General features: G+C 46.7%; 3 protein-coding genes and 2 long non-coding RNA genes across 5 annotated transcripts; 4 read left to right on the forward strand and 1 right to left on the reverse strand.

Annotated features, from left to right (window-relative positions):
- The first annotated feature begins 19,817 nt into the window (after window positions 1-19,817).
- LOC125553435 lies at window positions 19,818-21,103 on the forward strand. The gene is made up of 3 exons (XR_007304059.1): window positions 19,818-19,977; window positions 20,105-20,131; window positions 20,993-21,103. It is a non-coding gene; the product is annotated as an uncharacterized LOC125553435 (long non-coding RNA).
- A 22,027-nt stretch (window positions 21,104-43,130) lies between these two features.
- Window positions 43,131-44,298, reverse strand: LOC125550354. Its single transcript, XR_007301584.1, has 2 exons — window positions 43,513-44,298; window positions 43,131-43,442 (listed from the first exon to the last, which is right to left on the reverse strand). It is a non-coding gene; the product is annotated as an uncharacterized LOC125550354 (long non-coding RNA).
- Window positions 44,299-44,470: 172 nt separating this feature from the next.
- On the forward strand, window positions 44,471-50,468 carry LOC125550351 (mitogen-activated protein kinase kinase kinase 1-like). The gene is made up of 9 exons (XM_048713330.1): window positions 44,471-45,840; window positions 46,634-46,718; window positions 46,847-46,909; window positions 47,040-47,197; window positions 48,634-48,709; window positions 48,792-48,851; window positions 48,987-49,094; window positions 49,759-50,025; window positions 50,152-50,468. Exons 1-8 carry the CDS (start codon window positions 44,612-44,614, stop codon window positions 49,963-49,965), a joined length of 1,986 nt encoding a protein of 661 aa, XP_048569287.1. The 5' UTR covers window positions 44,471-44,611; the 3' UTR covers window positions 49,966-50,025; window positions 50,152-50,468.
- An 874-nt stretch (window positions 50,469-51,342) lies between these two features.
- LOC125550353 (protein OPAQUE10-like) lies at window positions 51,343-55,525 on the forward strand. The gene is made up of 8 exons (XM_048713331.1): window positions 51,343-51,889; window positions 53,024-53,115; window positions 53,479-53,629; window positions 53,774-53,905; window positions 54,044-54,178; window positions 54,283-54,816; window positions 54,925-55,079; window positions 55,164-55,525. Exons 1-8 carry the CDS (start codon window positions 51,770-51,772, stop codon window positions 55,297-55,299), a joined length of 1,455 nt encoding a protein of 484 aa, XP_048569288.1. The 5' UTR covers window positions 51,343-51,769; the 3' UTR covers window positions 55,300-55,525.
- A 5,554-nt stretch (window positions 55,526-61,079) lies between these two features.
- On the forward strand, window positions 61,080-63,057 carry LOC125550355 (zinc finger protein 593). Its single transcript, XM_048713332.1, has 3 exons — window positions 61,080-61,386; window positions 61,793-61,855; window positions 62,679-63,057. The coding sequence occupies exons 1-3, from the start codon at window positions 61,178-61,180 to the stop codon at window positions 62,779-62,781; spliced, it is 375 nt and encodes a 124-aa protein (XP_048569289.1). The 5' UTR covers window positions 61,080-61,177; the 3' UTR covers window positions 62,782-63,057.
- Window positions 63,058-71,447: the final 8,390 nt, after the last annotated feature.

A 71,447-nucleotide genomic window follows, 5' to 3' on the forward strand; every position in this document is an offset into this window, starting at 1 on the left:
CCTAGTTCAATCTCGTTACCGGCAAGTCTCTTTACTCGTTCCGCAATACATCATCCCGCAACTAACTCATTAGTTACAATTCTTGCAAGGCTTATAGTGATGTGCATTACCGAGTGGGCCCAGAGATACCTCTCCGACAATCGGAGTGACATATCCTAATCTCGAAATACGCCAACTCAACAAGTACCTTCGGAGACACCTGTAGAGCACCTTTATAATCACCCAGTTACGTTGTGACATTTGGTAGCACACAAAGTGTTCCTCCGGTAAACGGGAGTTGCATAATCTCATAGTCATAGGAACATGTATAAGTCATGAAGAAAGCAATAGCAACAAACTAAACGATCAAGTGCTAAGCTAACGGAATGGGTCAAGTCAATCACATCATTCTCCTAATAATGTGATCCCGTTTAATCAAATGACAACTCATGTCTATGGTTAGGAAACATAACCATCTTTGATCAACGAGCTAGTCAAGTAGAGGCATACTAGTGACACTATGTTTGTCTATGTATTCACACATGTATTATGTTTCCGGTTAATACAATTCTAGCATGAATAATAAACATTTATCATGAAATAAGGAAATAGATAATAACTTTTATTATTGCCTCTAGGGCATATTTCCTTCAACAGGGCCTTTGCAAATGTGCATCGATGTGCCATATGGAAGCCTGTTTCATCATCGGCCCCACATACATTACAAATCGGGGTGAGGCTTGGGATGCGACAAAATCTATTAGTTTGAACCGCCAGTTACTCCGTTGCTAGTCTCCATGTAAAAATAAGTACTTTTGGGGTACATTTGTCTTCCAGATATTATTCCAAATACTGCGATCCCCTTGGGTATTGTGGCTGGACCCAATCACCACAGAATCCTTTTCGTCCATGGCTAACTAGTATGCGCTACGAACACTAAAAGTTCCGTTTTTTCGGACCCAACAACTGATCTTCCTCTCTATGTTCAGCTCCACCATAGGCAAACTATGGCTAGCCACATGTTGATACGGCAGGCATCACTGACTCCATCGCAGTGGCATCAAAAACAGACTGTACATCACCAACCAAGGGATAATATCATGTACCCAACAGTTACTTTTGGGTATCCTATGAAGACGCACTTCTCCGACTTGGGTTTGAGCTTATCAAGATTAAACTTTTTTACATAAGCATCGCAACCCCAAACTTTAAGAAACGACAGCTTAGGTTTCTTGCTAAACCACAGTTCATATGATGTCGTCTCAACGGATTTAGATGGTGCCCTTTTTAATGTGAATGCAGCTGTCTCTAATGTATAACCCCAAAATGATAGTGGTAAATTGGAAAGAGACATCATAGATTGCACTATATCAAATAAAGTACGGTTATGACGTTCGGACACACCATTATGCTATGGTGTTCCAGGTGGCATGAGTTTGTGAAACTATTCCACATTGTTTTAATTGAAGACCAAACTCGTAACTCAAATATTCCTCTCCTGCGATCAGATCGTAGAAACTTTATTTTGTTGTCACGATGATTTTCCACTTCACTCTGAAATTCTTTGAACTTTTCAAATGTTTTAGACTTATGTTTCATCAAGTAGATATACCCATATCTGCTCAAATCATCTGTGAAGGTCAGAAAATAACGATACCCGCTGATACGTCTCCAACGTATCTGTAATTTTTGATTGATCCATGCTATATTATCTACTGTTTTGGATGTTTATGGGCTTTATTATACACGTTTATATCATTTTTGGGACTAACCTATTAACCCAGAGCCCAGTGCCAGTTTCTGTTTTTACCTTGTTTTAGAATATCGCAGAAAAGGAAAACCAAACGGAGTCCAATTGACCTGAAACTTCACGGAACTTATTTTTGGATCAGAAGAAGCCCAGAAGACTTGGAGTGCACGTCAGAGGATCTACGAGGAGGCCACGAGGCAGGGGGCACGCCCACCCCCTGGGCGCGCCCTCCACCCTCGTGGGCCCCTCGTGGCCCCCCTGACGTACTTCTTCCGCCTATATATCTCCATATACCCTAAAAACATCCGTGAGCACAATAGATCGGGAGTTCCGCCGCCAGAAGCCTCCGTAGCCACCGAAAGCCAATCTAGACCCATTCTGGCACCCTGCCGGAGGGGGCAATCCCTCTCCGGTGGCCATCTTCATCATCCCGGTGCTCTCCATGACGAGGAGGGAGTAGTTCTCCCTCGAGGCTGAGGGTATGTACTAGTAGCTATGTGTTTGACCTCTCTCTCTCTCGTGTTCTTAAGGTGATACGATCTTGATGTATCGCGAGCTTTGCTATTATAGTTGGATCTTATGATGTTTTCTCCCCCCTCTACTCTCTTGTAATGGATTGAGTTTCCCCTTTGAAGTTATCTTATCGGATTGAGTCTTTAAAGATTTGAGAACACTTGATGTATGTCTTGTCGTGCGTATCTGTCGTGACAATGGGATATCACGTGATTCACTTGGTGTATGTTTTGGTGATCAACTTGCGGGTTCCGCCCATGAACCTATGCATAGGGGTTGGCACACGTTTTCGTCGTGATTCTCCGGTAGAAATTTTGGGGCACTCTTTGAGGTTCTATGTGTTGGTTGAATAGATGAATCTGAGATTGTGTGATGCATATCGTATAATCATACCCACGGATACTTGAGGTGACATTGGAGTATCTAGGTGACATTAGGGTTTTGGTTGATTTGTGTCTTAAGGTGTTATTTTAGTACGAACTCTAGGGCTGTTTGTGACACTTATAGGAATAGCCCAACAGATTGATTGGAAAGAATAACGTTGAGGTGGTTTCATACCCTACCATAATCTCTTCGTTTGTTCTCCGCTATTAGTGACTTCGGAGTGACTCTTTGTTGCATGTTGAGGGATAGTTATGTGATCCAATTATGTTATTATTGTTGAGAGAACTTGCACTAGTGAAAGTATGAACCCTAGGCCTTGTTTCTACGCATTGCAATACCGTTTACGCTCACTTTTATCATTAGTTACCTTGCTGTTTTTATATTTTCAGATTACAAAAACTATTATCTACTATCCATATACCACTTGTATCACCATCTCTTCGCCGAACTAGTGCACCTATACAATTTACCATTGTATTAGGTGTGTTGGGGACACAAGAGACTCTTTGTTATTTGGTTGCAGGGTTGCTTGAGAGAGACCATCTTCATCCTACGCCTCCTACGGATTGATAAACCTTAGGTCATCCACTTGAGGGAAAATTGCTACTGTCCTACAAACCTCTGCACTTGGAGGCCCAACAACGTCTACAAGAAGAAGGTTGTGTAGTAGACATCAAGATCTTTTCTGGCGCCGTTGCCAGGGAGGTGAGTGCTTGAAGGTATATCTTTAGATCTTGCAATCAAATCTTTTTGTTTCTTGTTTTATCACTAATTTAGTTTATAAAAGAAAACTACAAAAAATGGAATTAAGGATGCCTCATATGCTTCATCTTTTTAATATCTATCATGAAAATAAGGATTCCAATAATTGTGCTCAAGTGCTAGAAGAAGAGTGCATTAGAATGTTTGGCACTAAATATTTGAATGATGAGCATGATTGCAATGTTGTTAGTATGAATTCTTTGAATATCCATGATGCTAATGATATGCAAAGCCACAAGCTTGGGGATGCTACGTTTGAAGATGATATTTTTTGTCCCCCAAGTTTTGATGAGAAAATTTATTATGATGAAAGCATGCCTCCTATTTATGATGATTATATTTATGAAAGTGGATTTGGAGAGGTCATGACTTTATTTTGTGATGAATCCACTATTCCGGAAGAGGTTCCAATTGATTATGAGAACAAAGTTGCTATCTATGATGATTATTGTGATGACATGTATGCTTTAAAGAATAATGATAACCATGAAACTTTTCATCATGATTTTAGCTTTCAATTGGATTATGCCTCACATGATAGTTATTTTGTTGAGTTTGCTCCCACTACTATTCATGAGAAGAATTTTGCTTATGTGGAGAGTAATAAAATTGCTATGCTTCTAGATCATGAAAAGAATGCTTTAGGTGCTAGTTATATTATTTAATTCATTCATGATGCTACTGAAAATTATTATGAGGGAGGAATATATGCTTGTAGGAATTGCAATAATATCAAGTTTCCTCTCTATGTGCTTAAAGTTTTGAAGTTATGCTTGTTTTACCTTCCTATGGAAGTTGATCCTTGTTTCCATAAGTTGTTTGCTCACAAAATCCCTATTCATAGGAATTGGGTTAGACTTAAATGTGCTATTCATATTCTTCATGATGCTCTCTTTATGTTTCAATTCTTATCTTTTATGTGAGCATCATTGAAATCATCATGCCTAGCTAGGGGCGTTAAACAATAGCGCTTGTTGGGAGTCAACCCAACTTTATTTTTGTTCCTTGCTTTTTGCTCCTGTTTAGTAATAAATAATTTATCTAGCCTCTGTTATGATTGAGTTTTTATGTTTTATTTAGTGTTTGTGTCAAGTAGAACCGTTGGGAAGACTTGGGGAAAGTCATGTTGATCTTGCTGTAAAAAACAGAAACTTTAGCGCTCACGAGAATTTCTGCCATTTTTATTTGGAGAGTGATATTTGGTTAATTCTTTTTTAAGATGATTAATAGATAAATTACTCACGTCCAGAAATTTATTTGAGAATTTTTGGGGTTCCAGATCTTGCGCTAGCTACAGATTACTACATACTGTTCTGTTTTTGACAGATTCTGTTTTTCGTGTGTTGTTTGCTTATTTTGATGAATCTATGGCTAGTAAAATAGTTTATAAATCATAGAGAAGTTGGAATACAGTAGGTATAACACCAATATAAATAAAGAATGATTTCATTACAGTAACTTGAAGTGGTATTTTGTTTTCTTTCTCTAACGGAGCTCACGAAATTTTCTACTTTGAGTTTTGTGTTGTGAAGTTTTCAAGTTTTGGGTAAAGATTTGATGGATTATGGAACAAGGAGTGAAAAGAGCCTAAGCTTGGGGATGCCCATGGCACCCCCAAGATAATATAAGTACACCTAAAAGCCAAAGCTTGGGGATGCCCCGGAAGGCATCCCCTCTTTCGTCTACTTCTATCGGTAACTTTACTTGGAGCTATATTTTTATTCGCCACATGATATGTGTTTTGCTTGGAGCGTCTTGTATGATTTGAGTCTTTACTTTTTAGTTTACCACAATCATCCTTGCTGTACACACCTTTTGAGAGAGCCATACATGATTTGGAATTTGCTAGAATACTCTATGTGCTTCGCTTATATCTTTTGAGTTATATAGTTTTGCTCTAGTACTTCACTTATATCTTTTAGAGCACGGTGGTGGATTTGTTTTATAGAAACTATTGATCTCTCATGCTTCACTTAGATTATTTTGAGAGTCTTAAATAGCATGGTCATTTGCTCCTAATATGCTAGGTATTCAAGATTAGTAAAATTTTCTTATGAGTGTTTTGAATACTAAGAGAAGTTTGATGCTTGATGATTGTTTTGAGATATGGAGGTAATAATATCAAAGCCAGCTAGTTGAGTAGTTGTCAAATTGAGAAATGCTTGTGTTGAAGTTTGCAAGTCCCGTAGTAAACGTTATGTAACAAATTTGAAACATGAGGTGTTATTTGATTGTCCTCCTTATGAGTGGCGGTCGGGGACGAGCGATGGTCATTTCCTACCAATCTATCCCCCTAGGAGCATGCGCGTAGTGCCGAGGTTTTTGATGACTTGTAGATTTTTGCAATAAGTATGTGAGTTCTTTATGACTAATGTTGAGTCCATGGATTGTACGCACTCTCACCCTTCCATCCTTGCTAGCCTCTTCGGTACCGTGCATTGTCCTTTCTCACATTGAGAGTTGGCGCAAACTTCGCCAGTACATCCAAACCCCGTGATATGATACGCTCTTTCACACATAAACCTCCTTATATCTTCCTCAAAATAGCCACCATACCTACCTATTATGGCATTTCCATAGCCATTCCGAAATATATTGCCATGCAACTTTCCACCATTCCGTTTATCATGACACATTCATTATTTTCATATTGCTTAGCATGATCATGTAGTTGACATAGTATTTGTGGCAAAGACACCGTTCTTAATTCTTTCATACATGTCACTCTTGGTCCATTGCATATCCCGGTACACCGCCGGAGGCATTCATATAGAGTCATCTTTTGTTCTAGTATCGAGTTGTAATCATTGAGTTGTAAATAAATAGAAGTGTGATGATCATCATTTTCTGTAGCATTGTCCCAAGTGAGGAATTGTATTAAAAAAGGCCATAAAAAGAGAAGTCCCAAAAAATGAGAGAAAAAGAGAGAAGGGACAATGTTACTATCCTTTGCCACACTTGTGCTTCAAAGTAGCACCATAATCTTCATGATAGTGAGTCTCTTGTTTTGTCACTTTCATATACTAGTGGGAATTTTCATTATAGAACTTGGCTTGTATATTCCAACAATGGGCCTCCTCAAGTGCCCTAGGTCTTCATGAGCAAGCAAGTTGGATGCACACCCACTTAGTTTCTTTTGTTGAGCTTTCATACATTTATAGCTCTAAGTGCATCCGTTGCATGGCAATCCCTACTCCTTGCATTAACATCAATCGGTGGGCATCTCCATAGCCCATTGATTAGCCTCGTTGATGTGAGACTTTCTCCTTTTTGTCTTCTCCATATAACCCCCCTCATTATATTCTATTCCACCCATAGTGCTATGTCCATAGCTCGCGCTCATATATTGCGTGAAAGTTTATAGGTTTGAGATTACTAAAGTATGAAACAATTGCTTGGCTTGTCATCGGGGTTGTGCATGATGAGAGCATTCTTGTGTGACGAAAATGGAGCATGACTAAACTATATGATTTTGTAGGGATGAACTTTCTTTGGCCATGTTATTTTGAGAAGACATAATTGCTTAGTTAGTATGCTTGAAGTATTATTATTTTTATGTCAATATGAACTTTTGTTTTGAATCTTTTGGATCTGAATATTCATACCATAATTAAGAAGAATTACATTAAAATTATGCCAAGTAGCACTCCGCATCAAAAATTCTGTTTTTATCATTTACCTACTCGAGGACGAGCAGGAATTAAGCTTGGGGATGCTTGATACATCTCCAACGTATCTATAATTTTTGATTGCTCCATGCTATATTATCTACTGTTTTGGACATTATTGGGCTTTATTATCCACTTTTATATTATTTTTGGGACTAACCTATTAACCGGAGGCCCAACCCAGAATTGTTGTTTTTGCCTGTTTTAGGGTTTCGAAGAAAAGGAATATCAAGTGGAGTCCAAACGGAATGAAACCTTCAGGAACGTGATTTTCTCAACAAACAAGACCCAGGAGACTTGGACCCTACGTCAAGACACAAAAGAGGAGGCCACGAGGTAGGGGCGCGCCCACCCCCACCAGGCGTGCCCTCCACCCTCGTGGGCCCCCTGTTGCTCCACCGACATACTCCTTCCTCCTATATATACCTACTGATATGAACACGGATGATGCTACTAATATGGTTGTTCACGATACTTTGTCGCATGTCAATGGAGTAAAGATGAAGGATATTTGTGTTCCAAACTATTTCTAGTCCAGTGAAGATGATGAAGAGGTGCAAGCATTGGTCGATGTTATGTGCATGCATGCTAATGTATTGCACAAGATGGGCGTAAGCCAAGAAAATAAACATTCACTGGCTCAGGACCAGATCAAAATTGTTTCAGGATTTGACATGCATGCAACCATGCAAGAAATAAAGGTAAACAAACGTGCAATGGAAACCGGCCTAGGATGCTATTCCGTTTGTGTTCCAGGAGGCGAGATCCATTCGGTGCATGCAACCAAGAACTATGGATATTTAATTGGAGATATTATAGAAGTTAAAGGAGGGATTAAGGAACGATTCATGCTTTTGTTTCTACCACGCAAGAAGTACCAGGCAATTGCAAACATGATGCGCAACGTGTGGAGTTTTCTATGCTTAAAAGAAGTAGGCTGGGGGCCACCAAAACAAGTCAAGAGGGATAGCGCACCATAATTAAAGGTTAGGAATAGTTATTAGATATAAAATCCAATCTGAGATGTAAAAGGATTGGACTCTTTTATTTTAACGTTTATTTCCTTTTTGAAGTTGTGTGCCTGCGTGAGGGGCCTTAGGACAGGATCAAGTCAGGTTATTATAAATAGCCATGGTGCGTACAATGTAGGGGAGGTTAATTTTTATATGAAATAGACACGATGTGTTTTTCAGGGTAGATACCCGTATCAAGTTTTGGAGGGATCTTTAGAAAACCTTTGTGTTGCGATTTCTCGTTTCACCTACGTACCCCCAAACGATCATATACGGAGCCAAAACCCTAATTCCACCGCCACAACTTTCTGTATCCACGAGATCCCATCTTGAAGCCTGTTCCGGAGCTCCACCGGAGGGGGCATCGATCACGGAGGGCTTCTACATCAGCACCATAGCCCCTCCGATGAAGTGTGAGTAGTTTACCTCAGACCTATGGGTCCATAGTTATTAGCTAGATGGCTTCTTCTCTCTTTTTGGATCTCAATACAATGTTCCCCCCTCTCTTGTGGAGAACTATTCGATGTAATCTTCTTTTTGCGGTGTGTTTGTTGAGACCGATGAATTGTGGGTTTATGATCAAGTCTATCTATGAACAATATTTGAATCTTCTCTGAATTCTTTTATGTATGATTGGTTATCTTTGCAAGTCTCTTCGAATTATCAGTTTGGTTTGGCCTACTAGATTGATCTTTCTTGCAATGGGAGAAGTGCTTAGCTTTGGGTTCAATCTTGCGATGTCCTTTCCCAATGACAGTAGGGGCAGCAAGGCACGTATTGTATTGTTGCCATCAAGGATAACAAGATGGGGTTTTCATCATATTGCATGAGTTTATCCCTCTACATCATGTCATCTTGCTTAAGGCGTTACTCTATTTTTAACTTAATACTCTAGATGCATGCTGGATAGCGGTCGATGAGTGGAGTAATAGTAGTAGATGCAGGCAGGAGTCGGTCTACTTGTCTCGGATGTGATGCCTATATACATGATCATACCTAGATATTCTCATAACTATGCTCAATTCTGTCAATTGCTCAACAATAATTTGTTCACCCATCGTAGAATACTTATGCTCTCGAGAGAAGCCACTAGTGAAACCTATGGCCCCGGGTCTATCTTTATCATATTAATCTCCTACTACTTAGTTATTTCCTTTGCTCTTTACTTTGCATCTTTATTACAAAAATACCAAAAATATTATCTTATCATATCTATCAGATCTCACTCTCGTAAGTGGCCGTGTAGGGATTGACAACCCCTATTCGCGTTGGTTGCGAGGATTTATTTGTTTTGTGTAGGTACGAGGGACTCGCGCGTAGCCTCCTACTGGATTGATACCTTGGTTCTCAAAAACTAAGGGAAATACTTACGCTACTTTGTTGCATCATCCCTTCCTCTTCGGGGAAAACCAACGCAATACTCAAGAGGTAGCACATATCAACGAGAGGGGAGAGTGTTGTCTACGTACCCTCATAGACCGTAAGCAGAAGCGTTTATCAACGCGGTTGATGTAGTCGTACACCTTCACGATCCGTCCCGATCAAGTACCGAACGTACGGCACCTCCGCATTCAGCACACGTTCAGCTCGATGACGTCCTTGCCTTCTCGATCCAGCAAGAGGGGCGAAGTAGTATATGAGTTTCGGCAGCACGACGGCGTGGTGACGGTGTTGGTGAAGAACAATCTCAGCAGGGCTTCGCCTAAGCACTACAAAAACTATGACGGAGGATAAACTAGAGGGGACGGGGTACACGGCTTGGTGTTTCTTGATCTATCTTGGGTGCTAGCCCTACCCCTCTATTTATATGTTGAGCCTTCGGGTCGAAACTTGGAGTAAAAGCCTACATAAAGTCGGTTTCACCCGAAAGGCAAGAGTCCTTCTCGGACTCCAGGGCCAGACGCCAGGGTTCCCGGCGTCTGGACCCAGACGCCAAGGACCCTGGCGTCTGGCCCGTGGACTCTGCAAAACTTCCTTTTGCGCTTTTTAAAAACCTTGTGGGCTTTCCCCTTTGGCCCAAATAAAGTGTTTTCGTACCCAAACATTTCGGGAAACATCCGGAACCCCTTCCGGTGAATTCCCGAACCCTTTCCGGAGACCAAACACTATTATCCCATATATCAAACTTTATCTCTGGACCATTCCGGAGTTCCTCGTCATGTCCATGATCTTATCCGGAACTCCGAACAACATTCGGTTACCAACATACATAACTCATAAATACTATATCATCAACGAACGTTAAGCGTGCGCACCCTACGGGTTCGAGAACTATGTAGACATGACCGAGACATTTCTCTGGTCAATAACCAATAGCGGAACCTGGATGCCCATATTGGCTCCTACATATTCTACGAAGATCTTTATCGGTCGAACCGCATAACAACATACGTTGTTCCCTTTGTCATCGGTATGTTACTTGCCCGAGATTCGATCGTCGGTATCTCAATACCTAGTTCAATCTCGTTACCGGCAAGTCTCTTTACTCGTTCCGCAATACATCATCCCGCAACTAACTCATTAGTTACAATGCTTGAAAGGCTTATAGTGATGTGCATTACCGAGTGGGCCCAGAGATACCTCTCCGATAATCGGAGTGACAAATCCTAATCTCGAAATACGCCAACTCAACAAGTACCTTCGGAGACACCTGTAGAGCACATTTATAATCACCCAGTAACGTTGTGACGTTTGGTAGCACACAAAGTGTTCCTCCGGTAAACGGGAGTTGCATAATCTCATAGTCATAGGAACATGTATAAGTCATGAAGAAAGCAATAGCAACAAACTAAACGATCAAGTGCTAAGCTAACGAAATGGGTCAAGTCAATCACATCATTCTCCTAATGATGTGATCCCGTTTAATCAAATGACAACTCATGTCTATGGTTAGAAAACATAACCATCTTTGATCAACGAGCTAGTCAAGTAGAGGCATACTAGTGACACTGTGTTTGTCTATGTATTCACACATGTATTATGTTTCCGGTTAATACAATTCTAGCATGAATAATAAACATTTATCATGAAATAAGGAAATAAATAATAACTTTTATTATTGCCTCTAGGGCATATTTCCTTCAACAGGGCCTTTGCAAATGTGCATCGATGTGCCATATTGAAGCTTGTTTCATCATCGGCCCCACATACATTACAAATCGGGGTGAGGCCTGGGATGCGACAAAATCTATTAGTTTGAACCGCCAGTTACTCCGTTGCTAGTCTCCATGTAAAAATACGTACTTTTGGGGGTACATTTGTCTTCCAGATATTATTCCAAATAATGTGATCCCCTTAGGTATTGTGGCTGGACCCAATCACCACAGAATCCTTTTCGTCCATGGCTAACCGGTATGCGCTACAAACACTAAAAATTCCGTTTCTTTCAGACCCAACAACTGATCTTCCTCTCTATGTTCAGCTCCACCATAGGCAAACTATGGCTAGCCACATGTCAATACGGGAGGCATCACTGACTTCATCGCAGTGGCATCAAAAACCGTACACCACCAACCAAGGGATAATATCATGTGCTTCCACACCTCCCATGACCCCATGATACGGGGGATTCTCACGATCGAACGGCTAGCATCAGAGCCTATTGCCTGCGGCCGTTGCTACACCATCAAAACCAACCTCGCATCCAACACCAAGATCAATGGTCCCCGTCGTTAGCAACAGGGCCGTCGATGAGGGTGGCCAAGGTGGGCGACTGCACAGGGCCCCCGAAAAAAATGAGGCCCCCAAAATCATTAATCTTGCGCTAATTACGTTGCATGTCATGCATGATCTCTCATCGGCCGACGATTTATTTCCTTCTCTACGCACCCCTACATGCATGGGATTTCTTTACCTTGATTACCTCCCCTGCATGCGCGTGATTCCTTTACATCTCATGCGATAAGTTTTTTTCCCACACAACTCCCTACTGCATACACCATTTAGTTCCGGATATTTTGGCACGGTAATTGCATGGGTGAGGATTCCGGATCAAAGAGAATCGGCATGGAGATCGCTCCATTCGCGGGGCCATTTTTTTACCGTAGACTTTTATTTAGTGGAAACAACCTACCGAAGGGAATCAAAGAGCTGGAAATAAGAAATGATTAATATTTCAGAATTCCCTTAAATTAATACACACCCAATAATATGAAACAAAGGTCAATACTTTGAAGATCCTATTTTATGTTTGATGATCATATAATGCAAATGTGTAACCTGGAGTACTCCGCACGACACATTTGACACCAAGCAATCGGTTGCTCAGCAGAGTGATAAAATTTTGGATGATATATGTGAGGACAAGCACGCATTACATGAATTGATAGCCGAACCGTAGCATAATTTATTTTTCGTACCGGGGCCCCAAATTTCTGGAGACGGCCCTGGTTAGCAACCACCAAAACCAACCTTGCATCCAACACCAAGATCAATGGTCCCCGTCGTTAGCAACTACCAAAACCAACCTTGCATCCAACACCAAGATCAATGGTCCCCGTCGTCACTCCGCAGCCACCAGAGACAATGGAGATCCACTGGCCTTGCCGGCGGAGCACCGGAGATGAGACGTCCCTAACCTTCTTAATCGGGAAGGTCTTAACCCGAGAGTCTTCCAGATCCCATCGTACGCCTCTTTCAAGAGAGACAGAAGTACCATAGCAATTTGTGAGCAAGAACCTTCAACTCATGCCTAAATTTTAAAATGTTACTACCCAAGCACTGGCCTACCCTATCCATCTGCATTTTTGCTATGGTAGTATACATGTCGTTCATGTGGAGATGCACGTACGAATTCAGCACAGCAGCAGACAGAAAATTCCGGGACACATGCAGATGCAGGCGCTAATTCGCCGATGACGAACCAACTCATCCTCCTCGTATCGTCGAACTGTCGTGCATGGGCAACCCGTTCAATCTGCTTTCTTGCACGACGCGTTCTCCCTGATCCTCCTGACGCGACGGAAAAACGTCCTGATCCAAAGCCGCGCCCACAGCCGGAGCCTGGAGCAGCAACCCCTCCTCCGCCCCGCCACCACCTGCTGACCGATCGAAGACACCAGCACGCGTTAGATGCACGTCGTGCATGCATGATCCAACGAAATAAGAAATGTCTTGCCGATCCGCCGCGCTCACCTTGTCGTCGTCGCGGGCGCCGGCGCCGCGATCGTCCGCCCGCTTCCATTCGCCCCACTCCAGCACGCGCGGCGGCCCCAAGGACAACGACGACGACGACCTCTGCCCGCCGCGCCGCCGCAGGTGCTGCGCGTACGCGAGCAGCATCGCCCGGCGGTTGGAGCCGCCTGCGGCCGCGCGCGCCCCGGCTCGAGCGGTCGACCAGGACGCGCTGTAGCTGCCGGAACGGCGGCGCGGCAGCTCCTTGTAGGCGGTCACGACGACCGTCCTGGCGGCATCCATGGACGTCTGCGTCGGCATCGGCGTACGTCCGAAGACTGGGCCGTGTCGCGTACGGTCGTGCGCGCGCGAGGAGGGTAAATATAGGGGGGCGATCACGCGAGAGGCCGCAGGCACGCAGTTTGTGGCTGAGATTGGTGGCCGGCGCGGCGAGGCCACATTTGCCGGAGCAGTTCGGCTCGGTCGCTCTCAGTTCCTCTCGTCACAGCCAAGAGGCAGCTAGCTGGGTTTTTTTTATAAAAAAAATTAACGTAGGCTGGATGGGTAATATTGACAGGGACATGCAAGGCGAGGTTTTATGGGGTGCATGGACTAGTACTGTACAAGAAAACGTGGTCTATATAGTATCTCGTCAACAGTCTTTGGTATGTGGGCCCTACTCAGTTTAATTTCTTCCCTTATTTTTGACAGGCAGTTTAATTCCTTCCTTGTCTAACATCTTAATCAAAAAGGACAGCCATAACTACTAGCCAAAGTCAGACATCACAAAATACCGGCTGCTGCCTGCTAGACTTGCTCATCAAATCTTGTCTCTCTAGTCTCCCATGTTTTTCTTTCAAGAAACTTCTAATTTATCATCGTCAATCATAGCAATACAAAGAACAACAGAGGACGCGAAGCGGATGCCTCACGCGCCTTCTCGATGTCCGCCGCGTCCCCTCCTGGCGGCCGTCCAACTACCACGGCGGTCAGCTTAATTTATTACGACCGTCCAACTTAGGCCCACGTGTCAGCAACGGCGGTCGGCCTTTTTTAATCTGAGCGTGTGGCGGGGTCGTCCTCATCCACTCCAGAAGCCCCTCTCCCCATCTCACCATCCTCTGCTTACCCATCGGCGGCCGGGTTTCTTCTCCGGCAAAGGCAAGGGCAAAGACCCCGCCACCTCCTCCGACGGCGTCTTCCTGCCGGACGAGGCAGCGCGTGAGCGTCCCAGTGCACCAGGCGAAGTGGCACTGGGAGAACCGTGTCCCTCTCCCTACCCCGACGTCACCCTGCCACACGACTGACACTTGGATCCGAAGAGGATCCCAGTGCCGACGGCGCCGCGGTCAGTGAGGCCGCACACGGAGGAGGTGCGTCGTCGGCGGGCATTGCTGACGCCGGAGCAGCGTCGCGACTCCGCCTACGACATCGACTCACCCTATTGGGCGCGTTGGTTCGCCTTCGAGCACGAGGGGGGCAGGCGTCCGCGACGTCTCGCATGGCTCCCCGCCGACGCCCCTCATCGTTCGCGACGAGGACCAGGTGGCGGAGGACGCCTACCAGGCGGCCCTGGCGGCAGTCATCCGGGAGAGCGAGGAGGAGCAGTGCAGGGATGAGGAGGAGGAGGCAGCATTCGAGCCACGCATGGCGGAGGCCATGGTGCTGTTCGCAGTCGGCGACTGCGTAGTGCCGCCGCTGGCCCTGCCGTCTCCAGCCAAGGCCGAGCCGATGCCGACCCCCATTAAGGGCTACTCCTGGACCAGAGTGGTGCGCGAGTGGGTCAGCGCGTCGGCGATCTGGCTGGGGGCGACAGAGGCGCATGATGAGGCCTACCTCGAGCAATGGCGCCAGCGACGGCTGGTCGACGAGCGCCGCAAGGGCGAGCCTCGAGCAGCTGGAGCGCGACACCGAGGAGGAGGCACGTCGTGCCCGGCCCGCGGAGGCACAATCCCCAGCGGACGACATCGCCAGAGTCTAGAACACGGCATTCCCCTAGGCCAGCCCAGCACCGACGCTGATCGACCTCACCGGCCTCGACGTTGACGAGGATGACTCCTAGGGCAGCGCGCCGCCTCGTAGTTTACTTTTTAATTAATGTTTCAGTTAATGTAATGTGGACGCGTGGACTCTCGTCGGCCTTGTGCCCGGCATTAATGTTTAATTAATGTTTTCCTATTTTTGAAATATTGTGTTCTATTTTCGCCGGCCTTTGGAAGCGGACATGGGTGTCCGCCGGGCCGACCCAAATGAGATAAAAGACGAACAAAATCGCCATCCGTTTGGGTCGATGCGTTGGAGTTGCTCTTAGACAATGGTCAGAGAGATTGTGAGTGAGTGCAGCGTTGTCCAAACAAAAAAACTTTTAAACGGATGCAGTCTATTTTGTCTGCTATGTTTGATTTATGATCATTTGATGTTTTTAAAGTTTTTTTATATAACTATCTATAAAAGTTGATAAACAAATTTATTAAGAATATTTATATAACTAGCTACCATTTTATTAGACTCGGAACTGAATGATGATAACATAAGAAACCGTGAGATGTAAGATCACGGTAACAACATAGATTCCACAGATTGTATGTTTCTGGGTGGATTTCCTAAGAATCTCAAAACATCGAGCACGTCATCAGAAGTCAAGCTCTTCTCGCAACTATTTTCTTCTTTCATCGTCTGTCAATCCAACAAATGATGATTTAATAAATGAACTTTGCTTGCGCATCAGTATGGTTGATGAGTATAATCCACTTTTTTTAGTTCGTTTTGTATTCTAATAAATTATTCTCTTGTGTTATTATAATTGACAAAATTCTGTTTTCTTAAATGGCTCAGCAAAAAAATCATTAAAAGAGAATTAAGATTTAAAATAGATGTTTTATTGCGGATTATAATATGTGCATACTTACTAGTGTCTCTTTAGTCTCCCATGTTTTTCTTTCAAGAAACTTCTAATCTATCATCGTCAATCATAGCAGTACAAAGAACAACAGAGGTACTCTCTCTGTTCACTTTTATAAGACCTTGAAAACATTTCAGACAATGTACAAAACAGCCCATTTTGAGTTGTCTAAAATGACTTACAAAAGTGAACGGAGGGAGTAATAAAAGTACAACTATGTCTGTGGACCACTTAGCGACGACTATAAGCACTGGAGTGAGCCGAAGGCGCGCCACACTACAAGAAATATGTCAACTTATGACCTTCTGTCAGTGACCCTCGAAGAATTGGTCATAAATTTATGACCATTTTAGACCAATTGGTCAAAAGCTATCTGAGGGGCACTAAACCCTAAACCATAACGACCATTTTGGTCAGAAAGGTCATAATTTCATTAGAGGAAATGGTCATAAAGCAAACAGCGCTAGTCCGCTGCTTTATTTCTAGTTGTTAACGACCAATATAGATGGTCATAGCCTTGTAAATTGTGGTGGGTTGCTATGACTAGGCGCCATCTCATCAGTTTTGCCTATGTGTCATGTCCATGTGGCAGTTTTTGCCCTAGGTTGTGAAGCAACCTATATTTCTGTCATTCCCAAAATTCCCAAAAAAATCTCATAAATTCGTTGGGCCATATCTTCGTCAAATATGTAAAAACCTTCCTTGCCTAGTTGAAAAATAATTCAAAAATATTCATTTTTCTATTCTGTTCCGAACAATAGTTTGTGAAGGAAGTACCACTTTGGCATGTCCAAATAGTATCCATTTTCTACAGTGCTTTCCTATGCCCAAATAACCATCCTCCACCAAATGCCAGCTCAATCTATTTATTATTTTGAGCCGAGCTTCAACATTCGTAGTCATGTCCAGTGTGGTAGTTTGCAAAGCAAGTACTACCTAGGCTCCTCCTTTTGAGCTGAAAATTTGTGAAGACGGTCTTCTTAGTAACTGATCATCCTCAGCCAAAACTCACACCCATTAGCCATGTACATTTCCCGTACCGCTAATCAAACACTTGGCTGCTAATTCATGTTTAAGCATCGATCGGTCTCCTCGTGAGAATCTTATGTTGTAATTTTCTTCCTAGCACCTACCTGGGGAGTGCCCAACCCACTAGACATGCCTAGGCCGCCCAGAACACATGGTAACACCACGGTCATGCGGTGACCACGCGGCGGGCATGCGAGTTTACGCGCTCTAGAGTTGGGGCCCTCGGCCACCACCCAAACCTCGACGTATCGCCACCAAACCATGTATTTATGATTAAATAGGTACTTATGTAACTAGAAATGATTTTTGGAAAAAATAAATAGCAAACTATGAGGCAACTGCAGTTCAAATTTGACCCGCTTCCAGCTGAATCGGCAGAAATTTGTCTTTTTCACGAGAGGTGGATAAAAACATTTTACACCCAATCATCTATCAATTGTACATTAAATATGTCCTAGTATTTTAGAAAATTGATTTGGTCAAATTTTGCAACAATTATTTGGTAGGTCCTTCACAAAAAAACTCCTTTTGGGCACTCAAAAATGGAAAATGTTTTTTCGTCCAAAGAAAATGAAAACTTCCTTAGGAAACATTGTTTGCCATTCCAATATGCACCCTTGTGCACAATATAATATCATTTGAACAAACTATGCCATGGATGTGGCCATAAGATTGATCATTTGGCTTGAAAGCCATTGATCTCCACACGTGATAGCTCGTTTCTGAGAACACTTTTTTTAAAATAATTGCCGTATTACAAGTTTGTTATTTTTCCTAGGAACTTGGCCACATATAATGACACAATGCGAAGGTTTCCCAATTTTTTGATTTTTCTGAATTTTTTATGCCCGTTTCAAAATGCGGTTAAAACGGCAGGAATGACCGTTCCTAGCTAGTGGTTGAATCTTGGAACTTTTTTGGTGTTTCTATGATTAAATAGATACTTATGTACCTAGAAATAATTTTTGAAAAAGAATAAAGAGCAAACTACAAGGTAGCTACGGTTCAAATTTGACCCGCTTCCAACTGAATCGGCGGAAATTTGTCTTTTTCATGAGAGGTGGATCAAAACTTTTTACACCCAACCATTTGGTCAATTGTGCATTAAATATGGCCTAGTATTTTAGAAAAATGATTTGGTCCAATTTTGCAACAATTATTTGGTAGGTCCTTCACAAAAAAACCTCCTTTTGGGCACTCAAAAAATGGAAAATGGTTTTTCGTCCAAAGAAAGTGACAACTTCCTTAGGCAACATTGTTTGTCATTCCAATATGCACCCTTGTGCACAATATGAGATCATTTGAACAAACTATGCCATGGATGTGGCCATAAGATTGATCATTTGGCTTGAAAGCCATTGATCTCCACACGTGATAGCTCGTTTCTGAGAACACTTTTTTAAAATAATTGTCGTATTACAAGTTTATTATTTTTCCTAGGAACTTGGCCACATATAATGACACAATGCGAAGGTTTCCCAATTTTTTGTTTTTTTTTGAATTTTTTATGCCCGTTTCAAAATGCGGTCAAAACGGCAGGAATGACCGTTCCTAGCTAGTGGTTGAATCTTGGAATTTTTTGGTATTTCTATGATTAAATAGATATTTATGTACCTAGAAATTATTTTTGTAAAAAATAAAGAGCAAACTATGAGGCAGCTGTAGTTCAAATTTGACCCGCTTCCAACTGAATCGGCGGAATTTGTCTTTTTCACCAGAGGTGGATCAAAACTTTTGACACCCAACCATTTGGTCAATTGTGCATTAAACATGGCCTAATATTTTAGAAAATTGATTTGGTCCAATTTTGCAACAAATATATTGTAGGTCCTTCACAAAAAAACTAATTTTGGGCTCTCGAAAAATGATTGTCTTAAAAAACACTCATTTTGGATAATACCTTTTAGAGATATTTGTATTATTCAAAGTTTGTTATTTTTACTGAAACGTAGATCACACTTGGTGACACAATGCTAAGGGTTTTCTTTTCTATTTATTTTTATAAATTTTCTAGGCCGTAAAAAAGCTGACATGATTTAGCATCTTATTTTTAATCGATCACGACCAATTTAAATGGTCATAACACCATCGAAGAGATACTGCATTGTGATTGGTCCAAAAACATATCACGCGGATCATGGATTAAGCACCGTCGGATGCTCCGGATCGAACGGTAGCCCTCGGTAGCCCTCATCGCTCTCATCCCCCTCCCGAATCACCCCGTGCCCCTCTCATCCCTCTCACCCTCGTCCACCCACGAAACCCTAGCACATCTATCGTATGCCGCCGCCTCTCCCTTCTCCCCCCCGCCGCTGCTCCCTTCTCCCACCCGCCGCCACTACCTTGTCCCCACCGCCGCCGCTCCCTTTTCCCCACCATCGGTCCTTCACGCACGCGCTCCCCAGAACAGACTCCACCTGACTCGCGCTCCCCAGATCCATCTGGAGCCGCCTTCTCGCGCTCCCCAAATCCGTCTCGATCCGCCTCCCCCTCGACTCGACCCGCCTCCACCCACCTCCTGCCTCCTCCCTCTCACTCCTCCGCCCGCCCGCACGCGCCCGACCATCCTCTCCCCCACGACGACCACCGCGCCAAGGAGCAAGGAGGGCAGCCAGGCGGCCGGAATGCCCGCACAGAAGCGCCCGCACTCGTCGCTTGACGCGGACGACGGCCACGTCCAGGAGGAGGAGGTTGCCGGTGTTGCCGGGGCCGCCGGCTCCGGCACGGAGGGCGGTGGCGCAGGCGTCCAGAGGGCGGCCAACGCGGGCTCTGTTGAGCTGGCCAAGGACGGTGCCGGTGAGAGCACTGCTTCCAGCGACACGTGCCGCTGACTCATCTCCCACCACGCGATGTCCGCCAGTTCAGGTTGCTTCGATTTGATGCTTTTTCTTGTTTCGTGGGCATTAGGCATATGATTTAGGATCTGTTTCATCTCCTCTTCCTTCGTCATGAGCTGATCCGGTTTCTGGCCTTGTTTCTCGTGGTTTTGCAGCGTGGATCCATTCACCAAGAAGAAGTGGTATGAAAAATTAATCCAGTACTGTTGAATCAAGAAGAAGTGGCCTTACTGTTATGTTTATCTGTCCTATGAATTTGGATGCTTGGTACTCCATTTTACTACTGCTCTGTTCCGTGATCTCCCACTAATCTTCTTCGTGATTGTGGAGCCCGGTCGTTTGGTGCGATCCTATGTGTGTATGGAAACCTGATATTGATCTTTATAAGATCTTCAGCAGATGTTGATCTCTTCTCTGTAGTTGCCTACCTAGCTAGCTCGATCTGCATTCAGGTGTTTTCATGCATTGCAGGAGCTTTTTTCTTAATGGTTATGCATGTTTAGCTAGTTCTTGCAGCAAGGCATATTTGTGATGCTAGTTTAGATCGACGTCCATGGCAGGAGCTCGGTGCTTGCTCAACGACCATGGTGTCCACGCGTACGCATGCACGGTTTACCAACTGTTGCTCTCAGGCGCAGCTGGATTTCTGCTATGCTTCCCCTCCATTTCAAACTAGCCTCGCCTCGTTGCTAGCTGACAGTGCGTGCTAGCTGCATGCATGTACATGCATCTTCTGGAATAGAGTGATTGGTTTGAATTCAAGTGCAGAATATAGGCAAATGGGTGCTAGCTGTACATATTAATTGCCTCCGTTCAGTGTCGATTTCTTCAGTGTACTACTGCTAGTGTCGATTGATGCATTGGTTTGAGTTTGATTTAGTCAGGCAGGTTTAGTAATTCATTTTTTAGATTAATTTGACATGGGTTTGATGAACTATGTAATACTCCCTCTGTCTCAAAATACAAAACGTCTTTTGCTCTAAATATTATCCAGTACTATTGCCTACATGCTTCTAGCGGCTGATGCTTTTAATTTTGCTTAGTTTTTATGCTTCAGATCGCTTCCTCCATGACACCCCGATCCGGGCGGCGCCAGCAGCGATGGCGATCGACAATCGAGTGTGCCTAACTCTGCATCTATAACTGGCCTGTCTTCTTTGGACGGTCAGCTGCTTCCTCCCCACATTGAAATCTTGACCCCTTTCTTGTTGATGGACTCGTTGACTGATTCGTATGTGCGTGGATGCAGGGTGGAGGTGCTCTACTACGCGCTACTCCGGATGGGTCACCTGGACAGATGTTCTGGTTGTTTTTGAGCTACTTCCACTTTTTTAGCAGATTGACTACTGGCTTATTTTATAATGCAATGATGACTACTGCACTGCACCTATATTTGGCTAGCTCACTTAGACTGCCTATTCTTCTGCTCTTTTGATGGCATATATATCAACTATCAAGCAATGAAGCAATGCTCCCCTTTGCCTTGGCATGTGTGCAAACTGTGTGTTATGTATTTTGTTCTAGCGGTACTATATAAGCCTGCATGTACGGATGTGTATGCCAATACCTGCATGAACAAAAACTTTTACAAGGTTCTGGTTGCTTTGATAGTACACTGTATGTTCTACATTATATTTCTATATCTATATAATTTAGTTTGAGAAAGTAACTTAAGGATGTGTATCCCTTTTTATAATTCCTCTACACTACTCAATCGCTATCTGCCTCTAATTATTATAGTGACATCACTTATGGGTACAATGCTGAATTCTTGAGAACCTGCAGTAATCATCATATTTTTAGCTATCTTAATTCTTCTGTGCGATGCACATTGTTGGTGTTAATCCACCACCCGTTTGGCCACTGTAATATTTACATAGTATTTTTTTTATGTCCTAGTAGTAATGCCACTGTAGTATTTACATAGTAGTTTGTCTATTACTTGTATCCAGATTTTATATCCTGCCCTATGCCCTTGTCGACTTGCTTAGGTACATAATTGTTATGTCTTGCAATCTGGTATTGATGATTGTCAATGTATTCATGTATACCCTTCTAGTGTACCTTGTATGTGACCCTGCTGATTTGTATATCAATGCTTTGTTTCCAATAGATGTATGCTGATGCCTGATTCCTTAAAACTTCACTGTTGCAGTAGCATTTTTCCTTAGTGCATAGATGTATGAGCCATCACTTATGCTTGAAACATTGCTCTCTTTCCCAGGAACCATCATGGTCTGTGTCACTACTGGGGCGTGTGTATCCGTGGTCAGCACACCAAGACTACCGGCAGGAGAGGGAAGACTGTTGGTGTCTCCAAGAAGCGATAAACTACTTCACAAAGATCCCCGCATAGCTTCACTACTACTGTGTTGGTCCATTTCCAGAATCTTAAGGAGTGTTCTTGTTTAGACGATTACCTTGGATGATGCTTTTGCTTGGGGAGAGGCTCAAGAATATCAGGTATAAACTCCTCCCCCTCTCGTTTGTTTTTGTTTCATACAGTTTGGTGGTTGATACATTACTGTGCAAGTTCTATGGTAGGTGAGTTCTTTTTGTTGCTGCAAGCATTGACACAATATGTCATGTGCAGGGAGCTTTGTGTCCGAGTTTCAGCCATCCTCTACAGCAAGGAGCTCTCAGCCAAAGGAGTAAGCAGCGCTGCTAGTTCCTTGAGGCCAGATCGAGTAAGATGGCGCACCATGGCGTGTGGTGGCGTATTTTGCTTCCGAGAACAATACTGTTTATTTTAAGTGAGATGTACTTGTCTAGTGCTTGGTAAAAAAATTGAAGGATGAAGTATCATGTACTGTCTATGTTGTAGTGAGCTGTAGTAGGAGTGTAATGAAATTTTATCTGCTGTTGTATGTGCTATTTTCCTCTAATGTGTTGTGTACATTTTACTTGAACAGTAAATTCTCTAGAAAAATGTTCTTACTGGACCTGATAGTGGTCACGTCCCAAATATACTTGTACTATTAAGATGCCATGGCCCAAAATAACCTGAGCTGAAAAGCTATTCAGAATAACTATAAGCAGGCCTCGACTCAAATAGAAAATAGAATCGAAAAGGAAACGGACTATGTGGAAAGGTAAAGGCCCATGATAGAACAAGCCCAAAAAAATTCAGGAAAAAAAATCATAAATGGGCCGAATTGTTGGGCTAGGCCCATGTAGAAAACCGAATTGGACCGGGCTGAATCTTGTGCCACATCAGCTTGCCACGCTGGATGCCTACGTGGCCTGGGGAGGTTGCTAGTGACCAAAACAGAACAATAGGCTTATTTTGGTCGTAAACGTCTTCGACCATTCCAGAAGAAAGGTCGCTATAGTCAGTTTATGACCGCCAGCTTTTGACCTTCTGTTTTTGGTCACAAAAAGGTCGCAAATGAAAAACCATGACCTTTCAGTGACCAATAGTGGTGGTCACAAGTTGACATATTTCTTGTAGTGCCACCATCATCGCTCCTCCCTCACTGGAGTCAGGCAAACCTTAGAGCATCTCCAGCCGCGCCCTCAACAGGCCCCCCAGGCCACTTTTTCGGCGTCGGCGCCAAAAAAACGCCCCAGTCGCGCCCTCGGGACGCCAAAAAACGCCGGTTCGGCCCTTTTTTCCGCCCAGCGGTCACAGGCCAAATCCGGCGCACTGGGGGGCAGCTGGGGGCTCCGGCGCAAGGGAAAAGCGCGGCTGGTCCACGCCGTCAGGGGAAAAGTCAAGGTGTTCTTCCCCGACTCGCCTCCCACCCCCTGCGCCCTCGGCCGCCAGTAGCTATATCCCGGCGCCGCCCGCCGCCTTTCACCACTAGATAGCCATTCCACGCCGGAAAAATAGCAGAGCTTCGCCGCGGCAGCCCCTCCAATAGTAGCTGGGCGTTTTCGGCCACGGAGGGGCAGTTTAGCGGCGGGTACACGCCCACCGGGCGCAAGGTGTTCAGCGATTTGCCTGCCTCGGCGATGGACTCGGATGACGAGGAAGTGCTCGCCGTGCTGCTGGAGGAGGAAGCCGAGGCCGACGTCCAGGAAGAAGAGCATCTCATGGTGCTCGCCGCCCTCGCCCAGCTGCTGGCGAGCAATGAAAAGCCACGGCGAGGTGGCTCAGCATCGGGGCGGGTGAAAGCAAAGAATCGGCATCGTCTCGAAGGCTATTGTATGCTCTACTCCGACTACTTCGCCGATGCTCCACTTCACGGCGAGAAAACATTTCGGCGCCGTTATCGGATGAGCCGAAAGCTCTTCCTCGGGATTGTGAATTCCATCCGGGGTTCGACAACTACTTCAAGTGCAAGATGGATTGCACCGACGCCCTTGGATTCACCTCCGTCCAGAAGTGCACGACAGCGATGAGGATGCTTGCATACGGAGCTCCCGGTGATTCACTCGACGACTATGGGCGCATGGCCGAGTCCACCAGCATAGAGTGTTTCTACAAGTTCTGTCGGGCAGTGGTGGCAGTGTTTGGACCGCAATACTTGAGAACACCCAATGCGGAAGACACTGCTCGGATCCTAGCATAGAATGCAGCAAGAGGATCTCTTGGGATGCTTGGAAGCATCGACTGCATGCATTGGAAATGGAAGAATTGCCCATTTTCTTGGTAGGGGATGTACAAAGGCGCCAAAGGCGGTTGCAGTGTGGTACTTGAGGCGGTGGCCACACATGACCTCTGGATTTGGCACTCCTTTGGTATGCCAGGAACTCACAATGACCTCAACGTGCTGCAGTGCTCTCCTGTCTTTGCCAAGCTTGTTGAAGGTCATTCTCCTCCGGTGAACTTCGAGATCAATGGGCGGTACTACTACTATCTAGTTGATGACATCTATCCGAGATGGTCGACATTTGTGAAGACGATCTCAAACCCTGTGCCAGGAGGCAAGAACGCCTGGTTTGCGAAGGTTCAGGAGGCTTGCAGGAAGGATGTCGAGCGGGCATTTGGTGTTCCAATCTTGATTTGCTGTTGTCCGGTACCCCGCTCAGACCTGGTCGAAAGATCAAATGTGGGAGATTATGACTTGCTATGTCATCTTGCACAACATGATCATCGAGAGCGAGCAAGAAGACCCAGTGTTTGGCACTGAACCATACTACAGGCAGGGTCCTCTAGCCGAAGTTGATCACCAGCTACCGGCAACCTGGACTGCCTATCTCAGTATGCGTCAGGAGATCCGAGACCCACAGGTGCATCATCAACTGCAGCAAGATCTGATAGAGCATCTATGGAGGCTCAAGGGCGACGTCGGGCGCGACATGTGATGAAATATGAGTTTTTATTTGTTGAACTATATAATTTGTATTGAACTATTTGTTGTTGTACTATTTTGTTGAAGTATTTGATATTTCTGTGATGAAATATGTGATAAAAAAATTTATGTGCATAATTGAACGCCGAACAACGGCGAACCACGCCGAATATGGGCCTATTGTCGCCCATATGGGCCCTTTATTCGCCGAAATGGGGCTGAAAAGTGGGCCAATATCGGCGCCTGGGGGCGACGACTGGGCGCGAAACCGCCCCCAGCGTCGATTGTATCGCCTGCTCGCCCTCAGGGGGCGATTTTTATGTGTCCTGGGGGGGCGAACGGCTGAAGATGCTCTTATGGTAGTAGATAGTCGGGAAGTCATCGTGGTAAGGCCGAATAGGACCATCACACCGGAGTAGCAATCATCGCCGATGAAGAAAGTCGTAGATCAAAATGATCAAACTTGTAAACACCCAAATGAACACAAACGAAGACCGGATCCCAACAGATCCACCGAAGACCAGCACCGACCGAATCTGCAAGATCCGACGGAATACACCTCCACACATCCACCGACGATGCTAGACGCACGAACGGGGCGGAGATAACGTGGGAGACATTATTCCTACTAAGGGCATCGCCGCTGCCACACAACGCCAACCAAGACGTTGAACCTAACAATAATGACAATGTGGTCCCTCCCGCCGACGGGGACCCGAGATCCTACGCACCTCCATGGTGTAAGGACATATTTATCCCTAAGTGTTTTGGTGATTGATGACAACGCATTTGCGGACTAATCGTGTGCCATGAGTTTTCCAGACACTTCTTTGCTAGGCACAAGACGATTGGGTGCCCCTGAAGACTGACGAAGACGGCGTCTTTTCTACGTTTCTTTTTGGTGGATTTGAGTCGTAGGAAAGCTGTACTATTAAGAGGGGGTCCGCGTTGGAAAGGTTTGGGTGGAATCATCACGTACACGTCTCCTTTTATCCCCTCCTTCTTCCTTGGAGCTTCCTCCGGTTTTTTCCTGCCTCCTTTGACTGGCTGCTGTTGTGGTTGCAGTAGTACTGCTCCTGGATCAACGGTAGTACCGTAGGCATCCACGGTAGTACCGCGCCGTGGCGCGGTAGTACCGCTGGTGCTCACGGTAGTACCGCTCCCCTGGAGCCGCACTACCACTGCCCACCAGGCTAGTGCCGCCCCCTTGCGGTAGTAGGAGCGGATGTAATTTTTTTACATCCGCACCTACCGCGGTAGTACCGCTTTCGCCGTGCGGTAGTACCGCGCTATGCGGTCAGGCAGTAGTACCGCCCCTCGGCAGTACTACTGTGTCGGGTTTTTGCTACTTCCGTTTATTTGCGAAAGTAGGCACGGAAGTTCCCCTTCCCCTTGGCAGGGACTTTTGCCTTGCGGTAGTACCGCATGGGGGGCGCGGTAGTACCGCGCGTGCGGAAGTACCGCCTCCAGCTTGCGTCTGTTTCTGTGCTGGGGTCGCGGTAGTATCGTGGGACGGTACGGTTGTACCGCACTGCCGTGCGGTAGTACCGCTTGGTTGCAAGCAGTAGTACCGCGCGGCCTTGCGGTAGTACCGCTGGCCAGGCGCGGTAGTACCGCTGGCCGCGGGCTGGTTGGTGGGTAACGGTTGGATCTTTTCCACACACTATATAAAGGGTCTCCTTCTTCCCCGTTGACTCACCTCTTCCACCATTAAAGCTCCATTATTGCTCCAAGCTCCATTTTCGCCCGATCTCACTCTCTAGGCAACCAAACTTGTTGATTTGCTCGGGAGTGGTTGAGAAGGCCCCGATCTACACTTCCACCAAGAGATATTTGATTCCCCCCTACTAATCCCTTCCGGATCTTGTTACTCTTGGGTGTTTGAGCATCCTAGACGGTTGAGGTCACCGCGAAGCCATAGTCCATTGTGGTGAAGCTTCATGGTGTCGTTGGGAGCCTCCAATTGAGTTGTGGAGATTGCCCCAACCTCGTTTGTAAAGGTTCGGTCGCTGCCTCCAAGGGCACCAATAGTGGAATCGCGGCATCTCGCATTGTGTGAGGGCGTGAGGAGATTACGGTGGCCCTAGTGGCTTCTTGGGGAGCATTGTGCCTCCACACCGTTCCAATGGAGACGTACTTCCTCTCAAAGGGAAGGAACTTCGGCAACACATCCTCGTCTCCACCGTCTCCACTCTTGGTTATCTCGTGCCTTTACTTGTGTAGCTTATTTGTTTCATATATCTTGCTTGCTTGTGTTCCTATTCGTGTTGCATCATATAGGCTGCTCATCTAGTTGCATATCTAGACAACCTACTTTGATGCAAAGTTTAAATTGCTAAAGAAAAGCTAAAAATTGTTAGTTGCCTATTCACCCCCCCTAGTCAACCATATCGATCCTTTCAATTGGTATCAGAGCCTCGTCTCTTTATTAAGGACTTTACCATCCAAAGAGTATGGTTGATACCGTAGACGGTGCGGAGGAACACTCCGGTGTGAATCCTATCTCGTCTACAGGCGATGGGGGAACTTCGGTCTCTCGTGAGGAGTTCAATGTGGCCTTGGAGACATTGAAAACCTCCATGACGACCGAAGTTGAAAGCATGTTTACTAAATTTCTTGAGGGGCTTAAACTATCCACCGCACCGTTGAAAGTGGGTGATCCCGCCATCAAGGTGTCAGATGCTATCCCCGACAAGGGGGAAGCTAGTAGTGAAAAGGCTCCTTCTTCTAGTGGCAAGAATGGCACCGGCATCTTTGCCCATGTGGAACCACCACTTGTTTATGGTGGGCCGGTTCCTTCCACTCATTTGAATCATGCCGGTCCTCCCCCTAAGATTGTGAAAAATGAGGATTTTGATTCTTGGGTTTACCGCTTTAAACGTCATTTAAATCATGTGAACACTAACCTTTGGAGAATCATTAAAGAAGGTTTCTATCCACATGATCCAAGCAACTTCACTCCTCGAGAAGCCGCGGACAATCAATTCAATGAGAATGCTCTCTTCATCATTCAAGATGCAATTCCACCCGAAGACCTACCTCATCTTCGTCCCTTCGCCTTGGCCAAAGATTCATGGCATTGTGTCATGTCTCTCTACCGGGGAAGCGCAAGCATTCAACGCTCCAACTATGAAGTAGTACAAGATGAGGCCGATGAGTTTGCAATGAAGGAAGATGAAGAACCTCGTGAGCTTTATCGGAGAGTAACCAAACTCGCGGTCTCACTACGAGATCACGGGAGCATGGACACGGATGACAATTGGATCAAGCGCAAATTCCTCAAGGCAATTATGCCCTACCACAAGGCCATGTCTTCCGTCATTCGTCAAAGACCGGACTTCCACACTTTGACCTCAAGCGAAGTGTTGGATGAGTTTGTGGCCATGAACATTTTGGACAAGACTGCCGACAATGCGGTGCTCCGTTCTCAACGGGCAAAGAAGCCTAACCTTGCATTGAAGGCCAAGCTCACCGTGGAAGAAGAAGAAGAGGAAGAAGATGAGAGCAACCCCGAAGATACGAAGTATGCATATCATGAACACATGGCACTTGCTTCAAGGCAATTTTGGAGCAAGAAAAACTCAAGGCCCAATTTTAGCAAAAACAACTCGAGTGGCACAAGGGGCAAGCAACGTGTAAGGACTTGCTACAATTGCGGCAACGTGAGTCATTTCGTTGCGGAATGCCCGTATGAGAAGAGGGAAGACAATGGTGGCAAACTCATCCGAAAGGACAAGGCCAAGTCGTTCCCCAACAAGAACAACTTCACCAAGAAGACTCCTCCCAAGGCTTTGGTTGTGCAAGAAGAGTACAATGAGGATGATGATGATGATGAAGATGATGAGTCGGTTGCCATGGCCTCCGTTACCATTGCAACAACGTCATGGGTGTCTCTCTTCGACTCACCCAACGAGAGCATCACCGCCAAGTGCCTCATGGCTAAAGCCACCAACAAGGTAACCTTCAACATCAAAACTACCATCATTAATCATCCTTCCCCAATGGATAGCATTAATGAACCTGAGGGAGCTAATGTGGATGCTAACGAGTTTGAGGCCTTTATGGGCAAACTCAAGGGAAAATCCAAGAAGCACTTTGTTGCTCTCTTGGAACAACTGGGTGAGGCCAATGACATGATCGAGGCTCACGAAGACACCATCTCTAAGATGGAAGGGCATAGTCGTGACTATGCCGATGAGATTTCGGATCTTTCCAATGCTCTTGAGGAAGAGCGTGGTCTTCGTTTGGCTCTTGAGGAGTCACACAACGTTGATCATGCTAAGTTAAAGAAAGATTATGATCATGCCCTCAATGTTTCTCGTGTGCTAAATTCCGAGAAGGCCAAACTCGGGGTTGATCTTTCTAGACTCAAAGAGGAGTTTGATATACTTGACAAGGCCCACAAGGCCTTGAAGGGTATTCACGCTAGTCTCAAGGAGTCTCATGATCAACTCCAAGTGAAGCTAACTAAGGAGAAAGCAACTTTCCCTCATATGGTTTTAATTGATAATACAAATGCTACTAACCCGTGTTGTGAGCATATACATCTTGTTGAGGAAAATGCGAAGTTGAAGGAGCAACTTGAGAGAGGTCTTGCGACTTGCATACAAGGCAAGAAGAACCTCAACGATCTCTTGATCAACCAAAAGGGAGGTGTGGCCAAGGAAGAGGTTGGGTACGTGCCCGACTCCAAGAACAAGAAGAAGAATGACAAGACCAAACGACCTCCTCCCCTCATGCAAACCTTTGTGAGGGAGGGAGAGAGTGCCCCTGAGGAGAAGAAGAAGAACAATGTCTAGAAGGGCAATGCCATCCCTCTCAACAAAGCCGGCGATTTTAATCCTTCTTATGTGTTATGCCGTGCTAGTGATGGGCATGTTTATGCCAAATTTGTTGGTTCTCGTCATGAATACATTGAATGGTCTATTTGGGTTCCAAAAACCCTTGTTTCTAACATCAAAGGACCCATTACAAAATGGGTACCTAAAACCAAGCATTGATCTCTTGTAGGTGTTTGCTTCCGGTGGGGGATCATGGTTGCTCAATAGCGGAGCTACAAATCATATGACCGGAAGCAAGGACTTGGTGGTGGACGTGCACAAGGTTCCATCTATGCCCACCAATGTCGAGTGGGGTGACGCCTCATCTTCTAAGGTATTGGGACTTGGCAAGGTGGTCATCTCTCATGATCTCACGATCAAGAAGGTCATGCTTGTTGAGTCCCTTGCATACAATTTACTTTCCGTTCGTCAACTTGCTATCATGGGCTTTGCCACTTTCTTTGATATCGTTCCCGTAGCCCTCTTGTGGAGCAAGACTCTTAAAGTAGCCTTTGTTGGGCATGTCGAGAACGGTCTATATGTGATTAACTTTTCGGAGCGACCCACTAAGACATGATAAGATGTAAAACATGATAAACATCACATGCAATCAAATAGTGACATGAGAACGGTCTATATGAGAACGGTCTACCATCGTTCTAAGAAAATAAGATGTAAAACATGATAAACATCACATGCAATCAAATAGTGACATGATATGGCCAATATCATTTTGCTCCTTTTGATCTCCATCTTCGGGGCTCCATGATCATCGTTGTCACCGGCATGACACCATGATCTCCATCATCATGATCTCCATCATCGTGTCTTCTTGAAGTTGTCTCGTCATCTATTACTTCTACTACTATGGCTAACGCTTTAGCAATAAAGTAAAGTAATTACATGACGTTTATGTTGACACGCAGGTCATAAATAAATTAAGACAACTCCTATGGCTCCTGCCGGTTGTCATACTCATCGACATGCAAGTCGTGATCCCTATTACAAGAACATGATCAATCTCATACATCACATATATCATTCATCACATCCTTTTGGCCATATCACATCACAAAACACTTGCTGCAAAAGCAAGTTAGACGTCCTCTAATTGTTGTTGCAAGTTTTTACATGGCTGCTATAGGTTTCTAGCAAGAACGTTTCTTACCTACGCCAAAACCACAACGTGAATTGCCAATTTCTATTTACCCTTCATAAGGAACCTGTTCATCGAATCCGATCCGACTAAAGTGGGAGAGACAGACACTCGCCAGCCACCTTATGCAACTAGTGCATGTCAGTCGGTGGAACCGGTCTCACGTAAGCGTACGTGTAAGGTTGGTCCGGGCCGCTTCATCCCACGATGCCGCCGAATCAAGATAAGACTAGTAACGGCAAGCAAATTGACAATGTCGACGCCCACAACTACTTTGTGTTCTACTCGTGCATAGTAACTACGCATAGACCTAGCTCATGATGCCACTGTTGGGGAACGTAGCAGAAATTCAAAATTTTCTACGCATCACCAAGATCAATCTATGGAGTAATCTAGCAACGAGGGAAGGAGAGTGCATCTACATACCCTTGTAGATCGCTAAGCGGAAGCGTTCAAGTGAACGTGGTTGATGGAGTCGTACTCGTCGTGATCCAAATCACCGATGATCCTAGTGCCGAACGGACGGCACCTCCGCGTTCAACACACGTACAGCCCGGTGATGTCTCCTACGCCTTGATCCAGCAAGGGAAGAAGGAGAGGTTGGGGAAGACTCCATCCAGCAGCAGCACGACGGCGTGGTGGTGGTGGAGGAGCGTGGGACTCCAGCAGGGCTTCGCCAAGCACTACGAGAGACGAGGAGGGAGAGGGGTAGGGCTGCGCCAACATGGAGATTGAATCGCGTGTTGGGCTGCCCCTTTGCCTCCACTATATATAGGGGGAGAGGGAGGGCTGCGCCCCCACCTAGGGTTCCCACCCCAAGGGGTACGTCAGCCCTAGATCCCATCTAGGGTGGCGGCCACAAGGGGGAGAGGGGGAGGCGCACCTAGGGTGGGCCTTAGGGCCCATCTGCCCTAGGGTTTGCCCCCTTCCCCTCTTGGAGGCACCTTGAGCCTTGGTGGGAGGCGCCCCAGCCCACCTAGGGGTTGGTCCCTTCCCACTATTGGCCCATGTAGGCCTCCGGGGCTGGTGGCCCCACCTGGTGGACCCCCGGACCCCTCCGGTGGTCCCGGTACACTACCGGTGATGCCCGGAACAATTCCGGTGGCCAAAACCATACTTCCTATATATTAATCTTTACCTCCAGACCATTCCGAAACTCCTCGTGACGTCTGGGATCTCATCCGGGACTCCGAACAACATTCGGTAACCGCATATATACTTTCCCTATAACCCTAACGTCATCGAACCTTAAGTGTGTAGACCCTATGGGTTCGGGAGTCATGCAGACATGGCCGAGACAATTCTCCGGTCAATAACCAACAGCGGGATCTGGATACCCATGTTGGATCCCACATGTTCCACAATGATCTCATCGGATGAACCACGATGTCAAGGACTTAATCAATCCCGTATACAATTCCCTTTGTCTAGCGGTACGATACTTGCCCGAGATTCGATCGTCGGTATCCCGATACCTTGTTCAATCTCGTTACTGGCAAGTCTCTTTACTCGTTCCGTAACACATCATCCCGTGATCAACTCCTTGGTCACATTGTGCACATTATGATGATGTCCTACCGAGTGGGCCCAGAGATACCTCTCCGTTTACACGGAGTGACAAATCCCAGTCTTGATTCGTGCCAACCCAACAGACACTTTCGGAGATACCTGTAGTGAACCTTTATAGCCACCCAGTTACGTTGTGACGTTTGGTACACCCAAAGCATTCCTACGGTATCCGGGAGTTTCACAATCTCATGGTCTAAGGAAATGATACTTGACATTAGAAAAGCTTTAGCATACGAACTACACGATCTTTGTGCTAGGCTTAGGATTGGGTCTTGTCCATAACATCATTCTCCTAATGATGTGATCCCGTTATCAACGACATCTAATGTCCATGGTCAGGAAACTGTAATCATCTATTGATCAACGAGCTAGTCAACTAGAGGCTTACTAGGGACATGGTGTTGTCTATGTATCCACACATGTATCTGAGTTTCCTATCAATACAATTCTAGCATGGATAATAAACGATTATCATGAACAAGGAAATATAATAATAACCAATTTATTATTGCCTCTAGGGCATATTTCCAACACTCTCCGCCAAGGATCATCTCATGACAAATGTGCTTGGAAGCTTAAGAAAGGGGGTAAGCACTCGTAGACAATTAGCAAATTATTGTGAGCATCACGCGTTTGTCTCTTGTGTGGAACCTCACAAGGTCTATGAGGCGCTAGAAGATCCGGATTGGCTCAATGCCATGCACGAAGAACTCAACAACTTCGAGCGCAACAAAGTGTGGAGATTGGTGCCAAGGCCAACGGGGAACCACAATGTCATTGGAACCAAGTGGATATTCAAGAACAAGCAAGATGCCCATGGGATTATCATTCGCAACAAGGCTCGTTTGGTAGCACAAGGCTACTCTCAAGTCGAGGGTATCGACTACGGTGAAACCTTTGCTCCCATTGCTCGTCTTGAATCCATTCGTATGTTGATTGCATATGCTTCTCATCATAACTTTAAGTTACAACAAATGGATGTGAAGAGTGCTTTTCTTAATGGTCCCATTAATGAATTGGTTTACGTCAAGCAACCCCCCGGGTTCGAGGATCCCTACTTTCCCGATCATGTGTATCAACTCGAGAAGGCACTCTATGGCCTTAAACAAGCCCCACGTGCGTGGTATGACCACCTTACCGAGTTGTTACAAGACCATGGTTTTGAAGTTGGGCTAATCGACCCCACTCTTTTTACTAAGAAGGTCAAAGGGGAGTTGTTTGTGTGCCAATTATATGTTAATGATATTATCTTTAGTTCTCCTAACAAAGCTTTCAATGAGGAATTTGCCGCTCTCATGACATCAAAGTTCGAGATGTCCTCCATGGGAGAGTTGAAGTTCTTTCTAGGGTTCGAAGTGAAGCAAAGAAGAGAAGGAACCTTCATCAATCAATCCAAATACACTCAAGACATGCTCAAGAGATTCAAGCTAAGTGACGTCAAGCCGACTTCCACTCCAATGCCCACCAAGTGCCAGCTTGACTTAGATCCCAATGGTAAAGTGGTGGATCAAAAGGTATATCGTTCCATGATTGGATCCTTGCTTTACCTTTGTGCATCTAGACCGGACATCATGTTGAGTGTGGGAATTTGTGCATGGTTTCAAGTCGCACCTAAGGAAAGTCACTATGTGGCGGTCAAACGAATCTTTCGATATTTGGCTCATACCCCAAACTTTGGCTTATGGTACCCAAGAGGATCAAACTTCAAGCTTGTAGGGTACTCGGATTCCGATTGGGCGGGAGACAAAGTGGATAGGAAGTCCACTTCCGGAGGGTGCCAATTCCTTGGTTGCTCTTTGGTAAGTCGGTCTTCCAAAAAGCAAAGTTGTGTGTCTCTCTCGTCCACCGAAGCGGAGTATGTGGCGGCCGGTAGTTGTTGTGCACAACTCTTATGGATGAGGCAAACTTTAAAGGATTATGGTGTCACTTGTGACAAAGTGCCTCTTTGGTGTGACAATGAAAGTGCCATCAAGATCTCTCTCAACCCGGTGCAACACTTCAAGACGAAGCATGTTGAGATCCGGTATCACTTCATCCGGGATCACATTAGGCGAGGAGAGATCGAGCTCAACTACGTCAACACTCATGATAACCTTGCAGATATCTTCACGAAGCCCTTGGATGAAGCAAGATTTCGCGAGTTAAGGCATGAGTTAAATATCATCGATTCGAGCAATGTTGCTTGAACCCTTGCACACCCCACCATACTCAATGTGTTGTCCTATTTAGATGTAGGCATGGACATAGGGGGAGTGATGTTCTCTCAATGAACTCTCCCTCCCCCCATTATGCATAAATCAATCAAGTCTTTCACATTAGCCATGTTTGATGGTACTTGTGCTTCAAAGACGAGTTTTGGTCATGGACCCAAGGATAATTCTTCACGGTGCCATACCAATTGACTCAAACATAGGTGGCTACGGCCACCGCCCTCTCTTTTGGAGAGGTGGTGTCTCGTGGTTGGTTCATTTGTCGTGTGCCTTTCTGGTTTTGTGTGTTGCGTGGTCTTGTGGTGTCGTGTTGGCTCGGAGTGGTTTGTGCAAAGATCCAGTTTTTCGCGCTCGAAACGTGCATCTTCTTGAGCCCACGGTACTACCGCGTCTAGGCGCGGTACTACCGCTTTGGGAGGCACGGTACTACCGCACCACCGCATGGTACTACCGCTCTGGTGCGGTACTTCGGTAGTACCGCACCGTGCGGTACTACCGTGTCTGGGCACGGTACTACCGCGCCGTCAAGGGCGCGTGGGGGTTATGACCCGGGCAGGGGAGTTCCAACTCCCCATACCCATTCATTGTCTCTCTCTCCACGTCTCTCCCTCTCAAGAACGGCGCCGGAGGCCCTCGCCGGATCTTCGTCTCCGGCCACTCTCCTCGAATTCCGACCGGTGGGATCGTTCCCCACCACTTCCTCTTGCCATGGACCAAGGTTTTTCCCCAAATCCCTCTTTTTCTTGGCTGTTCTCTTGCTTCTAGGCTTTTGGGGAGAAACTTGTCGTTCTTGAGATTTTAGGCCAAATCTATGCAAGAGTAGGATGTAGGAGAGTCGTGATGCGTAGGAAACATACTTGATATGCTGTCTTGTGGTAGCTTTGTCCAACCGTAGTACCGCCGTGGTTTCGCGGGCTTTCTTAGATTTGAACCAGTTCAGATCTGACGCGGTGCGGTACTACCATGCCCGATGTGCGGTACTACCGCCCGTCAGGTGCGGTACTACCGCTCCGTGGACGCGGTACTACCGCGCTGGCCGTGGCGCTAAGGTCGTACTACCGCTCCTACACCCGGTACTACCATGATCTTGCACGATACTACCGCGTCTAAGAGTCGTACTACTCTCTTAGCTCCGCAGCTCTTGGCAGTACTACCGTAGGGATCAAATCTCTCTCTAGGCATTTATCATGTGTGCTTTCTACTTGTTTCACTTGCTTTGTTGTGGTCTTTGCATTAATCTCTCTTGGCTGTTGTGGGTGTTTTTGCGTTCTGTGTCTCAGGTGGTGGCTCTCGCCGTTCCAATCCCAGTCATGACACTGGCTCCAAGCGTCTGCGCAACCCCCAAGATGAAGCCCCAGAGGGCTCCAATGCCCCCAAGCGCAATGTCAATACCACTGCCAGCAAGCAAAAGGAACCGGCTAAGGTCATGGACGAGATTTCAACCACTGAGTATGTTGAGCGCCGGAAGATCAATCCCTATGTGAATCCTCGGGCTATCCTCAGAGGCACCGAGTTGTTCTGGACCAAGCAACAGGCTCTCATCTATCTGGATGTGATCAAGAACAAGCAGAATACCTTCGTGGATGTCAAGTGGATAGACATGCATCACCTGCGGAAAGACAAGTTTCGTGACTATTTTGGAGAGGCTCTGGACTTGGTGGAGCACTTTGCTATTGAGCCGGTGATCTCCTTTCACCTTGACTATGACCCTGAGCGTATCTGTCAGTTCTTTGCCTGAGTGTACTTTCATCCCGGGGAGGAGCGGAGGATGACTTGGATGACCAATGGCCGTCAGCTGTCTGCTACATGGAAAGAGTTCATGGATCTGCTGCACATTCCTGATGACGGGCTTCACACCCTCGTTGGTGTTCGCCCCCATGCCAACTCTGAGTCTGCCAACAAGAACCAGCTTCAGCCCTTCCTTGTTGAGAAGGCACTCCCCAATGGCAAGTCATCTTGGGTGTTGAACTCCTTTCTGGATATCATGCATCGCATCTTCCGCAACACTCTGTTCCCACGCATTGGCGACAAGGACAAGGTTCATGCATATCTAGTGGACATGTTGCTCTTGTGTGCAGAGGCACGTACTTCTCAGACTCAGCCACTTGATGTCTCACACATCATGTGGTGTGAGCTTCGGTTTGCGGTGTTCACTCGCAAGGTACCTATCTATGGACCGTACTTGTTTCTGCTGCTCTCCACCACTTGGGAGAAGACGTATCCAGGTGATGAGTTCCTTGCTCCAGACTGGATTCGCCATGAGTCCATCAGCCTCCGCGTCAAGCCCAACTGGGCCAACACCACTACCCGTGATGAGGCATCTTCTGCTAGGAGGGCTGCTGGTGAGGGGGAGGCTGCTGCTGCTGAGACTGCTGCTGAGGACCGTGCTGCTAGGTCCACCACTTCTTCCTCTGAGCCGTCATGGGCCAAGAAGCTGAAGGACAAGATGAAGACTCTCTTCTGCATGCAGGCGAAGGGACAGTACAGGGCTCACGTGACTGACAAGGAGAGTCACCGCCGTGACAAGAAGGTGATGAGGCTCTTTGGAGAGGATGTGTCTGGCGGGTCTGAGGACGTCATCACACCTGAGGCTGCCTGGATGTCAAAGCAGGACTACAAGTGGACCAGTTTAGAGGATGACATCGAGGAGACCGTCCCCGCCGCTGAGTCTGACGAGGAGCACGAGGAGCAATGGGACGACTTCTCTGCCTGAGCCACCCCGTGTGTGTAGGTGTCCTCTCTGCCTTTTTGGCGTCTCGATGCCAAAGGGGGAGAGAGTGTAGGGATTTGCGTTGTGTCGTGCTTGGTGTGTTTGTTTGCTTTGTCGTTTGGACCTCGTTTGCCTCGTTTGCTTTTGTTCGGTTTGTGCCTTCGAGACCTTTCCTCCATATGGTGTAAGACATATGCACTCTATCTATCTTAGTTATCTTATGTTTGTACTATCTTGTCTAGTGATAAATTTGCCTTGTCTCTATAATATAGGGGGAGCTTTGTTCCTAGTATTCGTGCTCATTTAGGGGGAGCCCGTCTATATTATAGAGAGGAGGGGTTTGCTTTTACTTAATAGTATTTTTCCTTGTGCAAATCCCGTTTTGTCATCAATCCACCAAAAAGGGGGAGATTGTAAGGACATATTTATCCCTAAGTGTTTTGGTGATTGATGACAACACATTTGCGGACTAATCATGTGCCATGAGTTTTCCAGACACTTCTTTGCTAGGCACAAGACGATTGGGTGCCCCTCGAAGACTGACGAAGATGGCGTCTTTTCTACGTTTCTTTTTGGTGGATTTGAGTCGTAGGAAAGCCGTACTATTAAGAGGGGGTCCGCGTTAGAAAGGTTTGGGTGGAATCATCACGTACACGTCTCCTTTTATCCCCTCCTTCTTCCTTGGAGCTTCCTCTGTTTTTTTCCTGCCTCCTTTGACTGGTTGCGGTAGTACTGCTCCTGGATCAACGGTAGTACCGTAGGCATCCACGGTAGTACCGCGCCGTGGCGCGGTAGTACCACTCCCCTGGAGCCGCACTACCGCTGCCCACCAGGCTAGTGCCGCCCCCTTGCGGTAGTAGGAGCGGATGTAATTTTTTTACATCCGCACCTGCCGCGGTAGTACCGCTTTCGCTGTGCGGTAGTACCGCGCTATGCGGTCAGGCAGTAGTACCGCCCCTCGGCAGTACTACTGTGTCGGGTTTTTGCTACTTCCGTTTATTTGCGGAAGTAGGCACGGAAGTTCCCCTTCCCCCTGGCTGGGACTTTTGCCTTGCGGTAGTACCGCATGGGGGGCGCGGTAGTACTGCGCGTGCGGAAGTACCGCCCCCAGCTTGCGTCTGTTTCTGTGCTGGGGTCGCGGCAGTACCGTGGGACGGTACGGTTGTACCGTACTGCCGTGCGGTAGTACCGCTTGGTTGCAAGCAGTAGTACCGCGCGGCCTTGCGGTAGTACCGCTGGCCGCGGGCTGGTTGGTGGGTAACGCTTGGATCTTTTCCACACACTATATAAAGGGTCTTCTTCTTCCCCGTTGACTCACCTCTTCCATCATTAAAGCTCCATTATTGCTCCAAGCTCCATTTTCGCCCGATCTCACTCCCTAGCCAACCAAACTTGTTGATTTGCTCGGGAGTGGTTGAGAAGGCCCCGATCTACACTTTCACCAAGAGATATTTGATCCCCCCTACTAATCCCTTGCGAATCTTATTACTCTTGGGTGTTTGAGCATCCTAGACGGTTGAGGTCACCGCGAAGCCATAGTCCATTGTGGTGAAGCTTCGTGGTGTCGTTGGGAGCCTCCAATTGAGTTGTGGAGATTGCCCCAACCTCGTTTGTAAAGGTTCGGTCGCCGCCTCCAACGACACCGATAGTGGAATCACGGCATCTCGCATTGTGTGAGGGCGTGAGGAGATTACGGTGGCCCTAGTGGCTTCTTGGGGAGCATTGTGCCTCCACACCGCTCCAACGGAGACGTACTTCCTCTCAAAGGGAAGGAACTTCGGCAACACATCCTCGTCTCCACCGTCTCCACTCTTGGTTATCTCGTGCATTTAGCTTATTTGTTTCATATATCTTGCTTGCTTGTGTTCCTATTCGTGTTGCATCATATAGGTTGCTCATCTAGTTGCATATCTAGACAACCTACTTTGAAGCAAAGTTTAAATTGCTAAAGAAAAGCTAAAAATTGTTAGTTGCCTATTCACCCCCCCCCCCTCCTCTAGTCAACCATATCGATCCTTTCACATGGCCTAGAGGCCATGGGAGATGGGGCAGACCAACGGCGGCGCCACGGGAGAAGAAGAGCTTTTCTTGTGGAGGAAGAAAGAGATACGAATAATAGTGATTGGATTGTGCTAATTTCCAAGTGAAAACTGTGATCTCCCTAGTCTCCCATGTTCCTGATATGGTCGTACCTTCCTCTCCAAGGTGACCATGGAGAGAGCAAAATATCAAATGGTCAAATGAGAGCACATTTACAGGCCTAGAGACCAAGGTGGAGTGAGTTCATGGCTTCCCGCAAAATGAATGTGCTCGTGATGAAATAGGTTTGGAAGATCCTTCGCAATGAGGGTGGCATGTGGCTTCATCTTATTAAGACAATCGCCTCCAAGGACAGTCGCCCTCTAGTGCTCCACGTGGGAGGGATCCCAAGGCCTTGTTTTTTTTTCCAGCTTCAACGGGCTTCGAATCAGCTATGGATTTGCTTCACTGGCAAAGCTGATTCGCACAACCAATTTTGCCACTGAAGTACACTAGGAAGTGCTTTAGAAAAATATACTGGAAATGGCCCGAACTAGATTTGAGCTTTGCCACTGAAGCTGATTTGAAATAGTTGTTTGTTCACATTCAGTTTTTCAAAGCTGGACCAGGTTCCTGAAGTTGACACGAACATAACCCAAGTCCGACGGATGATCCAATCATATCAATTAAACACCTTATATAGGAGGAAGCCTGACATGAGGTGGAGGATGAAGAGTCCATCCATTTCGGGCTAGACATTTAGTCTAACCCGAGAGCTCCCATAGAGGAATTCACAACTCTTTTCGCCACGTGCAGTGCTCCGGATGTGCCTGCCACAAACATCTTATGGAATATTCCATTCCATCATCGTCATTCTGGATGGACAATACAGACCCGTGGCGTGCCCCCTTGGTATTAGTTCCCAGATCCATCTCTCCAGGTGTCTTGAATTCCATATCTTGATTGCTCGTTGCGTTAGGAATATTTCTCATCATGATCGTTGTACCAAAGGTTGGTTGGGGCCTCCGTGGATGGAGGAAGCCTCAGGATCTCGTGTCTCTGCAATTTGCTTTTTGAAAAGGAGGTTAAAACCTCCGGCCCCTGTATCATTGTGATGCACACGCCCATCGTGTCCATCTAAACGTTATTATCTTTCTTTGGTAACTTCTTTTGAGTAGTCTGTCTTTGGACACGAAAGTGAGGAGGTGTAACGGGTCTGAGTCGAGCAGTGCTATGCCCTTGTGTATGGTGGATGAGAATGCTCTTTTGTATTCTTTTTGTTTCGAATTACTTGTCTTGGATTTGTCTAGATACGGATGTAAGTCTAGATACATCCGTATCTAGACAAATCCAAGACAAGTAATTTAGAACGGAGGGAGTAGGACCGTAGGAGGCAGGAGGAGATACGGTTTGCTTTTGGCTTTCGCCGCAATCTCCTATGGTACACCAAGTAGCAAGTAGGACGGCTTGTATAGTTCGATGCAAGAGGGAAGAACTCGCCACGTGGTGGCGCGATGCTGCTTAGCCGCCAGGACCAGAAGAAGCCGACCGTTCGGAAAAAAGAAAAGAAAAACAATACTAAAAACAACACCGAGCTGTACGTACGTATGCACGCAGCGCGCCCGTGACCATCGCGGCACCCCGCCATCCAGCTGCGTCATCCACCACACCCGCCCACGTCGCCGTCGAGCTGGAAGCACATGAACCGCACGCACACGTAGACACGGCCGGACACCGCCGGAGAAGTTTAGTAAAGCTCGGCCGATCTGTCCCACGCGGGAGGCCAGCGCTAAAGCTGCTAATCAAACCGATCCACCCGAACGGCCCAACATTCTTGTTCCAGACACACATAATCCCACACTGTTTCTCCATCCACCAATCAACATTTCCGATCGACGGTGACTGTAAAAAGCAGCACGATTTTTTCCCGGGCGCGTCTAGTTAGCGGCCGGGGGCTGGGTAGCGCTCGCGAGCGGCCGGCCAAAAGTAAGGGCCTGTCCTCTGGTCCAAAAAGACAAATACCGCATATTAAAAAAAGACAAAATTACTGTAATCCAAAAGTGCTAAAACGGACACTGCTGACTAATCATCTTATATGATATTTTCTCACGTAATGGATGCTTGCATGCCTCTGCATTAATGTTCCTCATATTCGTCCGTTGTGTATTAGTTTTTGGTTTTTAAAATTGTAAAAGACATATCTTCTAAATCACGTGTCGAAATTCAGATCTGTTTTCACCGTTGGAACTCTCGTGACGTGCTCTTCAAAAATAGATCCCGTATGGGATGTTTCGACGAACTAGTCTTCCTGCCAACTAAACATCAATGCGTGTGCAACTATACTACATTGTCGCGCCAACTGAGCATATGTGTGTGCCAATAGTCCTGCCTACTAAATATCAATGTGTGTGCAACTAGACTACATTGCCGCGCCAACTAAGCATATGTATGTGCCAATATTCCTGCCAAGAAAATATCAATATGTGTGCAACTAGACTACATTGCTGCGCCAACTGAGTATATGTGTGTGTCAATAGTCGTGTCAACTAAACATCAATGCGTGTGCAACTATACTACATTGTCTCGCCAACTGAGCATATGTGTGTGCCAATAGTCCTGCCTACTAAATATCAATGTGTGTGCAACTAGACTACATTGCCGCGCCAACTAAGCATATGTATGTGCCAATATTCCTGCCAAGAAAATATCAATATGTGTGCAACTAGACTACATTGCTGCGCCAACTGAGTATATGTGTGTGTCAATAGTCGTGTCAACTAAACATCAATGCGTGTGCAACTATACTACATTGTCTCGCCAACTGAGCATATGTGTGTGCCAATAGTCCTGCCTACTAAATATCAATGTGTGTGCAACTAGACTACATTGCCGCGCCAACTAAGCATATGTATGTGCCAATATTCCTGCCAAGAAAATATCAATATGTGTGCAACTAGACTACATTGCTGCGCCAACTGAGTATATGTGTGTGTCAATAGTCGTGTCAACTAAACATCAATGCGTGTGCAACTATACTACATTGTCTCGCCAACTGAGCATATGTGTGTGCCAATAGTCCTGCCTACTAAATATCAATGTGTGTGCAACTAGACTACATTGCCGCGCCAACTAAGCATATGTATGTGCCAATATTCCTGCCAAGAAAATATCAATATGTGTGCAACTAGACTACATTGCTGCGCCAACTGAGTATATGTGTGTGTCAATAGTCGTGTCAACTAAACATCAATGCGTGTGCAACTAGACTACATTACCGCGCCAACTGAGCATATTGTAACTAGTCCTGCTAACTGAATATCAATGTGTGTGCAACTAGACTACATTAACGTGTTAAATTGTGCATATGTGTGTGTAACTAGTGTCATGCCAACTAAACATCAATGTATATGCAACTAGACTAAATTACAAGCCAACTGAGTATATGTGTGTGCAATTAGTCTTCCTGTCAACTAAATATCAATATATGCAATTAGACTATATTATAAGCCAACTAGATTTCAGTGGCACCGCAACCAAAGCAATGGCAGCACTCCAGCTTATGCTCGTCTTGCTAGATTCAACATGAATGCACTTAGCAAAAAGCAAAAATGGCGGACACGGAAGAACTCCATTCCTAGCAACCTTCTTCTTTTTCTTTCTCCAGATTGGACACAATCCTCCACCCGCGCTTCCTCCTCCTATCCTCTCCAGGCTAGAGCAAGCTCCTACTTCCTTCTCTCCCAACCGCTGTAGCCACACCTAGAGGTTCCGCCTATAGCCCCGCCCAGATCAGGGAAAAGAGAGAGAGAAAGCAAAAGGAATGGATGAGGAGAAGATGAGACCTTCCTTTGGGGCACCAGGCATGGCATCGGGGGCACAAATCGAAGCAGAAGCGCACGCCATGGAGGGGCACCCAGGTTGAAGAATCCCTTGTAGCTGTCGGCTGCCTGATCTAGTCTGGTCGCTCGATCTCCCTCCTCTCCTCTCTGCTCTTCTCTCGTGACAAGGGAAGGGGCTAGGGGAGAGGGTCGGGGTAGATGCCCGTGGACCGCGGTGAGGTACGATTTCGCCAGAGGAGGTTTGGATCGGTGGCGGAGTGGCGAGGAGGGGGAGGTCTTCCGACCATGTGGCACCTGACCAAGCACGCATCGATAGGAGGGAGATTGAGCGGCCAGGAGCCGGCCGCCCGTTCTCTCTGAATAGTGCGCGTGCACTTTTTAAATTTTAGGTTTTTTCCCAGGCTCCAGTGGCAACGTCCATCGACACTCGCCTTGTGTCTTGTTTTGCAACTTGTACCACAATGGCCACCACTTGCTCATGACCATTACTGTACCATGTGCTAATAGTCCCCAGATAGCCGACCCAGACGCCCTCGAATTCTGTTGCCTGCCTGCGCCGCCGGCCACCGCCGCGCGCCGCTGCCGTTGACAGCCGGTGGACGGACCGGCGACGGCGCGCTTTCACACGACTGGGCACTGGCCGCACGTCCACGCCACCGCTCGCGCCTCCCGCTGACGGGCGGGGCCCACGCGTAGCCGCATCGACCCCGTCCGTCCGTCCTTGTAACCGCGGGTCAATCCACCGCCGGTCGTCGCAGTCAACCCGCGTCCAGCCACCCCGACGTCCCCGTCCCCGACGAGACCACGCAAGGCCCGAGTACCCGACGCCCCGACGCGACTGCCCACGGGCCCCGCGACGGCGCAGGCCCACCTGGCATTGAACCCGCGGGACCGGCCGATCGCGTTGGAAAATTATTTACCCACCGCGCCAGCGAGCGCGCACGCCACCTCTCCTCTCTCCTCTCTCCTCTCCCCCTCCCCCGCAAGCAGCCGCAAGCCGCCGAGGCCGACGGCGACGGGAGCCCCCCAATCCCCAAATCCTGCGGCGCGGGGCCTCAAATTCGGCGCCGCGCAGCAGCCTCGGTCCGGCTTATGGATCCAGATGTTCTCGTGGGCCCGTAGCAAGCAGTCCTCGCCCGCCTCCTCCTCCGGCCGCCGCGGCGGGGACGCCGCCGCCGCCATGGACTCCGGCAGCAGCCGCCGCAGCGGCGGGGGGAGCGGGCACGGCAGCGGCAGCGGGAGCGGGAGCCGCGGACGCAGCCCGCGGCTGGAGCGGCGCAACGCGGCGAAGCACATCGACTACGAGGCGGGCGCGGCGGCGACGACGTCCGTGTCCGCCTCGTGGTCGACCTCGTCGTCGGAGCGCTCGCCGGGGACGCGGCCGACGCGCTCGCTCGACCTCGCGACCAGGGGCGGCGGCGCGGACTTCCGCATCAACGGCAGCGCGGAGGGGGAAGTCGACGAGCTCTGCCGCAGCCTGGGGCTGTCGGGCCCGGAGGACTTCGCCATCCCCGTCGCCGCCTGGGAGGCCCGCAAGGCGCGCTCCAGCTCCGACCTCCTCGCCCGCCCCCGCCCGGACCCGGACTCGTCGGCTCCTCCCGCGGAGGAGCCCGCCCCCGTCGTCCGCACCGTCTCCGCCCCCGAGGTCCCGTGGCCCGCGCCTCACTCCTTCCCCGACCCCATTCCCGAGGAGTCCATCCACTCCTCCTCCGCTTCCACCGCCACTGCCACTGGCTCGGTGGACGAACCCATCATCGCGGCGCCGGAGGAATCCCCCAAAGCTACTACCCCTGCGGTTGCTGTTGCGGCGCCCGTCGCGGCCTTGTCACTTCTCTCGCCGAGAAGGGGAGGCGGTGAGGTCGGGATCCGGGGCGTCCGGCCGCCAGTGCTCTCCCCGCCTCCGCCGATCACGGGACTTGCACCGCCACCGGCGAGGCAGTCGTCTGTGGCTGAGATCATGAGCGGATCGGCCTGGGACATTGTGAACTCGTTCGCTCCCACGGAGGAGAATAGTGGACTGAGAATGGCCTATGGACATGTTGAAACATCTCGCATGTCAGACACAGAGGAGGATAATCCTGAGGAGAACGATGAAGGATTGACAGGGCTTGAGGGGGAGCTTAAAGGGTGGAGGGTAGGGGAGACCTTCGAAGGGTTCACCGGGACATCCTCATTGTCGACAACGAATGATGATGATGCATCTAGCACGAATACAGAGGCCGTGTTCGTCATCTCGCCAAATGGCAAGTTCAAGCGGAACATCAAGTCATGGATGCGTGGTGCACTTCTGGGAAGTGGCTCATTCGGGATGGTGTATGAGGGGATCAGTGAGTAAGTAGCAATGTTATTATTGGCATTTTATTGTTCATGCACCTTATATGTTTTTTAACTTCTATAAACGGTCCAAGGAGGTACTGGGCTCTTCTTTCTAATTTAGGCATACCTTGAAAGTAAACCTGTTATTCGACTTGTGTTATGGTTAGTTTGTCTACAGATAAGCTTAGTTAGTCCAAACAGCCCCGTTGTACCGTCACTATAACAGTTAACAGGGGCAGCACCACATCATTTCGTATGTACTAGTAGAATTTACAAGTACACTGCACTATATCATTCTACATGTAGATTATCAAACATCTATTTGAGTAAGTATGTGAGTTAGTTGGTTCGGGGTGGAGGTGCTCAGAACAGATCTGACATGCACTGGTCGCTCAATTTCGTAAAAAAGAAGTCACACATGAACATGGCGAACTGGGAATATAATACGGAGTGCAGTTAACTTTGGCCTTCAAACCTTAGTACAGACACCTTGCTATATTCTGGGGGTAGGAACAGTGAGTTGTGCAACCAAGCCCGTTTCTGTAATTTAGGGTGACCAGGCTAGGCAGCAACTCTTGACTTTTGTTCAGCTACTAAAATGCAAAACAACATAATCAACCAGCTGAGCATTACAAAACATGTCTTCTGATCATCCCTGTACAGTAGACACTTCTCTATTCGTGAAAATATTGGAAGGACTTAATGTCCGGTACCTATTTAGGAGTGAGCAAGTGTACTTGTTTCAGCTGTACCATTTGATAAGCATTTAATATATTTCAATGTTGTCTGTTATTGAATATTTCTGCAGTGAAGGTGCGTTCTTTGCTGTTAAGGAAGTATCTTTGCTTGACCAAGGAAGCAATGCACAGCAATCTATTCTTTCACTTGAACAGGTTAACTGTTGCTCCTTATTTGTCTCAAGAGAGTTTTGGGACATCAACTATTGTCTATGCACATTTCACATGCTCTGACATCTTCTAAAGCTATATTTTGCCTGATTTTATGTTTTTTTGTTTCTTAGGAAATCGCTCTCCTTAGTCAGTTTGAGCATGAAAATATAGTCCAGTATTATGGAACTGACAAGGTATTCCACACTCCTTTTGATGTTCCTAGGTTATGCATTATGATTCCAGATTTTTGTTTTGTTTAAGCATTCCTTATGTCACATACAAAAATTGATTTATTTGTGTATTATGATGTTCAAATAAATGCAGGAAGAATCAAAACTCTACATTTTTATTGAGCTTGTTACACAAGGTTCTCTTTCATCCCTCTATCAGAAGTATAAACTGCGAGACTCACAAGTTTCTGCGTACACAAGGCAGATTCTCAATGGATTGGTTTATCTCCATGAAAGGAATGTGGTCCACAGGTATAATGCTGCTTCTCTTATGATTTATCTTGAAAATAATCAGCGCTTATGAGCCGATAAATTTTGCCCTTTGAACCTCATTTTTAGTATTGAATTATGAATTTTTTATCTCATGTGTCATGCACTTATAATGTGAATAGCACATAGGGAGCAAATTCGCTTTCCAAAAGCTAGTACCTGCTCCACCTTCTTAAGGTGGCATCCACCATAGGCTACTGGAGGTTAAGTGGGTTCTTTTGGTTCATAAGCAAATAAAGCTCTTTTGTATCTTGGACTCTATCCTTCCTTTTTGTTCATTTTGGGTCACACGGTAGGGTGGGATGTGGAGTTGAATAATAAAAAAATCTTTCATTGCATTGCATGGTTTTATATGAGTATCATCTCTACTGTAGTTTGGGATTGTGAAGCCAACAAAGAACACAACAATGATCGATGAGATACAGCCTGTTAAAAACAGAGCAACTAATTCGTTCACCATTCATTTCGGATTCTCTACATCAGAGCAAGTAAACACTTGACCCTCTGACTGGAACCCTGGGAAAGGCGCCATTGTTGGCTTGGTCGAATACAAGATTGCTTGATGTCTGTTTTAGTGTTTCTTTATCCCATTTAGTCTATTTTTGTTTTGCATTGGTTATGTCATTTTTTGTGCTTCCATATACTACAAGAGTATACTGAGAATATACCACTTTAGCAAGAATTTATCGTTTTGAACACCCTTAGTTATATGATTTGGCATTTTGATCACTTTATTTCTTTTTCCTTTGTTTTGTGCATCTTTAACTCACTTGAAATGCCAATTTTGCCCTCTACGTAAATGAAGTTATTTATTGTTTTTTGAACAATACACAAGTGCCTTTCACCATACATACGCAAGCACCTCAAGCCTGCAGGCGCATACACACGCACATGTGCAGTACAGTTGCTGGACCGTCATACTACTAGCAAATTAATAGACCCCCTCATGTGCTCGTTGAGAACTGCAAGGCGAGTACCAGAGATGCCGGAGTGGTATACGGCCTGCTCACCTGCCACATGCTTCGGTTTTGCACTTGGTAGTAATGGCAGCACATAGTTCTTCCCCCTTGGCCACAACTTGAACATGATTGTCAGCCTCAGCAAAGCATTGCTCCAGTCCAGCCATTGGCCAAGCCTGACCTGCACCACAGTGACCACACCTTCAACGTCTGGCTTTTTCTCTTCCTGAAAAGGCTCTTATGTTATAAGTAAAATGCTAGGCATTGACATACAGCTATAGAGGGCAAAGTTGATATTTCAAATGGGTGGAAAAGAAGGAAAAACATGAAGGAAAAATAGGGTTAAATGTCAAATCATAGAATTACCAGTGTTTAGAGGGCACAATCCTAAACTACAATAAAATTGATGCCAGTTCATACAAATACTTTTGATTAATTGAGACATTTCCTTATACTCAGAGATATCAAATGCGCCAATATATTGGTTCATGCAAATGGATCGGTAAAACTTGCAGATTTTGGTTTGGCAAAGGAGGTGAGCCTTGTTTCTTCTATGAGATTATTTGCACGTCTTCAAATGGCAAATTGTCTTATGTGGTACTTTCTTTTAATTTCAGATGTCTAAAATTAATATGCTGAGATCATGCAAAGGAAGTGTTTATTGGATGGCACCTGAGGTAATAGTCATACTTTGCCCATGCTGATCAGATTCAAACTATTCGACTATGATGCTATTTGGCAATGTTTCAGGAATAATTTTGCAGCATCTTTTAATAAGCGCCCAAGTTCTAAACGCATATTCCCACTTTCAGGTTGTTAATCCTAGAAAAACATATGGGCCTGCAGCTGATATGTGGAGCTTGGGCTGCACTGTGTTGGAAATGCTAACCCGCCAAATACCATATCCTAATGTCGAGTGGGTATGTCATATTTCAACTTCACATGTTTTAGTTCTCTGGTATTGACTTGCCACACAAAAAATTAAGTATGTTGCACCGTTATCTTTATTATGCGTTAGACCTTTGTTGTCTAGGATATTGAACTTTTGGATGGGAAAAATGTTATAATTAAATTGCAGAAAAACTCTGATTTGCTATTTGACTTTCTAATAATGATGCGGTGGGATGCCAGCAGATCCTGTCCTTTTTCTTAAGTTAATTGATATTGGGATTTGGGAACTGTCCATGCACTTGCTGAGGCAGAACATGGGGAAATCATCACCTTCCCCCGTTCCAAGCCTGAAGCATTTATCAGATACAGTTTTAGCTAAAAATAATAACTTATCAGATATAGCTCTTCTAATTTTTGTATTTGGTACATATAACGATGATAACCCTGTGCCGTCAAAATTTTGTATTCTTTTTTTTTACTATTTTTTATTAAGGTGAAAATGGCACAATATTCGTGTCTGGTAATTTGGGCTCTAATAAAAGTGTGATTTTTTTCTATGGAGTGTACTTCTCTCCAAATAATAATCTTTTTTTTTGCGAATCTCTCCAAATAATAATCTGTGCAACTCGTTGAAATTTAACCTACTTGGTGTTGATTGTCGGCTCTCAACTAATGCTTCTTTTTTACTTGTAGACAAATGCTTTCTTTATGATTGGCAAAGGAGAACAACCTCCCATTCCCAGCTACCTGTCAGCAGAAGCTCAAGATTTCATACGCCAGTGTGTACGAGTCGATCCAGACGAGCGACCTTCCGCATCACAACTTTTGGCGCACCCATTTGTTAACAGGCCACTTCGAGCTTCTTTTGATTCTTTGTCTCCTCCGATCAATAGACCGTAGTACCGATAGTGTGGTTTCTCTGTTTATGCAACCACGGTCCACGGCTCATCTCCTGATTTGGTAAGCTGCCTATTTCTGCCAAACGTATTTACAAGCATCCTAGATGTTAGCTTTCTCAATTACTTAGTCAATCCCAGCTTTGGCACACAATTGTTCAATTTTATCATATAGCCTATCGTTTTGCAGATCTTGATGATCTCCACCATGGGGGACCATACGTTAGGAGGGCGTAGTTGAGCATGTGCAGTCAAATAGGATGGGTGAGGTTGAGCACTGACCATGTTTGTCGGATTGTTTGTGCATTTTCTTCATAGGCAAAGTTTTCAATAGATTTTGTTGTACAAGTTAGTGGAGGAGAGTTGGAACTGCAGTGCTGCTAGGGTGACCTGCTGCTTTGTAAATGTTTGACCACTGGCTATTATTCTTTACCCCATGGCTGCTTGTTGCTCCTAAATCAACCGGAGCATTATATCGCATGGTTATAGCGGCATTCTTTTCTTCTACTGAGTGTTTTTTTTGTTGCATTTTTGTGGTGTTATCGCTTATTTTCTGTAATTTTGTTTGGCGATTATCTGATGTACCGCAGGGGAAAAGGGAGTAACTGCCGTGGATCTTGTTAGGTGTTTTTTTTGAGGGATTGTTAGGTTTCTTCAGGGCGCATTCTGTTTGCTGACCTGATCATCAAATGAGATGCCAACTGGATTACCTGCCCTGAAAACTGGAATGAGATTTAAGGTCCCGTGTGATTTACTATGATCAACTTGCAGATGGTGGTCGGCCGCTAAATAATTGCGGTTTGACTAAACAGCAGACAGTACTAGTATATCGGTCAATTCCTTCCGTATGTAGAGTATGCTTTACCCTATTCGCTGAATATTGTGGAGTAGAGTTTGATTGGAATGCTAATTGCATTTGGCCGTACGACACGAAGTAGTAGTAACACGGTACACGGGGACACAAATACTAATCCCAATGAAGGCTCTCATCACCAGTGGGTTTCAGCTGTTCCCGCACGTACTCGAGGCCTTTGACAGCCAGGCTATCTGCGGCCGTACGTGGTTGAGATGGATAAGCAAGCAGCCTCTTCTCCCAGAGGACTCGTCTCCTGCACCACAGGACACGAGTGACACACCGTGCATGTATGTGTCATCTACCAGTCTGCACTCTGGAGTGTGCTACTCGCAGCAGCCACGGTCCCTGGCTGCCATACGATACGGATGGCGCACTGGGCGCCCACGGCGCGAGCCCCGTCGCCGTCTCCTCCGTCTCGCGGTTTTGTCCCGCCTGCCCGTGTAAGTCTTGATGAGAGCCTGCCAGACGGCGACACGGCACGCAGCGCCGCTAAACCCCAGACCCGGCCCCGGCCCTGGCCCTGCCCCGGAAATCAAAACCTGGCGCACGCGCCCCTCGTCTCGGCGCCGGCACGTTGCACACACGCCTGGCTTTGGCTCTGGCTGGCCGCACGCACGGCAAGCCGAGCGAAATCCCAGCGATGGGTGGGCGCACGCACCACGCGCGCAGGGATGGCAACAGAAAAGGCGAGCAGCGGCAGTAATTAGCGCGCGGGGGTCTCGCAGTCGTAGCGGCCGCGCTTATTCCGGCGCAGGACGCGACACGCGGTCGCCGCATGCCCCCGCACCCCACACCCGCCCTGCATCATCAGCGTGCACTCCACCACCGCCGAAGCAAGTAGTAGCAGCCAGACCCGGGCCTCGGGCGGAGCGACGAGCCGAGCCGAGCCTGCCTGCCTGGCCTGCGCGGCGCCCGAGGGCCCCGAGGGACGCGCCGCGCCATCGCCGTCGCCATGAGGAGGGCGCAGCCGCAGCAGGGGACGGCGCCGGCGCCGGCGGGGACGGGGGTGGTGCGCGTCGACAAGGCGTCGCCCGCGTCCAGCTTCCGCCAGCTCGACGACGCCTTCCTGCAGGTCAGTCAGTCGAAACCACCTTCGCCTTCGCCAACTAAGATTTCATCTAGGAGTAGTCGCCGCCCAATGGAACAGTGAGCGTGAGGCCCGCCCCGCTCTCTCGGCGCGCCCACAGCGGCAGCGCCGAGTTCCCGGCGTCGCGGAGCCGGAGCGCGTGCCGGCCGGCCGGCCAGCGTCGAGCGCTGGGTTTCTGGCCGGCTCTGCACGCCAATTTGCTGCCGCCGACGGTCCCGCGCGCGTACGGCATGCTCTCGCGATCCGCCGCGCCAGATGTTCAGGATTAGGATATGCTCTGATTCGACGGCGTGGGGACGACGCGCATGTTCGAGCTGTTTTGCCAAGATAAGCAACGCCGAAGTGTCGATCGCATCCGTGCACTCGAAAGAGACGGATGGATGGATGGATGCGGTGCTTGCCAACCACTGCAACGGGACGTCTGATTTACCATAGAAATTTGTCAAGACGTTGATGTGTGCATTTTGCACAGCAAATTTGTGTCTCGTAAACACGAGGTTGAGCTGTGCATTCTGTTGACTTTTTATTTTCTTCATAGGATTATGTGTCAACATTGGATAAAACTGTACTGTACTGCTAGCTAACTTCTTCTGCCATGAATGTCAATTGTATTGCGCTGTATATACAACAGAACATTTCAAAATGTACACCTAAGTATGCATCCTAAACTCAACCGCAAACATTCTTAGTAACTACCAATACTTAGGCTGTATAGGATATAAGAAATACTCCTTCCGTTTCTAAATATAAGTATTTTCAGAGATTTCTAAAAGGACTTATATTTAGGAACGGAGGGAGTAGTATATTGTAGTGCAGTTCTTCATTCTGTTTTCGCAAAAAAGAAGTTCTTTCATTCTGTTCTTTTATGTATCCTCATGGGCTAGTGCAGATGCTTACCAGCACATATTTTTTTCTGTTAGATGTCCTGTACTGAAAATACTTTTCTGGTTGGTTATACATATACCTCTGCACTAACCACCTTTTCGCTATCTTGCTTCTGTACATCAGAATATCTTCTATTGTGCTTATATATACTATATATAATTATTTTGCCTTTGTGTTGACGCCTTTTATTTTTTATTTTTTGGCTTCCCTTTTTTATTTATATGTTCGTTTCAGAAACAAACAAAAATCTGGCTTGGCGAAGTTCTCCATGTCAGGTTTGATGAAGACATTTTGGTAGCAGACCTTCTAGGTGACGGGGAATTGCTGTAAGATCCATTCATCATCACTTTCTACTTCTCTAGCATGCAATCCTACTACTTGGTATTACTTTGTAGGTTTTTGTATGAATTTCCAGTGATGCAATGTGGAACTAAAAGATCTTGGATTGCAGTGAGTAATATACTTTAGCTGATAATGCCTAATAGGCAACTTTGGTTCTTTACAAGTGTGGGCCTATGTCTGTATTATGGAGCCAACTGTTCAGAAAAATAATGCTTAACACTGCCCAATCCTTTACCTTAATTTATATGGGCAATATTAATCAAAGTAGTCACATGTTCTGACACATTTTTTATTTCCTTAGCTTTTCATAATTTTTCTTTGATATATTCTGCTTTTTATGCCGACAGATTTCAAGTTTCCAAAGTGATATGGAAGAGGCTACTCAGAAAGAACAAAGAACAACTCAAGCAATCAAAAGTATATATTTATGAGAGACCATCTTTTGGTAAAAGCAACGGGAAATATACGCCCTATCCAAAAGTAGACTCGTTTCTAAAGGTATTGTTAATTTAATGTTACTCGTACCAATTTTGTCAAGTCGTTATCTTTATTTTCAGTTTATAAGTGCATTAATTTTCACTTTATTGGCTTGATAATTATTTTCTTTTGAAAGGAGAGCTTATCATTTTTTTTTCTTTCCAGGTATGCCAAACCCTTGGATTAGCTGGAATTGATTTGTTTACCCCTTCTGATGTGGTCGAGAAAAGAAATGTTCGAAAAGTCTGCATGTGCATACGCTCACTCTCTAAAAAGGCCGGGATGATGCAGCTAAACGTAAGTCCCAGATTTGAATGCAACCTATTTCAACAATGCCTTTCTTTCTGCAAAAGAAAAAGAGATCTTTCAGACAAATTTTCTTTGACCAATAAACACTGTAATTCTAAAACAAGTGTTTCTGCTCCCTGGTGACAGGTGCCTGATTTTGATGTTGTTACCCACACAATAGCCATGCCCAACTATATTGTTGGAGGCATCCGCAGAAGTCTGGAGCAGCCACAATGCAGTTCATCTTGTTCGAGTGGGCACAGTCCGCGTGCCATTTCTAAAGTACTACATTAGCTGGCAAACTCTTTGTAACGATTGCTTCAGTTTGCTCTGCATGTTCTTACCGACTGGTCAATATTAATCCTTTCAATCCCTATTTTCCACAGAGCATATTTGAAGGACAGAGTGATGAGCAAAGCGACCGACATTATGACTCTGATGAAGCAGAGAGCAGTCTCTTTGTGCTAGGGCCTCAGGATTCTCTTGATGACGACAAACTTTCTGAGCTTTTGCAGTTGGGTGATGCCCCCAAGGAAGAAAGAGAAGGCTATGGAGACAGTGGTCATGAAATGCCCAAAGAGAAGTCGCTAGCCGAATCAGCGGGATCACTTGACGCTGGTGTTATGGGTGCTGATACTACGAATTCAACTCCTTTTCATGAGAACCTACTCTCACCAACAGATCGGTGTTCAACAACTAGAAGAAATAAATGTTCACTAAGTTCAGAAGAGTCAGACTCCATAAACAGTTATTTAGCGTGCGACAGTAGCAAGAATGATGTGGGCGGTCCTCCTGTCGAAGTGTCTGAAAGGATTCATGATGGACACGTCGAACCTTCACATGATTCTGTTCAGGGAAATGGGAAAATATTCACTGATCATCCAGAAAAAGACGATAGCGCAAGGACTAAGGATCACATGGTACTTCCTGATATGCTAAGCATTTTGGATGCTACTCTTATTGTTATTTCTTTTTGTATGAACTACCACAGTAGAACAATAACATTTATCTTGCCTTCACTAATCCAGGATGCTTGCAAATCCGACGAACTGGATAAAACTGAAAACAACAGAAATGCTCAGGGGACCGGGAACAATGCTCCCAAATCAGGGAAAGGAGTGCTGAAGTCAGTTGCTGGAGGGATCACGCTCATCGGCGCGGTGTTCTTCGTAGCTCATCTCAGGTATGGAATCATTGTGAGCATTAGGCAGTAATCTGACGTGCAGGACATTACTTGATCTTCTAAAACCGTCTATCAATGCTGCAGGAGGAGCAAGGGGATAAGCTTTACAACAATTTTGCCTTCACTTTCTGAAAAATCAATTCAGAGCGACTCAAGGGCGAAGAATGTAGACAACGGAAAGACAACCGAGGTGTATCCAGGCGGATGGCTCAAGGTTTGACAGGAGGGACATGCCGAATAATCGGGCACAATTTGAAAGGTTATGTCTGATGTAAATTCATATCTACCGTACTGAAGGAGCGATATATACCAGCAGTATCGTAATTTGGTTATAGAGCTGTGTCAAGTGACCTAAAGTTAAATGTGTTATATATTACCGTTCTTTCCATGTAAAGAATTGTATAGCTTATTTATCACTGTTCATAATTCAGAGCAACTTTCTACTAGCTTCAGGCTGCGTTGTCATGGAGGTGAAATATGTCCAACCTTTTGAACTAGCTTTTGCTTACTTTCTTGTTTGGTTAACCAACTTTTTTTGTTTTAGTGGCTATTTTTCACAGCAGATTAATACGGTTTTGTCAATTCTGAGTCGTCAAGGCCTCCTTTGGTTCATATGGTAGGAATATCATAGGAATAGGAAACTTGCAGGAAATGAGATGTCATGTCGTGTTGTATGGATCGTTTATTTGGTGGTCGTTGCTTTATATATAAAGCGGAGCGAAAGCCTTTTTCGATAATGGGATGTCATGTATCTCAAAACCTATAAATAGAAATAGGAAAGAGATGTCCTTTGGTTCACTTCATATGATTTTTTTCATTGAGTTTACGCTAATGTTTATTTTTCTATGAAATTGTCGAGGATAGAAAGAATTCCTTGATAGGAATAGCATTCAACTCCTACAAACCAAAGGACTCTTTTGCTATAAAAGAGATGTCCTTTGGTTCACATCATATGATAGGAATGAGATTCTTTTGCTATAAAATTCCTACAAAATTCCTCCAAACCAAATGACCTCAGTTTTTATTATGTCTGTGTTAACATCTTGAGCTGTCTGATGTGTCGGTGTTCATTTGTACAGAGGGTATAGAGAATTTTGTATTTTTTGCGAAAAGGCCAAATGCCATGTATTATATGTTAAGTAGCACACGCCCTTACGAAAACACCTTTATAGAAATTGAAAAATACCTCCTAATCCTTAGGGGTGTCGAAATCTTCTTCCTCCCGCATCCACCGGTAGTACTCAGCACTCGGTGAGCAAAGCTTGTTGCCGGTTTTTGGTCTTCGTCTCAACAGAGCAAACTTGTTGAAACTCAGAAGCTCATAGAACCAATAGCCAAGAAGTCGTCAATGTAGACCAAAAGACGTCTATGGCCATAATCTACATCGGAAAAAGGGCATCTAGAATGCCTCTGCTTCCTACTATAAAACACCTTATTCAAGGATGAGTAAAAACTTTACCGAGCGGTAAGTCTGGTTAGCAATCTCAAATCTTGAAATTGATATATGCAATCGTACTTCACATGACGAGTAAAAAGTTATTGCACCTGATCTGTTTGGTCTCCGTCTCAATGGAGCAAACTTGTTGAAACTCATAAGCTTATAGAAACAGTAGCCAGGAAGTCGTCAATGTAGACCAGAAGAGGTTGGCGGCTACAATCTACATAGCAAATCACTCCACTAAAAAAGGGAACATCGGAGGGGGCATGTAAAATGCGTCCGCTTCCTACTATAAAACACGGATTGAGCTTCGGTGCCTTAAAGGCACCTACCTTTGGGTCTATGACAGGTGGGCCAGCCACCTGCTAGGCCCATCTGTCATAGGCCCAAAGGCAGGTGCCTTAAGGCACTGAAGCAGCATCCATAAAACACCTTATTCAATGATGAGTAAAGTGTTATTGCACCTAATCTGCTTGGTGACCAAAGGTTCAGCCAGGCGGAGTTGGGGAACACAAATCTCACAAGAGCCCCGATCAGGCCAAGGTTGGCCAACCTGCATAGGCTGAAACTAGAGCCGGAGAACCAAAATACACATCTACGTTGTCCGCTTTGCAGGACAATGTCATCGAGACAAACCTATAGAAGAAAAAACCAGACCCGAAGAACCAGATATGAATGCACATGATCGTTCACATGCATCCTGATGATACAAGGAAGCACCACCTGAACAAGGACGAGGCGGGGATACCTTATTCCACGTCGACGATGACACCATTGTCTTTCCACTGCCAATTTAAATGTATTTTTAACCCTACCACCATCGGATTGAAGCCCTGGGGCCCTCGCCCCCTCCCATCGCCGGAGGGACAGATGGAGGGAGAGGGGCTCGTGCCTCTCGGGAGTTAAGGCGAAGATGAGCCGCTGCCTGCTCCTAGTTCACGGGAGCAAGGAGGAAAGAACGATTTGTTTCTGAACGCGTGAAGTGGATGGTTATTGAAGGGTAGAGAGAATTTTGAGTAGATTAGGAGGTTAATACTGTTGGGGAATGCAGTAATTTCAAAATTTTCCTACGCGCACGCAAGATCATGGTGATGCATCGCAACGAGAGGGGAGAGTGTTGTCTACGTACCCACGCAGACCGACTACGGAAGCGTTGACGCAACGTAGAGGAAGTAGTCGTACGTTTTCCCGATCCGACCGATCCAAGCACCGTTACTCCGGCACCTCCGAGTTCTTAGCACACGTACAGCTCGATGACGATCCCCGGGCTCCGACCAGCAAAGCGTCGGGAAGGAGTTCTGTCAGCACGACGGCGTGGTGACGATCTTGATGTTCTACCGTCACAGGGCTTCGCCTAAGCACTGCTACAATATAATCGAGGTGGAATATGGTGGCAGGGGGCACCGTACACGGCTAAGGAACGATCTCAATGATCAACTTGTGTGTCTAGGGGTGTCCCCTGCCTCCGTATATAAAGGATCCAAGGGGAGGGGCTGGCCGGCCAAGGGGGGCGCGCCAGGAGAGTCCTACTCCTCTGGGAGTAGGATTCCCCCCCCCCCAATCCTAATTGGAATAGGACTCCTTGAGGGGGGGAAGAGAGAGAGGGGGGCCAGCCACCTCTCCTAGTCCTAATAGGACTAGGGGAGGGGGGAGGCGCGCGGCCACCTTGGGCTGCCCCTTTCTCCTTTCCACTAAAGCCCACTAAGGCCCATATAGCTCCCGGGGGGTTCCGGTAACCTCCCGATACTCCGGTAAAATCCCGATTTCACCCGGAACACTTCCGATATCAAAACATAGGCTTCCAATATATCAATCTTTATGTCTCGACCATTTCGAGACTCCTCATCATGTCCGTGATCACATCCGGGACTCCGAACTAACTTCGGTACATCAAAAAACTGTCATCGTAACGTTAAGCGTGCGGACCCTATGGTTCGAGAACAATGTAGACATGACCGAGACACGTCTCCGGTCAATAACCAATAGCGGGACCTGGATGCCCATATTGGCTCCTACATATTCTACGAAGATCTTTATCGGTCAGACCGCATAACAACATACGTTGTTCCCTTTGTCATCGGTATGTTACTTGCCCGAGATTCGATCGTCGGTATCCAATACCTAGTTCAATCTCGTTACCGGCAAGTCTCTTTACTCGTTCCGTAATACATCATCTCGCAATTAACTCATTAGTTTCAATGCTTGCAAGGCTTATGTGATGTGCATTACCGAGAGGGCCCAGAGATACCTCTCCGACAATCGGAGTGACAAATCCTAATCTCGAAATACGCCAACCCAACATCTACCTTTGGAGACACCTGTAGAGCTCCTTTATAATCACCCAGTTACGTTGTGACGTTTGGTAGCACACAAAGTGTTCCTCTGGTAAACGGGAGTTGCATAATCTCATAGTCATAGGAACATGTATAAGTCATGAAGAAAGCAACAGCAACATACTAAACGATCGGGTGCTAAGCTAATGAAATGGGTCATGTCAATCAGATCATTCAACTAATGATGTGACCTCGTTAGTCAAATAACAACACCTTGTTCATGGTTAGGAAACATAACCATCTTTGATTAACGAGCTAGTCAAGTAGAGGCATACTAGTGACATTAAGTTTGTCTATGTATTCACACATGTATTATGTTTCCGGTTAATACAATTCTAGCATGAATAATAAACATTTATCATGATATAAGGAAATAAATAATAACTTTATTATTGCCTCTAGGGCATATTTCCTTCAAATACCATCGACTTGAATGTAAAACAAATTTAGTTGACATAAAACAAATTAAGAATTCAACATTGTTTAGCGATTGGGAACATGGGATCTTGCATCGTGGACTGCCCACTTAGCAGATATACGCCCAGTTACACACCGAAACGTTGTGATCATGATTAATACTGCCATCACTGGTTAGTGAATCTACTCATTGATTATCGCTATCATTTGCGTCACTTCAAAATGACCAACATAGACATAGAGAGGGGGTGGGGGGTTAATAGGTAACCTACAAATTTGACTTGGATTATTAGCAAGTTAGGCTTTGCTGAATATGAAATGTGAGCCTAACAATACTAAGGTGAGATAAATAACGCATATGATGCTTGCAAGGTCAACGGACCAAGGTACTAATACAAGTAAATAAGCTAGGGTCAGGGATAACCAAAAACCGTGGAGGCGAAGATGTATCCCGATGTTCACCCTCTTGAAGGGGAGATAGTCACCGTTCGAGAGGTGGGAGCTCCACAACCAACCAAGACCATAGAGTGTTGCCGAAACTGAAAAGGTTAAAAGTAATTTTGAAATATTTGGGGATTCGTGCTAGAGGTAATATGCTCAAATGAAAAAAAATACTGATTGGTAGAATTGGAAAATCTAAAAATGTTAAATTCAACCTTTGTCCGGGGAATAATATGCAACAAAAGGTTTTGTGGAGGATACCTTGTTGCACATATATGATGAAGAAGAAAAATACTAGCAGATAGATCCAGTGAAAGATGACTGCTGCATGGAGATGCCAGTGTTGGTTCTTTCACGAATCGCAAATGATAGAAAGAGTTGGTAAAATGGCAATGACGTGTTACAGGGGCCGAGCAAATTCTTGCTCATGCTACTAATTTTACTGGTCTCTATTTTGTCCCCGTGAAGCCAATAATGTGAGACTACATGACGAAGAGTGGGGAAATGATTAGAGGTCAAACGAGTTGGACAATACTGAGTTGGACGAGCCTTTTATTGAGCAACATATTAGATTTGCTTTTATAAGATGGTCAACAACAGGACTCATGGGCTAGATGGATTCCTCGCGAATTATATCAAAAGTGATGCAGCCATAACCCTGTTGTTCGGCTGATGGGGGGCAAAGCTAAGGCTAGTCGGCACTAAACTGAATTCAGAGCAAAATGCAAAGGGAGAACAAAATAATGAAACCGACAAAAGGCTAACTCTTGCCATTGCATAAAGACTTGAAAAGTTTCTATGTGAGGGCCCGGACCTGGGTAATCTGGTCAGCTGTTTCCCTCTACTCTTTCGCACTAGTCGCAACACACCATAGAGGGGTCTGCCGAATTCTACTTCGTCAGCCCATGTGCGGGGTGGGGGTGCCCTAGTTTATTTTCCTATTTAAATATTTTTTCTAATTTCAAAAATTGGTCACCAAGTTTAAAAATGGTCACAAATTCAAAAAATTATTTGTAATTTCAAAAAATGTTCCAAAATTTTAAAAACCGTAGATTCTATAAAATGCTCATGAATTTTAAAAATATTCCTGAATTTAAAAAATATTATTGGATTTTGAAAAATATTCCAAAATTTTAAAATATTCCCATATTTAAAAAATATTTGAAAAAACATTCACCTAATTAAAAATGAAAAAATAATTAAAATAAAAAGGAATGAACATATTTGGGCCTGATCTTATATGGTTAAAGAGGCAACTGCACGCAGCTTTTCCTTTGGGGAATTGGGCTTCCCATTTGTGCCGACATTGACGACAACCGGCTTCGCGCTCGGCCCAGTCAAAGCCTATACCAAACCCCCTCTCTCTTCCCGTCCTCCTCCTCTCTCCATACTTCCGCTCTCCACGGTTCGTTCCCCTCGCAGCCGAAACCCTAGCCGCCGCCGCCGCCGATCACCGCGAGCAGGCTCAGATGGGAGGCAAGTGCCCACACCGCAAGGTCAAGAAGCGCCGTCTCAACTGCAAGCAGGTGCGCCGCGGAAAGTTCCTCGTCAAAGCCGACGACGCCGTCTACGACGAGCTCGTCAAGCTGGCCGACCAGGGCAAGGACTCCGAGGGCAAGGCGCTGCCCGTCGACGAGGACCTCCCTGGCATGGGCCAGTTCTACTGCCTCCACTGCGAGTATGCCTCCCAACTCTACCACTTTTTCTGCTTCGATTTCATCCATCAGTTTCAAGCACAAATTTGATGGTCCTATTTACACGCTGTTACAAAGATAGTACGGCGTTTTTGGGTCAATTAGGATGCGATAAGCTGCATATATTGTGAAGTAGTAGTAGTATGTTGCTGCACATATGATACGGGAAGCTGTAACATCTGTGTCTGAATACTTGGGGATCTGTGGGTTGTTTTGACAGTGCCTTAATTGAATCAAGATGGGTAGGTAGGCAACTGTACTTGTGAATCATTGTATCACACTATGATTTGTTCTGTGCCTGTGAGGAACTTCATTTCTCAGTTTCTAGCAACTGGAACGCAATTCAAGTTCCTTCTGATTATTTAGTGCTTGTTCTGTTGGTGGCTGCAGTCGGTACTTCGCGGATGAGACAGTGAAGGAGGATCACTACCGCTCAAAGCGCCACAAGAAAAGGTAATCCCCTTGTTCTGAGTGAACTTGTTAAAGCTTCCGTTCAGTGTTATATTATGCACCAGAACTCCCTGAGCTGGTGCACTTGCGTCGATGCCCGCATCCAATACCAGTCTGAGAATCAGATTTGGAGAGATAATTTTAATATGCTGGATCCCACAGCCACGTCTCCTGTGCAGCACACTTGCATATGACGTCCCTTTCCTCTCTCATGACATGCACTGTGTTGGTGATTGCCATCAATCAAGAGAAACCTAATACATGCACTATGTTGCATGCTGCTATAGCTGAACAAAGGAGACTCTGGTCTAAATTCTCTCGCACGTTATTGGTGAAGTAACTCTTTATTTGAATCACGTGTAAGTTTTAGATGTTCCCAAATGATAAGTCCCACACGTGTGGCACGAATCAATCCGACCCTGATGTTTTTTACAACTAAAGTTGACATCCAAAAACAAAAAACAAACCCCAAAAAACTGAAACTTGTCATCCGAAAAGAAAGTTGCCATCCTCGCGTCACTAAACTTGCCATAAAAAACGATCGCAGTTGCCATGTGTTTGTGCCAATTTTATTGTGTTAATGTAATACAGTTGCGGAAGTCAGAACATTGGCCAGTGTTTATTAAGAATTTTAGACTGATGAAAGACCTTTAATTCTGCTGGATTTGATTCATAGACATAAGCAGGCTCATAGCTCAAACATATTTCTGATTCTCCACGAATAACTTGCTTGAAAGAAACATACGAAGCTGTAGAAGGATCTTGATGTGTGTAAGTGGGCATTGTATTAGTCTCCTATCTAATCACTGCCTTTTGATTCATGTAGGGTCAAGCAGTTGTCTGGACCAGCCCCACACACGCAAATAGATGCCGATCTCGCTGGTGGAATGGGAATGCCGGACAACGGCTTGAAGCTCATGTCTTCCTGAACTTTGTGATCGTTGTTTGATGTTTTTATTGCTCCTGCTATACATCTGTTCCAACTTTGCTTGATTTGTAACTTGCAAATAGTTAGATTATACATTTATGTATCTCCCTCATGCTTGCCAGCATTTATCTAAATTGAGAACGAGTTACCTATCTGCGTCTGGGACGGAATGTCAATGATTTAGCAGCAGATTATGTACTATGAATTGGAACTCCATAGTGGTATTCTCATCAGCTTGAATACAATCTATCTGTGAGCCCTTTATCGGTTAGGTTAATTTCTGTGTGCTGTCAGCAGACAAGTACAAATTGTAGTAGGCTCTCCTTTTCTGTAGAGATTTCTTGCGTTATCTATATATGCTTGTAGCTCGTTGCCCTGGCAGCAGGCAGTGCCAATGCATTTCATAGGTCCATTGTTCTGGCGAGGCGGTGCCATTAGAGCAACTCCACCGCGTCGACCCAAATGGACGGTGATTTTGTTTGCTTTTTGTTCATTTGAATTGTCCGTCCTGTTTATAATCTGGGTTGGCAGTGCGTCCAACGTGCCGACCCATATTTACTCGTGTGGTTGGCTTGTTGTCGTTTTTGAACAAATATACACACATTTTACATAGTTTCACAAGAAAACAAAAATAGCATAGTTTCACAATCAAATAAATTTAGCATAGTTTACAAGCCGAATAAAAATTAAATTGTCTTAGATACATTTAAAAAAAATTATACATCTATTGGTTGCCAACATGAGCCCACATATGCTCAACCAAATCATTTTGTAGCTGCATTTGAGTTTCCCCCTCACTCATTTCATGATGAAATTAAGTGAACTATGCAAACGTTGCCGCACCTCCTCCATGCTTAGGCACGTCATTCTCACCCTGAAACTGAAATCCTTATCATAAATACGTTTCGAGCGCTCATCCTCTACGATCATATTGTGCATGATTACACAAGCAGTCATCACCTCCCACAACTTCTTGGTGCTCCAAGTTCTAGCAGAATACCAAATGATGCCCCGTCGAGATTGCAGCACACCAAACGCACACTCCACATCCTTTCTAGCACTCTCTTGCTCTTGGGAAAATCTCTTCCTCTTCTCACCGACAGAGTTGGAGATTGTCTTAACAATGGTGGTCCATTGAGGATAGATACTGTCACCTAGGTAGTAACCTTTGTTGTAGTTGTGGCAGTTGATGTTAACATTGACTGGTGGGCTGTTACCTTCGGCAAGCCTTATAAACACCGACGAGCGTTGAAGCGCGTTGATATCATTGTGCGATCTGACCATGCCAAAGAAAGAGTGTCAGATCCAGAGATCTTGTGAGGCCACTGCCTCAAGTATGACAGTGCAAGCCCTGACATGGCCCCTATACTGCCCTTGTCAAGCAGAAGGGCAGTTCTTCCACTTCCAGTGCATGCAGTCTATGTTGCCAAGCATCTCTGGAAAGCCCCTGCTGGCATTCACCGCCAACAAGCAGGCTGTATCTTCAACAGTCGGCTCTCTTAAGTACTTAGCGTCAAACACAGCAATCACAGCCTTGTACAACTTGTACATGGACTCTAGGCATGTAGACTCGCTCATATGGACGTACTCATTAATGAGATCACCAGGCATTCCGTATGCAAGCATCCGGATGGCTGCAGTGCATTTCTAATAAGACGAGAAGCCAATCTTTCCAAGGGCATCTTCTTTGCACTCGAAATAATTATCGTATCCAACCACCCCCTCTTTAATACGGTTGAAAACATGCCTAGCCATACGGAAACGCCGCCGGAATTTCTGACATTTGAACAGCGAGTTGGTTGTGTCAAAGTAGTCCTTCCAAAGAAGGACATGACCGCTCTCTCGGTTGTGATTTAACGCCGGAATGTGCCCCGAGATCGAGCCTCGGAGCAACGGCCGCTGCCTATTAAGGTGGTCATGGACCGACACGGCAGCCAACATCTCCTCATCATCAGATGAGGAATCGTCGGAGTCGCACAGAAAATTGTGAAAAAGGAACTTGTCGGCGGAGTCCATTTTGTACCTTGAGGCAAACTGTCGAATAGCTTGCGAGCGTCGACGAAGAAGCTGGCCGGTGAAGAGATGCGCGCCTCCCCTGGACCAGGTGGCTGGCCTGGCGGAGTTTGACGAGTGTGGCGACGTCTGGTGAGCACGGCGGCGTCGGATGAAGAAGCTAGCCGATGTCGGCGGGGTGACTCCGTGCTCGCGACGACGTCGGAATGGGGGTGGGAAGCTGCGGTGGCCCGACGTTGGTGGTGGCGGTATGTGGGGGAGGTGTGGAGGTGCGGACTGCTAGCCGAGACACCAAAACTGGGCGGCGACGACGACAAGGTAGGGCGAGCGAGGGCTTGGGTGAAAGAGAACGACCAATGTGCCACCGACTGGCGGGCCAGGGGGAGGAGTAGACGCGCGTCGCGCGCGTCCGCTTCGTGTCCGCGCCGATGCAAATCAGGCTCAAATCTGGACCAGGTCGGCTGGCGGACGAAAAGCGGACCCACGTCCGTTTGGGTTGGCGTGTTGGGCCGACTTTTCTGTCCACGACGACCCAAATAGACCCGCATGAAAGAAATGGGTCGGCGCGTTGGAGTTGCTCTTACGACCCGCCCACAAGAAAGAGAAGCCTACCCTGGTCCCACAAAAACAACTGCACACACCACCAAGGAGAGGATGCTGCTGCGGTGCAACCAGCCAAACTACCCCTTTTTTTCTGTGAAACACATGCTTTACTGCTTAAACACGAGAATTACAGGAAGGTTGAATACAACCTAGAAGAAAAGAGGGTATATAGCTAACCCATAAACATTTTCTACTATCCTCGCTAGCCTGACTGGCACATCTATGCGCAGCTATGTTTGCTTCCCGGTTTACATGCACGAGAACGGAGGAATCAAAACCGGAGCTCACCTCCTCGACCTCATAGCAAATGGAAGCAATATCCGCCCTCTCAAAATTTGCAACATTGATCATCCGAACAACCTCCTGCGCATCACTCTCGAGGATAACCTTGCGGAAGCCGAGATCCATTGCTAAACGGATACCATCCCGAATCGCGGAGGCTTCCATGAACCTTGCATTGCGCGTACCGGTACCAAATAGCCTGAGCTCGGATTAACTCACCATTGTGGTTTCGAATCACCACTCATGTGCCTCCATGAGCAAAGTTTCCTGAATAGCTGGCGTCAACATTCACCTTGATAAAAGGTTTCCTTTGGTGGTAACCGGCTCGTATTCTCTCTCGGCATTCGGTGCTTCTTCACTCCTTTCAATGTAGCAAAGTAAATAGCATAAAACTACTACTTTACAGGATAGGATTTCAAAAAACTATCGGATTTTAATTTTTCTTAGATAATTACCAAATGGGTGGTCGGCTGTTCCAAAAAACCCAAATCGTCGAGTCATTTAAAGTTGATCGCGATTATGATAGGTCGGGTCCGCACCGTTGATCGCGATTATGATAGGTCGGGTCCGCACCTAAATGAACCGTCCGGTTGATCGTTTGGTTGACGTTAACTTCCAAGTGGGGCCTACATGCCAGTGTCTGTACCCCATATTCAAATAAAGAATTCTTCAATCCCCCGGTTCTTTTCCAAATGTACAAATATGTCCTAACTTTTACAAAATAGCCCCTATAAACATTTCTAAAAAGCAATCGGGTCCCTGCTGTTTTTCTGAAAAAGCAATCGGATCCCTGTAGTTTTTCCTAAAAAACCGATCGGGTCCCTGTTCATGGTTGCCGCCGCGCCATGCCGTGCTCCATGCCGACGCCACACACCTGCAGGACGCCCTCTCCTGCTCCTTGGTCGCAGAGATGGCCTCTACCGCTGCTCCTTGGAGTGAAAGCAGGGACGGCGATGCGGAAGGGGTTGCTGAAGAAGCCAAGCAGCTGGGGCGGGTGGAACACCTGGAAGCGATGGCGGAAGGCGGGGGACGAACGGACGGCGCAGAGGAAGGTGCGGCAGGCGAGGGTGGCGCGGACGAGGCTCGCGAGGGAGGGGAGGCAGAGGAAGATCTCGTGCACGAGGTAATCGCCGATGGCAGCGATGGTGGTGGCCGCTGGTTCATGCTTCGTTGCCGCTGGCTAGTAGCTTCCGGCGGTGATGAGCTGGTGGCTTCCAGCGGCGGAGGAGAGAGGGAGGTCGGGGAGGGTTGTCGCTGGCTCTGGAGGGGGGTTCTCATGCTCGAGAGAGAACACTGACACGTGGGCTCCATTTGTAAGTTAACGGTCAAACAAACAATTCATTTAGGTGCGGGCTCGGCCTGTCATAATCATAATTAATCTTAAAGTACTTGACGATTTGGGTTTTTTGAAACAGCCAACCACCTATTTGGTAGTTATTTGAGAAAGTTAGAATCCGGTAGTTTTTTCGAATCCTAGCCTGTAAAGTACTCCCTCCGTCCGAAAATACTTGTCCTCGAAATGGTTGTATCTAGACTTATTTTAGTAATAAATACATCCATTTACAACTATTTTAGTAATAAATACATCCATTTTGAGGGAGTACTAGTTTTATGCTATTTACTCAATGTAGCAAGATCCTGAATAATATCAATTGCCCATGGGAAGCAGCACGTTAGGGCATCTCTAGCCGTTGGCCCCCCAGGGGGCGCCTAAAATCGCAGCCTGGGGGTGAGCCGGCGCAAAAATTGGGCCTGGGGCCGAGTTGGTCCCCAGCCGCCGGCCCCAGGGCCGCCCCCGGCACGTTTTAAAATAAAAGAAGTTCGGCAAAGTTTGGCTTAATCACGATAAAATTCGGCCAAACACGATAAATTTCGGCACATTTCGGCGAAGTTCGTGTATTTTCATTAGATAGCACATATACATAAACTAATCTAAAGGAAAAACTGGCTGAAGTCGCCGCCGTCGCCGCCATCGCCGCCATCGTCGTCGTCGGCCTTCTCCTCCTTGACGCGGGCGCCCCTGCTGGACCCCTGCCCGGCGTCGCCATGGCGGACTGGTGGCGGCGCATCGTCGTCGTCGTCGTCGCTGTCGCAGATGACGACGACTCCGCCTTCATCGCGGCCGCGTCGACGTTCCGCGAAGCAAAGCAGGGCGGCGCGCTGGCGCTCCTTCGCCTTCTCCAGGCGCTCCTTCTCCATCGCCATGGAGTCCCTACGCGCCCATTCCAGGGCCACTTCGTCGTCGTCGAGCTCTGTCGTCACCGGCGCGGCCGACTCCTTCTTCACCGGCGCGAGCCCCGGCTCCGTCTTTGGCTTGACGAAGCGCGGAGGAGGAGCCGACGAGGAGGCGCGCCGGCCGCCCTCGTTGATGACGATGTCGGCGCTGCGGGTGCGCCGGCTGAGCGGCGTCTTCGCCGCGGGATCGGCCTTGACGCCGAGAAGGGCCGGAGTGCCGGAGGAGTGCGATGAAGATCGGGAGGAGGAAGAAGAGGAGGAGGACCCGAACCTCCTTGGCGCCCATGGCCCGACGCGTCGGTGCTGCGCCGGGGCGGCCGCCCTCGCTGGGTACGCCAACGGCGGGTTGTTGCCGCCCTCGAGGTACGTCAGCACGCCCTCGAGTGTGCGGCCGGGGACGCCGCACCACAGGTGGCGCCCCTCGCTGTTCTACCGGCCGCCAACCACCGGCGCGCCGTTGATGGACGCCAAGTGCTGCTGCTGGCGGCGCTCGAAATACGCCGCCCAAGCCGCGTTGAAAGGATCGATATGGTTGACTAGAGGGGGGGTGAATAGGCAACTAACAATTTTTAGCTTTTCTTTAACAAGTTAAACTTTGCATCAAAATAGGTTGTCTAGAAATGCAACTAGGTGAGCAACCTATATGATGCAACGAGGATAGGTACACAAGCAAGCAAGAGATATGAAACAAGTAAGCTTGCTTAAATAAAGGCACGAGATAACCAAGAGTGGAGACGGTGGAGACGAGGATGTGTTGCCGAAGTTCCTTCCCTTTGAGAGGAAGTACGTCTCCGTTGGAGCGGTGTGGAGGCACAATGCTCTCCAAGAAGCCACTAGAGCCACCGTATTCTCCTCACACCCTCACACAATGCGAGATGCCGTGATTTCACTATTGGTGCCCTTGAAGGCGGCTACCGAACCTTTACAAATAAGGTTGGGGCTCTCTCCACAACTTAATTGGAGGCTTCCAACAAAACCACGAAGCTTCACCACAATGGAATATGGCTCCGAGGTGACCTCAATGTCTAGGGTGCTCAAACACCCAAGAGTAACAAAATACACACAAGAAAGTATGGGGGAACCAAATATCCTTTGGTGGAAGTGTAGATCTAGGTCTCCTCCTTCAATCCCTAGCAAATCAACAAGTTTGAGTGGCTAGAGAGAGAGATCGGGCAAGAGAGCTTGAAGGGTATCAATGGTGGAGTGAGAGAGGTCAAAGGTGGAAGAGGTAGGTGGGAGAAGCTCCCTTATATAGTCACCCTCAATTTCCAACCGTTACTGCGAATTTAGCACTGCAACGGTACAACCGGTCCTCGTCCCGGTACAACCGGGACTCACGGTGTATCTGCAGAACCCTACCAAGTGGTACAACCGGACCAAGGGGGCGGTAGTACCGGCTAAAAAAAATAACCGGACTAACCGCCTGGCCACCGCATAATCACCGCATCAAAACAGGAGCTTGACCGGTACTTGGGCGGTGCCTAGCCGGAACAACCGTATGGCCTTGAGCTCTTGGGTGGCTAAGTCCTGAGCGGAAGAACCGCTCGGACCACCGATGGTACCGGTCATCGTGGAACTATCGGACCAACCGGGCCACTACCGCCCAAGAACCGCATCAAACCAGAAGCGAGAGCGGTACTTGAGCGGTGCATGGACGGAACCACCGCCCCAGCTGTTGCAGAGCATGGTGGCGGTACCACCGCCCGGAGGCAGCGGTACAACCGCTCGAGCACAGCTGGTGAGCGACAAGACCCAGCGGTACAACCGCTCCAGAGAGCGGTACAACCGCTGGGCAGAAAAAGTGAGCAGAAAAGAAAAGAGGGGAAGAGGCAAGGAAAAACTCTCTCTCTCACACACACCTGAGGAAGGCAAAGAGAGGGTGAGAAAAGTGTACGTGAACTGATTCCCCCAGAGCTTCCTAATGAGGATTCCCTCTTGATAGTACGGGTACTCTACGACCAAAGAAAATAAATCCGTAGAGGACACGTCTTCGATCTTTTCCTTCGAGAGGTAATAGCAATCCGATGTAAGCCTAAGCATCGAGAACCTGAAACATAAAGCACACGTTTAGACCACCAAGGGTTGTCATCATCATCCAAAACATAAAGTTGGGAAATGCCCTTTCAATCTCCCCCTTTTTGGTGGATGATGACAACAACACGATTTGCAAGAGATAAGTCAATGAAATCTAGACGGAACTCCCGCTGAATGTGTGCCCCAACAAGTACTAGCTGTTATAAAGCATGAGCACACTTTCAGGACTAGACTCCCCCTAGATTTTATAGACTCATCACTCTGAGCTCAAAAGGATAGACAATATAATACTTAGAGGCAATAATAACGATAAAGACCTACGAACAGAAAGGTAAATGGAGTAGCAAGTCTCACACACAGCACGGAACGAACCAAGTCCACAAGCAAACACAAAACACGAGAACAAGAGAAAACAACCCAAGCAAATCCTCGAGACCTATAGAACCCTCTCCCCCTTTGGCATCAAGACACCAAAAAGGAAAAGAGCGAAGCTAGCGACCCAAAGCTCAGGCGTCCTCCTCTGACTCCTCAGTCGCATCTGGATCTTCATCATTAGAGTCGTCATCGTCATCGTGATCAGATTCTTCCATGGCATTGTCCGCTGCTGCAAACGAGGATGATGGCTGGGGAGGGGCTTCATCATCAGTCCAGGTGCTATGGGTAGAGATCCAACGCTCCTCTGGGGTGATGCTCTTCTCAGAGCCACTCTGAACCTGCATGTTGAGGTGCTTCATCATTGCAATTTGGCGACACCATGCAAGCTTCTCATTGACATGTGCCTCATACATCTTCTTCTGGATGTCAGCCCGCAGACAAAAGGTCTTCTTCACTTTGGCAGTAAGTTTGGCCACCCACGAAGGCTTGGCCCCTGGCTCCAGCTCAAAGTCCTCATCGTCAGAAGTAGCATAGACATCCTCAGGAGCATGTTCAGGGAAGCGAGGCTCGGCATGCTTCTTCTTCTTAAGGAGCTTGACCTCATGAACAGTGAGGTTGTCGGGAGAAGTGAGAAGCTCTCCAGGACGACGAACAGCCCACACAGAGTTCAGAAAGCACATGACAAATGGAGCGTAGATTGGGACTTTACGGTAGATGACCATGTTGTACATCTCATGCCACAGCCAATTGGACACATCAAACGTTGCCCCTGTCTCCATCATGGTCTTCATAGCAACCATCAAATCAACTAGATAGCCATGAATCTCATCTTGATTGCCCACCTTGGGCAAGAGCACATTGCGGAACACTCGGTGCATGATGTCATAGACCTTCTCCAAATCCTTGGATTCTCCAATAATCCCAAGGCCCCTAATGTACAGAGGGGCAAGCTTTTCCTTAGGCATGGACTCAGGAAAATCATGAGGGCGAATGCCACCCCTTCCTTGCAGACCGGTATCCTCGTACCCAATAGCATTGCAGAAAGCCCTCCAGAAAACATGAAACAATTCATCGCGACACATGAAGGTGAGAGTGCGCGCATCATCTTCTCCAAAATGAACCGTG

This window comes from Triticum urartu, chromosome 4 (genome assembly GCF_003073215.2).
Source record: "Triticum urartu cultivar G1812 chromosome 4, Tu2.1, whole genome shotgun sequence".
Lineage (NCBI taxonomy): Eukaryota > Viridiplantae > Streptophyta > Magnoliopsida > Poales > Poaceae > Triticum > Triticum urartu.

Coding starts and splice junctions, on each gene's coding strand:
- LOC125550355 (XM_048713332.1), top strand. CDS start 61,178: ATGGGAGGCAAGTGCCCACACCGCAAGGTCAAGAAGCGCCGTCTCAAC. Junction 61,387..61,792: donor TTCTACTGCCTCCACTGCGA/GTATGCCTCCCA, acceptor TGGTGGCTGCAG/TCGGTACTTCGCGGATGAGA. Junction 61,856..62,678: donor TCAAAGCGCCACAAGAAAAG/GTAATCCCCTTG, acceptor TGATTCATGTAG/GGTCAAGCAGTTGTCTGGAC.
- LOC125550351 (XM_048713330.1), top strand. CDS start 44,612: ATGTTCTCGTGGGCCCGTAGCAAGCAGTCCTCGCCCGCCTCCTCCTCC. Junction 46,719..46,846: donor CTATTCTTTCACTTGAACAG/GTTAACTGTTGC, acceptor TTTGTTTCTTAG/GAAATCGCTCTCCTTAGTCA. Junction 49,095..49,758: donor CATATCCTAATGTCGAGTGG/GTATGTCATATT, acceptor TTTTACTTGTAG/ACAAATGCTTTCTTTATGAT.
- LOC125550353 (XM_048713331.1), top strand. CDS start 51,770: ATGAGGAGGGCGCAGCCGCAGCAGGGGACGGCGCCGGCGCCGGCGGGG. Junction 53,116..53,478: donor CTAGGTGACGGGGAATTGCT/GTAAGATCCATT, acceptor TTATGCCGACAG/ATTTCAAGTTTCCAAAGTGA. Junction 55,080..55,163: donor TTCTTCGTAGCTCATCTCAG/GTATGGAATCAT, acceptor TCAATGCTGCAG/GAGGAGCAAGGGGATAAGCT.